This window comes from Lathyrus oleraceus, chromosome 5 (genome assembly GCF_024323335.1).
Source record: "Lathyrus oleraceus cultivar Zhongwan6 chromosome 5, CAAS_Psat_ZW6_1.0, whole genome shotgun sequence".
Lineage (NCBI taxonomy): Eukaryota > Viridiplantae > Streptophyta > Magnoliopsida > Fabales > Fabaceae > Lathyrus > Lathyrus oleraceus.
The window spans coordinates 26,969,084-27,041,172 of NC_066583.1; positions in this window are offsets into that span (position 1 = coordinate 26,969,084).

Here is a 72,089-nt window from a genome sequence, read left to right on the forward strand (position 1 = left end):
CCAACTTCTCATTCACTACTTCCAAGACAGTTTGTCTGGTGCTGCCCTAAGATGGTATATGGGCTTGGACAGGGCAAACATCCGATCATTGAATGACCTTGGCGAGGCCTTCGTCAAGCAGTACAAATATAACGTGGATATGGCTCCCGATAGGGATCAATTGAGAGCCATCTTCCAGAAGGGTAAGGAAACTTTCAAGGAATACGCCCAGAGGTGGCCAGAGGTAGCAACACAGATTGTGGCCCCGCTGGAGGAGAAAGAAATGACCAAGATCTTTCTAAAGACCTTGAGTTCTTTTTATTACGAGCGGATGATTGCCAGCGCTCCTTCTGACTTCACCGAGATGGTGAACATGGGGATGCGTCTGGAAGAGGGAGTCAGGGAAGGGCGCCTGACCAGAGAAGAATACTCTTTTGCCAAACGGTATGGGACGTTTGGAAAGAAGAAAGATGGCGAGGCACATGTTGTGACCTCCCATGTTAAACCAAGAAGACCCTCGGTGAGGAGGAAGACCGTGCGTCTTGCCGGTAACCAGCATCAGGTGGCTCACATAGCACCTGTTTTCAGAGACAATCAGCAGTATCAGCATCACAACAATAATCAGCAACAACAACATCCGCAATATCAACAACAACAGCACCGTCCTCAACAGCAGGCCTACCAGCCTCGAAACAGTAATTAAGCCTGTACAAGTTATGAGAGGAAGAGGGTCACCTTCGATCCTATTCCGATGACCTATGTAGAATTATATCCCTCTTTGATAGAGAGGAAGCTGATTACTCCACGAGACCCGCCGGCTATACCTACCAACCCCCAATGGTGGTATAAGCCCGAATTACATTGTGTTTATCATTCCGGTGCTCCCGGATATGACGTGGAAAATTGCTACCCACCGAAGACCAAGGTTCAAGACCTTGTGAGATATGGTATTCTGTGTTTCGAGGACGTAGGTCCTAATGTGAAGAAGAATCCATTGCCCGAGCATGGGAAGTGTGTCAACATTGTCCAGGGCTGCCCTGGTAAATACAAAGTCAAATATGTCAGCCATATTCGACAATCTCTGGTCGAGATGCATAGATTGCTGTGTGAGTACAGTCATTACGAGCATGACCACGACAGATGCCGAGTTTGTTCTGTCAATCAAAGAGGATGTCTCCAAGTGCGCAAAGATGTTCAAGAAATGCTGGATGAAGGAGTCATTAAGATACTTCAAAACAGAAATATTGACGAAGATGCTGATGAAGTCAATGTAATTTCTCCAGTATTCCGGATCCCTGAGCACGTTATTATCAAGTATGATGGTAGAAAGCAAAAGGCTTATCCTTCTTTGATCATTAAACCAGTTGGCCATGTGCCTTACTCTTCTGAGAAAGCAGTTCCCTATCGCTACAATGCTGTAGCATTAGAGAATGGGAAAGATGTTCCCATGCCCTCTACATCAGTTGTCAATATTGCCGACGTCAGCGGTTTGATCCGTAGCGATCGTGTCTTCTCGGCTCCGCCGTGTAACACCCCAAAATTTGCCCTCCTCATTCGTGCATTCATTTAGCATTTCATATTGCATTTCATCATGTCAATCAGAATTAGATCCAAACAAAAAAACGAAAATAAAATAAAATAAAATAAAATAAATAATAATAATAATAATAATAATAATTTTTTACAAAAAAATAAATAAATAAAAATAATAATAAATAAATAAATAAAATATAATAAATTTTTTTGGACTTGGACCTTTCTCAAAAGCCCACTAAGCTACCAATATTAGCCTATAAATACTAGAGTTTCATTGAAACAAAAGCCACACAGAAGAGGAGAAGAAGGAAGAGAAGAATACTCTGAGGTTTCCTTGGAACAAAACCCTGAGGAAAAAGATAGTGAGAGAAGATCTAACGGAGTTCAGAGCAGCCTCCAAACCCCGAAGGGAACTCAACTACACAGAATCACCTCTGTCTCACATAAACCCTGAAGATTGTTTTGTAAACCTCACGGGTGCAACTCAATTTCAATCAAGTTCTCCAATCAGGTTTGCCTTTATTCCCATTACCTTTTGCTTTGAAGTTGAATACTCTGAATGTATGAGGTATGATGGATGAATTTCATTAGGTTTTTCGCCCATGGGTTTAATATGTATATGAATATATAAACAATGCCTTGAATGTTTAACCGTTTAATTTTTGAGTGTATGCCACAGGGTTTGAGGTTTCTGAAACCATACTGTTATTCATGAAAAAAAATGCTTATGGTGTTTCACTAACCCTTTTGTTGAGTTTTTGTGAGGGCTCACATGACTTTTGCAGGGATAACTTGCGTGGTTTCCCACTTTATTTGTGGGATAACCCCTGGAGGTTTATTCCGATTACCTGTACTGACTCGCCTTCTTTGATGGTACCAGCTTGAGAGATCTCTGTGTTTCTTATTCCTCTAATTGCTGTTACTTCGGATCTTTATCCGCGTGGTACTTTTACATTTTTCCCGCATTTTACTGCTTTCCTAGCTGGAAGACCTCGATAGGAGGCAATGTTTTGTGTTTACCTCAAGATACATGTTTTGTGTTTTGTGTTCGTATCCCTGCAGGTAGCGCGGTTCCTTCATCAAGGACTGCCTTTTTGCCCTCGAGCATCCCAAACCCTAAAACCCAAAAGCAACACGTTAACTCCTTCTACTACAGGCGAGTAAGTCTCCAAAGGTCGAGCATCCGGTAGATTGCGTAGTGACGTCGTTCGCCCAAAACCCAATCCATAACCCCGTAGTTAGCCGAACTACGTTTTGCTCTGATTCTCAGGCCAGATGAGATACGTAGGCATAAGACGCGATGTCTTAGCGAGCACACATCCCCCAACCCATAGGTCAGCCGAGCTACGAAGACTCTGATTCTCATATTCAGATGAGATACGTATGCAGTGGATGCGACATCCGCGCGAGTCATTTTCATTTAACCCCTTTTTTTTGGCAAACAACACAAGATGAACCCACACCCTTTAGACAAAAAACACAAAAGTGGATCCCGTAGAGTACTACGGATGCGCAGGGGTGCTAATACCATCCCTTCGCCTAACCGACTCCCGAACCCAAGATTTGGTTGCGAGACCCCGTCTTGTCCTTTCCTTTTTCAGGTTTACTTCGAGCGTTTCCTTTCCCTCCTTTGGGATGAATAACGCACGGTGGCGACTCTTCTGTCTTTTTCTTTCGCCGGTTGTTTTTTTTCGCACTGTATTTTTCAGGTTGCGACAGCTGGCGACTCTGCTGGGGATATAAGAAGTTGACCTCTTGCTGGTCCATTTTCCCTAAGCGAGTCCCTCCTAGCTTTTGTAGTTTGTTTGTTTGTTGGGTGTTCATGCTTTTGTACAGTTATTTATTTACCTGCTTTACCTTATTGCATTGTGTACATATCATTGCTTTATCTGTTGGCAGGCTATGGCTGCTTGGTGATCTTTGTGAGATGAGTTCTATACCTGAACTCGAGTGCACTTAGGATAGGAGAATGGCATAGTCCTGTCGACTTGTGTGGAGTTATTCCTTAGCGAGTCGACTTGCAAGCCCATTCACTTGGTGGAGGTCATGTTGAGATCAATGATGTCACACAAGTAAGTTGTGGTTAGACATTACTTGTTCCAATATAGACCTAAGAAGCCAAGGACCCTAGTTTACCAAACCCATCTTGGCCTATTCGTAGGACGTAGTGCGAAAGTCGTTCAAGTGTGAGATTTGATACGATTGTTACGCGATACTACACTCATAAGAGTCTCTCTTGAGAATATTGTTGGAATACGAGTAGTCGTTCCTCTGATAATATCCGAAAGATGGGATTATGACTATGGGAACCTTTTGTAGAACATGTTTGGCAGGTTTAAACCTTAGTACACTCCTTTTGGGTGGTTCTTAACCTAAACTCCATGCTCGTGACTTGCAACTAACCCTTGATTCATGGTTAATCCGATCAGGTATCCTTAATATCAATGAAACTCGGGTGTTGATAAGGTGTAAACCATAATCCACCAAAATGGGTGGTTGATATTAAGGATAACATGATCCATCCCATGACCTTTGTTTGGTGTGCTCTTAATTTCTCTCCAGGTAGTGCAACCTGACAGATGTTCAAGCGGATCCATCAATTCTGATTGACATGCCTTTGCATTGCATAGCATCATCTGCATATTTGCATCCAACATCTCATGCTTATTCATTTGCAGGGTATTCCCTTTCAAAACGGGGGTGCCTTAAAACTGAACAAGCAGTGCATCGCATACCATGCATATTAACCCTTGTCTGTTTTGCAGGTGTCACCGCAGTGTCTAATGTTTGTTCCCTGTATCAGGCAGTTATTGGTCCCAAGCAAGTTCACAGATACCCGACAAAGGAAAACCGTCCACGACTAACGATGGACCAAGTACAGAAAGAGCTGGCTGATATGCGTGAAAGGATGGATCAGTTCATGACATTGATGACTGGTATGGCAGCAGGTCAAGAAAAGCTGAGGGAATTGGTTGAGCAACCGAGACCCGATCCGGAGGTGGAGATACCAAATGCTGAGGGAAACCCTGGTAACCCTGGGAACGCTGATAACCCTATGAACACTGGTAACGCGGGTAACGCAAATGTTGATGGAAACCCGGGTAATGTTGGCAACACGGGGAATGTTGGGAATGGTATTGGCGGAAGGTACAATGTGAATCAAGGAATTCGGATTAACGGGCACCCCGTTACTGAAGATTGTCAGTATGATCAATTTTCTTTGCACGACGAAGCCCTCGAGACCACTCGCCGTATGGATGAGCTTGCTGAGAAGCTCAAATCTTTGGAGTCTCAAAATTCCTTAGGTTTTGATGTCACAAATCTTGGTCTGGTTCAGGGAGTAAGGATTCCTCACAAGTTCAAACCCCCTACTTTTGAGAAATACAACGGGGCTTCTTGCCCACGCACTCATCTCCAATCTTATCTGGGAAGGTTGGGAGCTCACACGGAAGATGAAAAGCTGTGGATGTACTATTTTGAAGACAGTCTAACTGGAGCTTCTCGTGAATGGTATTCTCATTTGTCTCGTACTACCATCAAGAGCTGGAAAGACTTGGCAGAGGCTTTTATCAAGCAATATCAATACAACTTGGACATGGCTCCAAATCGGACCTTGTTGCAAGGTATGTCTCAGACCGCCAAGGAAACCTTTAGAGAGTATGCTCAGCGTTGGAGACAGATTGTTGCGTCCGTCCAACCCCCTATGTCTGAAAGGGAGATGGCGGACATGTTCATGAACACTCTTCAAGGCAATTATATTGAGAGATTGACTGCTTGCCCGTCAATCAGCTTTACAGAGATAGTAATTGCTGGAGAAAGAATCGAGAGTCTGTTGAAGATGGGCCGAATTCAAGACAATAGTGCTTCCAACTCATCAGGTCCCAAGAGACCGTTTGCTGGTAACGGTCAGCAAAGAAAAGAAGGCGAGGCAAGCGTTGTGTATGCCGGCAGAGGCAGGGGTAGAGGACACCCTAATTATTACCAAGATCAAGTGGCCGCAGTCACTATTCCAACACCTGTTCCTCAACCGCAATATCATCCGCAACAACAACCCAGGTACAACAATCAACAACAAGGAGGTAATCCGGGTCAGCAGAGACATTATCAACAACGTCCAAGGCAGACGGACCGGGTCATCGAGCCAATCCCAATGCCTTATTCAGTATTACTTCCCAAGCTGATTGACATGAATCTGGTTACGTTGAGAACTCTGGCCCCACCAATCGATCCCAATAATTTGCCTAGAGGTTATGATGTCAATGCCAGATGTGCTTTTCACTCCAACGCACCTGGCCATACTACAGATAATTGCAAGGCTCTCCAGTTAAAGGTACAAGATTTGAGAGATGCCCAGGCTATCAATTTTGCTCCGGTGCCTAATGTTATCCAGAACCCGATGCCGGATCACGGCGGGCAGGGGATTAATGCTGTCGAAGTGGTTGAAGCTGGTAATGCCCAAGGCTGGGGCAAATTTGTGGAGCCAGTCATCAAAGAAGACAAGTTTGGATTGGGGTATGCTCCGGGATCTCAGAAGAATGAAACCGGTACTCTCTCCAGCGGGGGTTTGGTTTCCCCCCACATCGTCAATGCTGCAGATGAAGACAAGGCTGACAGCGACTGTGACTTAGATAGCTGGATTCGCCCGTGTGTCCCAGGAGAAAAGCTCGACAATTGGTCGTCTGAAAAAACCGTCCGGGTTACTCTACTGAAAGAGTGATTTTTATTGTTTTCCTTTATTACATGCATAATAAAGTCTTACACTTTGCCCAAGGTGTAACGGCTCATTTGTAGGGCCATCCATTTAGTTACGTTTCGCAATTATTTTTATCATCAATAAAGGACGGCTTTTGCAAACAATTTTATGTTCTCTTTCTTTCAGTTTTTTTACTTTTACAAAAAAATGGCAATGTTTCTTTTTTCGTTTTTTCTTTCTTTCCAAAAAAAATCTCTCATTCTAAGGTAAAGCATGATCCTCCATCATGCAGAGCCGACCACTCGGATCTCACTGCTAACGACACTGCTATGGCCAAGTATGACTTCGACAATCCTATCTATCAAGCCGAAGAAGGGGCTGAGGAAGTTTGTGAATTGCCTGAAGGGTTAGCCAGATTGTTGAAACAGGAGGACCGAGCTATTACACCTTATCAGGAGGTAATTGAGACCGTCAACATCGGTACCGAAGACGACAAGAAAGAAATCAAGATCGAGGCCAGTCTACAGGCCGAGAGAAAAAAACCGTTGATCATGTACTTGACTGTGTTAGAAAGGTCAATGGGTTGTGTGCTCGGTCAGCATGACGAGTCAGGTCGAAAAGAGCATGCAATATACTACCTTAGCAAAAGTTTACCGACTGTGAACAAAGATACTCATTGCTCGAGAAAACTTGCCGCGCTTTGGCATGGGCTGCTCGCCGACTAAGACAGTATATGTTGACTCACACGACTCTACTGATATCAAAAATAGATCCAGTCAAGTATATTTTTGAAAAGCCATCACTTACCGGAAAGGTTACTAGGTGACAAATGATACTGACAGAGTATGACATCCAATACACTTCACAAAAAGCCATCAAGGGAAGTGTCTTGTCAGACTATCTTGCAGAGCAACCGATTGATGATTACCAACCTATGAGGTTTGACTTTCCTGATGAGGACATCATGTTTCTCAAATCGAAAGATTGAGAGGAACCACTCCCGGAGGAGGGGCCTGACCCTGAATCCAAATGGGTTATGATGTTTGATGGGGCGGTCCACGTCAATGGTCGCGGAGTTGGTATAGTGTTGATCACACCGGAAGGGGGTTCATATGCCATTTGGTGCCAGAATAACTTTTCCCTGCACCAACAATGAAGCCGAATACGAAACTTGTATCCTAAGACTTGAGGAAGCCGTCAATATACAAATTAAAACCCTGGATGTATACGGGGATTCAGCTTTGGTCATCAATCAAACCAACGGGAAATGGTGCTATGCCGGAACTACGTACCGAGAATTGACGTATCTCGGTCAGAGACGAATGAAGAAAGCATTTGGTCAGAAAGTGCGCTCTCGGGAGTATCGAGTCGGTGAATCGGTACTCAAAAGATTTCTTCCTCCCAACACAGATCACAGGGGCAAATGGACACCGAACTATGAGGGTCCGTACGTGGTTAAAAGGATTTTCTATGGCGGAGCTTTGACGCTAACAACCATAGAGGGCGAAGGATTCCCGTCCCCTATTAACTCAGACGCGGTTAAAAAATACTTCGTAGAAAATAGACCCGCTGGATAGTAAAAAGAATAGTCCACGCAAAAAAAAAGGCATCCCGACGAACCAAAAAAGAGAATAAAGAGGTTCGGGCAAAAATTAGGGATATAAAAAAAGAGTACACCCGGTGAGTCGAAAACCCAAAAGGGCGGCTCAGGCAAAAATGGGTATCCCGGTGGATTGAAAACCCGAAAAAGGGGGCGATCCAGGCAGAAGTTAGGGAATAAGCAAATGACTGCGATCTGAGTTCATCAGTGTTATATCACAGTTTCATTCAATCCGGCAATCTTCGAAGGTTAAAGATCGACTAATCATCCACTTCAGAAAGGAAGATGAGCAGAGCGTCTTGAGGACATACGAGTCATAGCAGAGTCGAAACTCAGTGGGACCCCGTTTCCACATTGCCATTAGGATAATTCTCTTTTTTATAGCGATCACCTCTTTTCAGGGATCAGCTTCCTGATACCCTCGCCTATTCCTAGCACAAATTTTCTCCCCAGTAAGAGTCGAATAATTCAGTTAAAGAGCCTCTTTATTTTTCATTTATCAGTTTGTTTGCAAAAATGTCCGAATTTTTGATAAAACATATTGCATATGAACATAATGGTGGCTTTTGCAGATGATTTGCACAGGAAAACATTTAAAATTGCTTTGAATGTGCTTAATCCCGAACGGTGAATTCAAACCGAGTAATTCCCCCGAGGCATACGTGTATTTTTGGTTCCAGGTCACAGGAACCGGATGCCAAGTCATGAATCCTCATCCCCAAGCAGTTGACAAAGTCTCTCCTCAGCAGAGCATGTTCCCCAGCAGAGCATGTTCCCCAACAGAGTTGACAGTATCCAGACTGTCTATCCCCAGTAGAGTTGACAGTATCCAGACTGTCTATCCCCAGCGGAGTTGACGGTGTCAGACTGTATCTTCCTAGCAACAACGGAGTGGTTGCATGCCCAACGGACAAGAGGTTGGTGTTCCCAGTGTTCATCTCATCCCCAGCAGATTATTTCTAACAGATTTGTTCTAATCCCTAGCTTGAGGACGATTAGCAAGTTCATATCCCCAGCAAAGGTCGTTTCCTACGACATTTCCCCAGGAAGTGTTTTCCCCACAGACTCTCCTCACAGAGCCTCGCCGAACAAAGTTTCCATAGTTGATACACCCCCCGCAAGGTCAACTTTTCAAGCAGCCAATTTATTTTTGGTGGCTCATTGGTCCCGGCAGACGGATCATTCCCCACAGAGCATTCAAGGATTGATACAGCGATCTGTTCCCTACTGGAGTTTGCTTCCCCAAACAGATTTCTTTTACACCATGCATAGCATTTGCATTCACATGCATATCATATCAAGCATACACATAAGCTGATAAACAGGTTCTTCCAAGCAGACTGAAGAATTACTTTACTACCAAGGTCATGAGATCCAGCCAGAGGATCAAGCGTGAGTGATCCAGCCTGAGGGTCATTTCGAAGATTCAGCCTGAGAATCGTGTTCCAGTGATCCAGCCTGAGGGTCATTTCGAAGATTCAGCCTGAGAATCGTGTTCCAGTAAGCCAGCTTAAGGCTCAATTTGAAGATTCCCCAGTGAAGTCGCCTACAAGCTTTATTTCCCCAGCAAGCCTAAGTCTAATTGAGGAGTCGTTACAACATGTTCTAGCCCGAAGAATATGTACGAAGCCCAAAAGTGGAATATTCTCGAAGCTGCATATCTAATATCAAGGTTGGGTGTAGATTTCAAAAGAGGGTCAACCAGCGCATGCCTCAGATGCGGGATCCTAATGATGGGAATTTATCATCAAAACAATCCAGATCTAGCCAGAAGATCGAAGTAGATTCAGCCAGAGAATCGAAACAAAGGAGATCTAGCCAGAAGATCGAAGTCAGGTCTAGCCCGAAGACCGGAAATAGATTCAGCCAGAGAATCGAAACAATTCAGATCTAGCCAGAAGATCGAAGTAGATTCAGCCAAAGAATCAAAGGAAATAGATTCAGCCAGAGAATCGAAACAAAGGAGATCTAGCCAGAAGATCGAAGAAGATCTAGCCAGAAGATCGAAGTCAGGTCTAGCCCGAAGACCGGAAATAGATTCAGCCAGAGAATCGAAACAATTCAGATCTAGCCAGAAGATCGAAGTAGATTCAGCAAGAGAATCAAAGGAAATAGATTCAGCCAGAGAATCGAAACGAAGGAGATCTAGCCAGAAGATCGAAGAAGATCTAGCCAGAAGATCAAAATCGTATCCAGGCCGAGGATCAAAATTAATATCCAACCAGAGGACTAAATTGAGTATAGGTTCAGCCAGAGGATCGACACTCCAGATTAAGCCAGAAGACTGATTCAGATCCAGCCAGAGGATCGGAAGGAAAATAAACAGCGCAGTGTATTTCCGCGTTTTTGTGGTGTTCTCGGAGCGCTAATTTTCGGTCTATCTTTGGTATTCAATCACAGCTCACCCCGTTTGTCTGATAAGTTGTTCGCTTTCATCCTACTCGGGTTAGCTGATGATTGAATAGGGGCAGCTGTAACACCCCAAAATTTGTCCTTCTCATTCGTGCATTCATTTAGCATTTCATATTGCATTTCATCATGTCAATCAGAATTAGATAAAAAAAAAAAAAAAAAACGAAAATAAATAAATAAATAAATAAATAATAATAATAATAATTTTTTACAAAAAAATAAATAAATAAAAATAATAATAAATAAATAAATAAAATATAATAATTTTTTTTGGACTTGGACCTTTCTCAAAAGCCCACTAAGCTACCAATATTAGCCTATAAATACTAGAGTTTCATTAAAACAAAAGCCACACAGAAGAGGAGAAGAAGGAAGAGAAGCAAAATACTCTGAGGTTTCCTTGGAACAAAACCCTGAGGAAAAAGATAGTGAGAGAAGATCTAACGGAGTTCAGAGCAGCCTCCAAACCCCGAAGGGAACTCAACTACACAGAATCACCTCTGTCTCACATAAACCCTGAAGATTGTTTTGTAAACCTCACGGGTGCAACTCAATTTCAATCAAGCTCTCCAATCAGGTTTGCCTTTATTCCCATTACCTTTTGCTTTCAAGTTGAATACTCTGAATGTATGAGGTATGATGGATGAATTTCATTAGGTTTTTCGCCCATGGGTTTAATATGTATATGAATATATAAACAATGCCTTGAATGTTTAACCGTTTAATTTTTGAGTGTATGCCACAGGGTTTGAGGTTTCTGAAACCATACTGTTATTCATGAAAAAAAAATGCTTATGGTGTTTGACTAACCCTTTTGTTGAGTTTTTATGAGGGCTCACATGACTTTTGCAGGAATAACTTGCGTGGTTTCCCACTTTATTTGTGGGATAACCCCTGGAGGTTTATTCCGATTACCTGTACTGACTCGCCTTCTTTGATGGTACCAGCTTGAGAGATCTCTGGGTTTCTTATTCCTCTAATTGTTGTTACTTCGGATCTTTATCCGCGTGGTACTTTTACATTTTTCCCGCATTTTACTGCTTTCCTAGCTGGAAGACCTCGATAGGAGGCAATGTTTTGTGTTTACCTCAAGATACATGTTTTGTGTTTTGTGTTCGTATCCCTGCAGGTAGCGCGGTTCCTTCATCAAGGACTGCCTTTTTGCCCTCGAGCATCCCAAACCCTAAAACCCAAAGCAACACGTTAACTCCTTCTACTACAGGCGAGTAAGTCTCCAAAGGTCGAGCATCCGGTAGATTGCGTAGTGACGTCGTTCGCCCAAAACCCAATCCATAACCCCGTAGTTAGCCGAACTACGTTTTGCTCTGATTCTCAGGCCAGATGAGATACGTAGGCATAAGACGCGATGTCTTAGCGAGCACACATCCCCCAACCCATAGGTCAGCCGAGCTACGAAGACTCTGATTCTCATATTCAGATGAGATACGTATGCAGTGGATGCGACATCCGCGCGAGTCATTTTCATTTAACCCTTTTTTTTGGCAAACAACACAAGATGAACCCACACCCTTTAGACAAAAAACACAAAAGTGGATCCCGTAGAGTACTACGGATGTGCAGGGGTGCTAATACCTTCCCTTCGCATAACCGACTCCCGAACCCAAGATTTGGTTGCGAGACCCCGTCTTGTCCTTTCCTTTTTCAGGTTTACTTCGAGCGTTTCCTTTCCCTCCTTTGGGATGAATAACGCACGGTGGCGACTCTTCTGTCTTTTTCTTTCGTCGGTTGTTTTTTTTCGCACTGTATTTTTCAGGTTGCGACACGCCGAAACCTCAAGCTTATGTTCGAAGGACTGATACTACTGATTATGTTGAACGCCCGGTTGGGAATGCTGTGAACGCTCTGAATCTGGCACTTGTCGCCAAACCTACGTCTACGTTGAAAACTTTTGTCTTTGTTGGCCAGAATGGCAATACGAAAGAAGACTGTGATGAGATTTTGAGGTTCATCAAGAGAAGTGAGTACAACGTGGTAGATCAGCTTCTACAGACGCCATCCAAGATCTCTGTACTATCCTTACTGATGAATTCAGAACCACACCGAGAAGCTCTGTAGAAGGTGTTGGATGTGGCATATGTGGATCATGACGTCACAATTGAACAATTTGACAGTATTGTTGCAAACATCACCGCTTGTAACAATTTGAGTTTTTGTGATGCTGATCTCCCCGAAGAGGGAAGGGACCATAACTTGGCATTACACATATCTATGAGTTGCAAAGATGATGCCATGTCCAATGTGCTGGTGGACACTGGGTCATCATTGAATGTGTTGCCAAAGTCCACTCTTGCAAAATTATCATATCAGGGGCCTCCCATGAGGCAGAGTGGAGTGGTGGTAAAAGCTTTCAATTGGTCTCGTAAAACTGTGATTGGAGAGGTTGAGCTCCCAGTCAAAATTGGACCAAGTGATTTCCTGATCACCTTCCAGGTCATGGACATTCACCCGTCGTATAGCAGTCTGTTGGGCAGACCATGGATTCACGAGGCAGGCACCGTGACATCCACCCAACACCAGAAACTGAAATTTGTCAAGAATAAGAAGCTGGTGGTGGTAGTGGGAGAGAAGGCTCTCTTGGTTAGCCATTTGTCTTCCTTCTCTTATATAGATGTTGAGGATGAAGTTGGAACTCTGTTCCAAGCTTTATCTATTGCTGAGCCTATTAAGAAAGGAACTTCTTCATTTGCGTCCTATAAAGATGCAAAGTTGGCCATTAAGCATGGTGCACCCGCTGGATTGGGGCAAATGATTAAGCTGGAGGACAACAAATCCCGGGCTAGCATAGGGTTTTCTTCTGGCGTCTTCAACAAGCAAGGGCTGTTTAAGAGTGGTGGATTCATCCACACAGGTCAAGATGAGGAAGTTGTTGCTATTTTGGAAGAGGATGCAGAGGATTCTGGCAACTTTGTCATCCCTGGAGGGGTCTGCAATAATTGGCTCGTTGTTGATATTCCAACATGTATCCATAAGTCAAAGTAATGTTCATTGTGTTTAAAAAACCCTTCTCCCATGCCAAAAGGAGAAGTGATGACATTGTTGGCTCATAAATACAATGATATTTTCATTCAATGAATTCATGTTAAATGTTTGTTTTCCCAATTATTTTCCCTTTTCGCTTTTTGCATGAAATTGGTGATCACATAAAACCCTAAAAATAGAATAAAATCAATCTTTTCATCTGCATAATGATTTGCCTTGCTTGAATTCTAAAATCTCTTTTTATCCAAAATCATTATGCAGGTTGATCAAACCCATTGAACATAATGATCCAACACCATCTCCCAACTTTGAATTCCCTGTATTTGAGGAGGAAGAAGGTGATGTTGAGGAGATTCCTGACGAGATTACCCGTCTACTTGAGCATGAAGAGAAGATCATTCAGCCGCATCTTGAGAATCTAGAAACAATCAACTTGGGGTCTGAAGATTGTGTGCGAGAAGTAAAGATTGGGGCGCTCCTGGAAGAATCTGTTAAGAAGGGGTTGATTGAGTTGCTACGAGAATATGTCGACGTCTTTGCCTGGTCATATGAAGACATGCCTGGTCTGGATACTGATATCGTGCAACATTTCCTGCCTTTGAAGCCTGAGTGCGTGCCTGTGAAGCAGAAGCTCAGAAGAACTCATCCTGATATGGCCGTGAAGATTAAAGAGGAAGTTCAGAAGCAAATTGATGCAGGATTTCTGGTGACTTCTACATATCCTCAATGGGTGGCCAATATTGTGCCCGTGCCAAAGAAAGATGGAAAAGTCCGAATGTGTGTGGATTATAGAGACTTGAATAAAGCTAGTCCGAAAGACGATTTCCCTCTACCACATATTGATATGTTGGTAGATAATACAGCTAAATTCAATGTCTTCTCGTTTATGGACGGATTTTCCGGATATAATCAGATTAAGATGGCACCCGAGGATATGGAGAAGACAACATTCATCACACCTTGGGTAACATTCTGTTATCAAGTGATGCCCTTCGGTTTGAAGAACGCCGGAGCCACGTATCAACGAGCTATGACTACCTTGTTCCATGATATGATGCACAAGGAGATCGAGGTATATGTTGACGATATGATTGCAAAGTCAAGAACGGAGGTTGAACATGTTGAGCACTTGTTGAAGCTTTTTCAGCGTCTGAGGAAGTATAAGCTTCGTCTGAATCCTAACAAGTGTACATTTGGAGTCTGTTCCGGCAAGTTATTGGGTTTCATTGTCAGCGAGAGAGGTATTGAGGTTGATCCTGCAAAGGTCAAAGCAATACAAGAGATGCCTGCACCCAAAACTGAGAAGCAAGTCTGAGGTTTTCTTGGTCGCTTGAATTATATTTCCAGATTCATATCCCACATGACTGCCACATGTGAGCCGATATTCAAGCTCCTCCAGAAAGATCAATCTCATGATTGGACCGAGGATTACCAAAAGGCCTTTGACAGTATTAAAGAATATTTGTCTGAGCCTCCGATTTTGTCTCTGCCTGTGGAAGGGAGACCGTTGATTATGTATCTGACAGTTCTTGAAGACTCAATGGGTTGTGTCCTTGGTCAGCAAGACGAGTCGAGGAAGAAAGAATATGCCATCTACTACCTGAGTAAGAAGTTCACTGATTGTGAGTCTCGATACTCGGTGCTTGAGAAGACATGTTGTGATTTGGCTTGGGCTGCTAAGCGCTTATGCCAGTATATGTTGAATCATACGACTTGGTTGATATCCAAAATGGATCCAATCAAGTACATCTTTGAGAAGCCTGCTTTAACTGGGAGAATTTCCCGTTGGCAGATGTTGTTATCTGAGTATGATATTAAGTATCGGGCTCAGAAGGCCATAAAGGGTAGTATCTTGGCTGACCACTTGGCACATCAATCGATTGAGGATTACCAGTCTGTCTAGTATGACTTCCCGGATGAGGAAATTCTGTATTTGAAAATGAAAGATTGTGATAAGCCTACGCTCGATGAAGGGCCAGAGCCTGGTTCCCGATGGAGCATGGTGTTTAATGGCGCTGTGAATCAATATGGAAATGGTATTGGGGAAGTGATTACTACTCCTAAGGGCACACATTTTCCTTTTTACAGCAAGGCAAACTTTCAAATGCACGAATAACATGGCTGAGTATGAGGCCTGTATTATGGGATTGGAAGAATGTATTGATCTTAGGATCAAGCATCTTGATGTTTATGGTGATTCGGCCCTTGTTGTTAATCAAATTAAGGGTGAATGGGAGACGAATCAGCCTGGCCTCATCCCATACAGAGATTATTCCTCGAGATGAGAATCGAATGGCAGATGCTCTTGCTACACTTGCTTCGATGATTGAGGTAAGACTTTGGAATGAACTGCCCAATATCAATGTGATGCGTTTGGACAGACCAGCTCGTGTATTTGCAGTAGAGGAGGTGCAAGATGACAAGCCATGGTATCATGATATCAAGTGCTTTCTTCAGAGCCAGATTTACCCGCCTGGGGAATCTGTGAAAGATAGAAAGACTTTGAGGAGACTATCAGGCAATTTCTAACTCAATGGCGATGTGCTTTATAAGAGAAACATTGACATGGTTCTGCTCAGATGCGTGGATAGACACGAAGCAGACCTGTTAATGACTGAGGTCCATGAGGGTTCATTTGGTACTCATTCCAATGGAAATGCCATGGCTAGAAAGATGTTGAGAGCGGGCTACTATTGGCTGACAATGGAGTCTGACTGCTGCAAATATGTGAAGAAATGCCATAAGTGTCAGATTTATACGGATAAGATTCATATTCCTCCGACACTTCTGAATGTGATTTCATCACCATGGCCTTTCTCTATGTGGGGAATTGACATGATTGGCATGATAGAGCCGAAAGCATCCAACGGTCACAGATTTATTCTCGTAGCAATTGATTACTTTACCAAGTGGGTCGAAGCGGCGTCATATGCAAATGTGACAAGGCAGGTGGTTGTGAAGTTTATCAAGAATCAACTCATATGCCGTTATGGTGTGCCGGATAAGATCATTACTGACAATGGATCTAACTTGAACAACAAGGTGATGAAAGAGTTGTGTAGCGAGTTCAAGATTGCACATCATAATTCTTCTCCTTACAGACCCAAGATGAATGGGGCTGTTGAAGCTGCTAATAAGAATATCAAGAAGATTATCTAGAAGATGGTTGTTACGTACAAGGATTGGCATGAGATGCTGCCATTTGCTTTGCATGGGTATCGTACATCTGTCCGCACTTCAACAAGGGCAACCCCTTTCTCTCTCGTTTACGGCATGGAGGTTGTGCTCCCAGTGGAGGTAAAGATCCCATCAATGAGAGTCTTGATAGAAGCCAAGTTGGCTGATGCTGAATGGGTTCAGAGTCGTTATGATCAACTGAATTTGATAAAAGAGAAGAGATTGACTGCCATGTGCCATGGTCAGTTATATCAGCAAAGGATGAAGAAAGCCTTTGATAAGAAGGTCAAGCCTCACGTGTTCCGGGAAGGTGACCTTGTGCTCAAGAAAGTCTTGTCTTTCGCGCCCGATTACAGGGGCAAGTGGACTCCAAACGATGAAGGTCCATATGTTGTTAAGAGAGCCTTTTCAGGCGGTGCTTTGATACTTACAACTATGGATGGGGAGGATTTCACTCGTCCTGTGAATTCAGATGCAGTCAAGAAATACTTCGCCTAAAAATAAAATAAAAACAGAATAGCTCGCTAAGTTGAAAACCCGAAAGGGAGGCTTAGGCAAAAATGAGCGTCTCGGTGGATTGAAAACCCGAAAGGGCGATCCAGGAAAAAGTTAGAGACATAAAAAAAATGAATATGTATCCCGCTAGATTGAGTACCTCACCCTGGGACAATCTAAGCAAAAATTAGGGATTTGACAAGTAATTGCATCCTGACAAGACTTTGTTCTACAAACTATCATCCGTCAGAGATTCTTGCTCAGTCATCGTCAACTGAAGCTGCAAATACATGGGATTCAGAGTTGGTGGAGAAATGGTCATTATGTTCAATGCAGCCCTTGTCCAATATATATCACCAATTTCAAATTTGTAAAGATCTATGGAGTCTTGCCATTTGCAGACTACCATTCCATCAAATAAATTTGAGCCTTTATCCAATTATTCGCACTCTTATTTGTTTCTATTCAACAAATGTTTTGCATGTTTTAATTGAGAAATATCGTTGTTTTAAATAAATAAATTTTTCGTAATTTGTTTTTAAACAAAGTGAACATTCACAATGACAAAAGGATACTTGGGATGTCTTCAGTGCTCTCCCAAAGATGGTATGATTCCCAACATGGTGAGACATTTATTCATATTCCCAGCATGATTGTATCCTCTTCCTTCAGAGCCTTTTGTGGTTTTCCTCCAGAGCAGAGTGGTAGGTAAAGATATTCATCCCTCTTTCCTTTAGAAGAGTAGTGATCTTTCCTCCTCAGCAGATGTGATCTCTTTGGTAGTGCAGTATATGGTGGTGACCTTGGAAGATTCTGATTGGTGGTTGTTCCCCACAGAGTTCCATTATCCCCTCTGACAATTTCCCCAGAAGAGTTGCTTCTACAGCGGATTTTATCTGTGCGATGATCCTGTCCCCAGCCAGAATGACTGATGTTCATTCCCCTGCAGAGGTCTTTCTTTCCTGGTATCTCTTACCCCCATCAGATTGGATGTTCTCCAGTGGGCCTGGCGTTCTCTCTCGAGATGTAGTACCGAATGTTTGTTCATCGATCATTGGACCTGTTTGTGTTAGATATGTCTGTTTTGTCAGCATGCTTCATACATAAACCATGCGCATATAGGCATAAAATTTTAAACATTCAGATATTCATGTTGCATTCTTTGCCATATATCTTTGTTTGATATCTCCTGCTAGTGTGTAATATATTTCCCCAAGCAGATGTTTGTGTCTGATCTCCCCACGTAGAGTCAGCCCCATAAGTAGAAAGTGTTTATCCTTCCTTCCATATTCCCCACTGAGTTACGTCCTCGTGGATGATGGTTGTTTCTGTTTCCTCCCAACGCATATATTGGGATGGAATTCCCCCTGAATTATATCCTCATAGGGATGAGTCTTGTTTCATTGTGCCCCTCTAGTTTGTTCCTAGAGTGGCTCTCTGCGATTTTCCTTACACTTTCCCGTAGTTTAGATGATTGATTGCTCAGTAATCAGTAATTATCCATCTTTTCCCCGGCGGAGTCTATGGTTTTCTACCCTCATACCGGTAGTTGTAAACCCTATGTTATCCCCTTTGCAGAGTAAACCTTATTTTTGTTCATCCTAACCGATGACGGTTACTCTTCCGTGGTTTTCTACCCAGTAGCCGGCAGATGTAATCCCCTCCTTGACGGTTATCTTTATCCAATATTCGGTATTGATGTCCCCTCACCTTGTGAGTGTATCTCCCAGTAACCGGTGATATATCTCCCGGATCTTTGCCTTTGTCAAAGTATCCCCAGCGAGTCATCTATCATTTACCTTTTGTTGGTGATGATTGTTTCTCCCTTTGATTGGTCGTCATTGTATACCTAGTATTTGGTATCCCGATGCCCTTTTCGTTTGATCGATTTATCCTTCATTAACCCAGTAACCGGTTGTGGATAATCTTCCATGCGAGTGTGTTATCTATGTTCTGACGGTAATAGATAATACATCTCATGCACTCTTTGGTCGAAGTCTTTTGCTCTTCCCCAATCGAGTAAGATTCGTATCCCCTTTTTGTGGAATCGAATGCCCATTCTGTAATCGAGTATGCTTTTTAGCCCTCTTTTGGATGATGAGTGTCTTGGAAATATTCCCCAATTCATGCCTTGGTTGGTCACCTATTATATACCCAGTAACCGGTATCCCTGGTGTTCCTTCCTTTCTGCTCCCTATTATGACTTTTTGTCCCCTGTGGAGTCAGATCTCCCGAGTCGAAATATACCTTTTTAGGTTTTCCTCATATGTTTTCGGATGTTTGATACCTATCACCCTCATACCGGTCTTAGATATTCATCCTCCCCGAGTGTGTTGATCTCTCACCCTCATACCGGTGTTTGGTCACATGTCGCCTTGAGCTTATTACCCAGTAACCGGTAATACCTCATCCTGTTGTTTCCTCAGATGAGTCCTGTTTGTACATTCCTCAACGAAGTCCCTTAGTGGATTTTTCCCCATCTGAGTCCGGATTTTCTATTCGAAGTATCCTTTATGGATAGTTTTGTTGTATTGGCATATTCCCCAATATATGCATCTTTGAGTCAGCTCGATGTCCTTCCATTGATTTATTTTCATGGAATTCTTCTCGCGTCTCTTATCAAATCTTAAGTCGTGACCTGCTCACGCATTTTATTCCCTCTCTTATCCCCATAAGAGTCCCCGAGTCTCTATCCTATTTGAGTGTATTACTCATATGGATGATCAGTTTCTCCTGATTTCTTTTCTTCTTTGTGGACACACATCTCCACAGAGTATTACCTTTTTGCATACATACATTTGCATCACGAGGTCTCTTAGGGACCAAAATTCGTCTCTTTGTTATTATTTAAGCCCATTCTACCTCGTCGAGACGAAGATTTTAACCTTCACTTCTCCGGCTAGAATGACCTTAAATAGGGGCATCTGTAAGACCCCAATTTTACCCCTAAGATCCCTCATGACATCATTACATTGCATTTACATTGCCTCAAGGATCATAAGCATCTTGGCTCTTTGCCTTTGGGTGGGATCTCTTGAGATTTGGTTTGAGATCACCAAGCATGCTTGAATTGTATATTATTGCTTTTCTTATTTTATTTACTAACCAAAAGCATAAAAATATGTCACTAACATCTCTTGTTTGTAGGTTGAGTAGTCTCAAAGTCTAATGCTTCTAAGAGATCCTTTATGCAATGATATGGTCAAGAGAAGATGAAAGCAAACATGGCAATGGTTCCCAAAGCTCTCACCCATCAAATATTCCTCCCAAGTATCTCAATTCATCATTTTGATCAAAGTAAATCAAGGGGTCTTGAGGCTTGTTCCCCAAGGAAACCCTAATTCATCTGTTTATCAACTATGCCTTGCTCATGAAGCAACCTCAGCCCATGGTCAAATACAATCAAGGGAAGTTATTTAATTCACCATTTCATGCATATTTGAACTTATTTGAGTGCCCTCAATCATCAATTCATCAGGATATGGGGTGTGGACTTGAGAAGTCGATCAGTCAATTCATCTGACTATTTTGAAATGCACTGAAACCTAACTTTTTATGTGTTGGTCAAATGGAGATGACCCCAAAAGAAACAATGTTCTTAAGAACCAAATGAACAACTTTCATGTTCATCAAACTTTGATTTGAAGCTTGGAAGTTCATCATCCATTCCAATACATTATAGGTCATTTTGACTAAAACCCTAATTTTGGGTTAGCTTCCCAAGGACATAACTCCTTCATTTTTCATGATTTTGAGGTGGTATCAAATGCATTGGAAAGCTTAAGATGTCTACTTAAAATGTTATGTTTAGCGAAATTGCAAAATCTCAAAATAAATACATGTGATAATGCAAAACATTATAGGTCACTTTTGACCAAATGCATTGAAATGTGAAAAAGTCCAACTTCAAGTGCCCATAACTTCTTCATCAAAAATCCAAATGACGCAAAATGTAAGTCCAAATTGGTTGCCTTGAAAATATCTACAACGTTCATGTTTAAGATTTTGTCATTTGGAGCTTGCATCATTGAGACATAAGGACTTGAAGTTTCGCCAATTTTGAAAATCCCACATATGCATGTTTTGAACCTTACACTACAAGTTCAGTTTTCATTAATTTCCAAGGCCCAAATGAAGTTTTGATCAACATGACATTTTTTCCTTATGCAATAAGCTTTCCAACCATTACTCATAAGGTTGCATTTTGATTTTGGACATGGCATTTTCGAAGGCTTCAATGTAATAGTGCATTTTGTGAAAATCATTTCAATTACCATGCATGAGCTCATACAGTCCAATCTGCACGTCCATTTCATTTAATTGTGATCTCAGCTTGCCAAATCAAGTGGAATTGGGCTCTCCATGCGCCTGTATAGGCCCATGCATGGAGGCCCTCTTCACCCATGCAATGCTTTGTTCATGCTTCTACCTTGCCAATTGCTATATATAGGAGTGCTTGGCCTCTCATTTCTTCAACCTGAAGGTGCCCTAGATGCTGTGCAATTGAATCCTCACACCCACACCAAAGGAACTCTCTTTTTTTCTCTCAATTTTTAGATCTAGAATTCAGTTTGCTCGACTGTTTTCTTAGATCTAAAGTTCCTAAACCTTCTCAACTTGATCCATAGAGATTTTTGTTTGCAAAAGAATCCAAGGATCTTGACTTAATTCCTCACAATTCAAAGGTTTTCCTCAACTGAGTTCTACTTCGAAACAGCTTGAATATTGTTCCATTTGCCTTGTTTTTGTGTGATATGAAGTCCTCTACATAGAGGCAACATTATTGTGCTTTCAATTTTTGAAAATCATTGAGTTCACTTGAACACCACAAAACTTCCACCTCTGATTTCTCTCAATCTAGAGATCTAGAATGGAATTGAGTGGCACAGGGGTGATGTACATCACCCCAGCTTTCGAATGATACATGGATCGTGCATTTTGATTGACATTTTCTCCTCTGCAAATTTGGACCTTCGCCGGAGCTAGCCGGAGAAGACGGTGGCGCTGGCCACCGTTCGTTTGCCAATTTTGATCCAGGCCGTTGATGATGATTCCCAAATTGAATCAGGGCTCTTGGATCTTATGACTTTTTTTTAATGTTTGTGTTTTTCAGTTGACTGAGGATCATGGTGCGTGCGCATGCCACAGCTGTCTGATGCTCCAGCTCAATTAATGAGCTTGGATCCAATGCTTGTGGAATTTCCATAATTTCTAATTTCTGATTTTATTTTCTTTTATTTCTTTTAATTCCATTTTATTTCTATAATTCATATCTCTCTCATTATTGGTCCAAAATTTATGGGACCAATTGCATTATTTCTCTTTTAATTTCTAGTTTCTAAAAATCATTTTTAATATTTTTTATTTTATCATTTGATATTTTTTATGAATTTTCTCTTTTTTGGTTACTTTTAATTCATTTTAAATAGTTTTTGAGATCCAAAAAATACAATTATATTTTCTCAACCTCTTTGAATGATGATAGATCTATGAAAAATATTCTCATCAATTTATTAATTGATTTGAGATTTATTTGAGATTTTAGTTCAATTAGGTTATTTTTATGCATTTTTAATTGATTTAAAATAGTTTCTGACTTCTAAAAATGCTGAAATTTTTTTGTCAAACTTTATTTGACCTTGTTGAACTTGGGATAATTCACTTGGACTTTTCAAAGTTGATTTGAAGTGAATTTGAAGTTTGACCTTTCTTTATTATTTTAACTCAAGTTTTATTTTAAATAGTAAAAATGCCAAAAATATTTTGTTTATTTCTTGACTTCTAATCTTCATTTTGCTTCTGTTTTCTATTGTTTGACCTTGATCTTCTCTATCTTTGGTCATTGCTTGTTGATTAATACATTCTATTTCATTTAATGCACTTTATTTCTTTTTCTTCTTCTTCTTCTTTTCTTTTTTTGATCAATGAGTTAAAGATTGGTGGTTAACATTGATACATGGAGGTTTAATCTTCCTTGATTCAAATCTAATTCATCTTGATCAATGATCAAGTGAATGGCTTTGCATTAAGGATAAATTACTTCCTAAATCATACAAAGAACCTAAATCAATACAAGATCATTTCTCATCTTTCTTTTGGCATGGCAAGTTGTAGGAGCTTGATTCACTAATCAAGATCTCTAACTTGTGTTGTTGCCTACATTATTATTGACCGACCTCAGATAGTTGTGACTTCTACATAAGTCCAATTACGATTGCTTAACATAACGCTAAATTTGCCTTATGGCACACTAACTACTAACATTAACCATTAACCATTAACCATTAACCATTAACATTTACTTCTTGCTCTTTACATTTATGAAATTTACTATTCTTGTACATATTATTCATTTGCTTTTCCCCCTTTGCTTATTTGAGCACATGTTTATGTTAATGCAATTTGTCTTCTGCTCACTTGAGCATATAATTGTGTATATATTATTGTGCTTGTGTTTTGTTTTGATTGTTGTGGACCAAATGCAAAGAAATGGACAAATGGACTTAGTTTCTAGGATATTCCCTATGCAAAATTGGAGTAAAAGGACCTTAATGTCGAAGATGGATTAGAAGGACCAAACCTCTAAACTCACTCTTGTTCATTCTTGATTTGCTTCATAAAACTCTTTGATGTGTGTGCTTTTGTGCTAGGGAATCCTATGTGAGCTCAAATTGAAGAATCATTGCCATGTCCATCTAAAGTGAAACATACAAGAGACATTGGGGATCTTCTATGAAGCTTGTTTGATTATGTTGATTGCTTGAGTTTACACTTATTTTGCTTGCATATTCCAAAGGATAGGAGCTACTTGAATCATCCATATGATCTCAAGAGAGGAACTCCATTTGTGGTCTTGTTTCTTATCCCTCATCTCTTGTATGATTGGGACTTTAGCCTCTCTTCTTCTTCCCTCCACTCTAACCCAAGCCAAAACTTTTGTGCAAACATTTAACACTTATTTTCAAACATTAGAAACCTAAGCCTTATGCTTTTGATTTTCAAACTATCTTTTCATGAAACTTATTTTGAATTGAACTTCTAAGTCAACTTTGACCATATTTTGTAAATACTTTTCATTGGTAAATATAACTTATTTAAATACCTTTTTTATGGTTTCAATGGCCACTCTCTTAATCAAAAAATTTCATAATCTTTAGCTATTAGGTTTAAGTTATCCTTGAGGTAGATGTAATACTCACCTATATCCTTAGTGATTGACCATGAGTCTTCCATGCTTATTATAGGGTTAACCCCTCACTAGCATGTTGAAGCTATCCTCACATGGTGGATTTGTGGTTTTAGGTTGAGTTTTCTCCCTTGGATAACAAAAGACCTTAAGGCTTTTGGACCAATCAATTCACCAACTTGTTTTTTTGAGATTTGTACCCCGAACTACGAGGTTTTGATCCTAATCTTTTTTAAGATGGTACGTAGGCAATGGGTTTATCCATCCAAACACAAAATGTAAATAACTTGTATATTCTCTTCTCATCTCTTCAATCATGTTTGCACAAACAAAATTTTCACAAAATACCAACCTTACAACAAATGTGAAAAAGGCTCCCTAGGAGTACCTAGGATGTTTTGGGTGCTTAAAACCTTCCCATTGCATAACCAACCCCCTTACCCCGATCTCTGACATTTTTACTAGTTTTTGATTCGATAAAACTTTTAGGTTTTTGTTCGCTTTCTAACCATTCCTTTGGATAAATAGAAGTGCGGTGGCGACTCGACTTGTATGATTTACCTTGGATTTAGTCAATATCTCTAATTGTAACGAATACCCGCTACAAAAGCATGGTGAGAACAAAACAACAACGCGCAGCGGCTTCCAAACAAGTTACTTCCAAGAACGCACGCAGCCAATACCAACGTAAACCACGCGAAGTATTACACCATAAATGACAATCCATTGCAATTCAAAACCAAAACGGATTAAACGCAGAACAAGTGCGTAAAGAGCGATTGAAACGCAGTAAAATATATAAACGACGACTCCAAAGCCAAAACGCAGGAAGCTCATCCAAATAAAACTTCAAACTCACTCATAGTTCTATATAAATAGAAGCTGCAAAACGTAGTTGAGTCTTTTTTTGCTGGGCAACATTCTACAAAGAACTCCCATCGCCAACACCGCCGCCGCGCTTCATCGACGTCGCATCTTCCGCCGTCGCCACCATAACCGCTTCAAAGCCAATCATCATTTCACACCAATTCTGTAAGAACCTGCAAACGGAAACGGAAGCGAACGTAACCGAAAGCAATTGTCGAGGCGAACCGAAAGCAAGGAGAATAAGATTGAATGAGCGTGAAGCCTTGATCTATCGGAGTTCGCGTGCGACATCGCCGACGAATCCGTCGCCATCTCCATCATCAGTAGGTATCTCTTCCATTTGTATCAATTGACTGGATGTGATAAACCGCGGTTGAATCCGTCGTTGCTTTCGGTTCGAATATATTTCTTCGGATATCCTTCGTGGTGGTTTCAATTTCGTTTAGGCGGAAGGATTGGTTTCTCGTTTCGTTTAGGAAAGTTTGAGACAGTTGTAGAGGTGTGAGAGTGAGGGCATTGATCTGTAATCGCCGCCGCCGGTGACGAACCGACGCGTCTCTATTTCGTACGTTAGCGTGAAGGGACGACGAAGAAGAAATCCATTCTTCCTTATCCATCCACCCTTGGGCCTCCCAGTTAGGCTCAATCCCAATGTTTTTGTTAAGTACAACACACTCCCATGGCCTACTGCACCCCTCCGATTGGGCTTAAGGATTGAGTCTATGGCCCATCCTGATCATTTCTGTTTTGGATTGTAGTTCTATTGTTAATTCTGTTTTAGTTTTAATTAAAATTTTGTTTTATAATTAACTAAATTTTGTTTAGAAGTCATTCATTGATAATTGTTGTAGAACTAGGTGTTAATATTGTTAGAATAATTAGATAATTGTTTAGAATATTAATTAGGATAATGCCTTAGAATATAATTTGATTGGTAATTGTTTTAGAATTAATTGTTGATAATTAGTTTTAGAATTTGATTATTAGATAATTGGATTAATGAGTCTTAGAATTGACTTGGTACTTGTTTTAGAATTTATTTTTGTTAATTGTTTTGGAATTTATTTTGATGTTGTTTTTCATTTTAGAATTGCACTTGATTTTGATTAATCCTAACATTAACATCTAACTCCTAACACTTTACAATTCCGTATTCTAACATCTAACTTTTACAATTCCGCTTCTAACATTTATTTTTGTCATTTACTTTACATTGCTTTATTTTGCTTTACATTGTACATTCTCGCTTCATCTCATCTTAAAATGAACATAAAAAAGGCAAAGACTTAAAAAATGAAAAAAACAAGATAACTCCTTAGCATGGAAATGGACTTTGGACCATGGACTTAGAGATTTCTATTAGGACCCTTGCATTTGGACTTGGACTTATGTGATTGACCTATGTGACTTGGAGTTTTCGAGGACTTGTAATCTTTTATTGCAAGAATGGAATGCACTCATGGCACTACCCGAGGGAGACATGCTTTGTAATTTCATTATCCAATTGTTAGCTTAGGACACAATACGCACACTAGGCTTTCTCTTGAGCTACCTGACAATGAGACCTTTTATTTCCTGCACTCCCTTGTACTTTACAAGTACCCCTTCCCCTTTCTGATGTATGCTTTTACTTGCTTTATTTTATTGCTTTATAGTTACTCCTTAGGAATTAGGAACGCACATCATTTCACAACCAATAATCAAACCCTTGATCCAACGTCAAGCGGTCTTTTCTTAAATCAAACTCAATAAGCAAACCCTTGATCCAACGTCAAGCGGTCCTTTTCCAAATCAAACTCAAAAATACAATAAATGGCGATTAGGATCGTACGTCACGAGCCTTAAGCGATAAAGAAGGGATGAGAGTGGAGCTTTCCTACACTCATTATGAATGCTTCGAACACAAGAAGTTTGGCTTGGTAGTTTGAGGTATTCACCTTTATCCGTAGTCTTTAGTGCAATCCGAAATCAATAACTCTTTCTCAATACTTAAAAACAATTCAACATATTCAAACCTTTTGTTTGAGCCTTAGGGCGACACAATCGAAAACCCTTCTACAAGGTAATAAAATCAACAAAACAAACAAACAATTTTAAACCCACGAACTACGAAAGCTCTGATTTCTCACTTCAACAAGTGGGCATACGTAGGCACGAGGATCCATTCCTTGGTGAGCACACTAATTTAAAATCTACCTTCATTCCGCATACATTTGGCAAGCAAACATTTGATAAACAACATCCATATAAGTGCAAACATTCTAGATGGTTCCCATGGAGTACCATGGATGTGAGGGGTGCTAATACCTTCCCCCTGCATAACCGACTTCCGAACCTATTCGTGGTTGCGACGACCATACTTTGGGGTTTTCTCGATATTTTCCCTTTCCTTTGGAATAAATAAAAACCGATGGCGACTCTGTATTTTTCACGTAGCGACAGTCTTGATGCTTGCGTTGGACCTTGTTAAGCCACGCCAAATAATCCTTGTTGCTAGGAGTGGGCATGAATAAAAACAAACAAACAATTTTAAACCCACGAACTACGAAAGCTCTGATTTCTCACTTCAACAAGTGGGCATACGTAGGCACGAGGATCCATTCTTTGGCGAGCACACTAATTTAAAATCTACCTCCATTCCACATACATTTGGCAAGCAAACATTTGATAAACAACATCCATATAAGTGCAAACATCCTAGATGGTTCCCATGGAGTACCATGGATGTGAGGGGTGCTAATACCTTCCCCCTGCATAACCGACTTCCGAACCTATTCGTGGTTGCGACGACCATACTTTGGGGTTTTCTCGATATTTTCCCTTTCCTTTGGAGTTAGGAGTGGGCATGAAGCAAAAAACCCTGGCTTTTGCCTCCATGAATTTGACGTCAAACATGATAGATCTGTCAAAAGCAGGAGGCATATCAGGTTTATACCCAGGGAAGAAGGGTGCAACAGTCTTTGGAGAAGATTTTTTGTCAGCAAAAGGATCGTGGAAAGCCAGTAACTTTTTGTCAACCACGAAAGAAATCACCATTTGGTTTTGCCAGTTCTTGATGATAGCTTCGTCAGATGATGTGGGTTGAGGAATGCGATTCATACCCTCTTTAGCATTAAGCTTGAAGGCGATGAGATTGTTACCAGTGCCATAAGAAACAGTTTCTTTTGTGTGAGAGAAGGAAGCCATTGTGAAGTAAAGCAAAGGTTTGGAGTTTGAGATGATGTGTGAGAAATTGCAATGCAGAAATGCTTTTGAAGTTTGAGCAAAAGAATACGTGAGTATGGATGCAGAAGAGTTTGTGAGGAAGAAGAATAGACTATTTATAGGCCAGTGAAGTGAACAGTCGAGTAGTGGGTGACTGACCAGTGGCTCGCTAGGAAGTAATAGGAAGAGTTAGTGAGGTTCGGTTGAGATCCCACAACCTAGGGATATCGGCTAATGATGATGGAGTGTCTTGGAAATCGCACGGCCTAAAAAAGTCATCATCACATATGAAGTCATGAGTAACGATAAGACAACTAGCCGAAATACGAAACGTCAAAAGGCCAGCCTCTCGATCGACGTGCTCATGTTGAAGCCAGCCTTTTCAGGGGACAATTTGTTAGCTGACTAATTTCGGCTAAGGGGAAGACCAATTTCGACTAGGGGATCTGTCGGAGCCTCCTCGACAGGATGGTGGACGAGTTTGAAAATTGACACCTGTAAGCCTCGGTCGAAGTCGAAGGTTTTGGGCGGTGAAGGAAAACATAGACACTCAAGGAGATCGTGGGTAGTTATTCACCAAGATAGAGGAAGTGGACCGACGCGTGGTATCATGAGATGCTTTTGTAACCTCCAGACAGTTAATTTTAGCTAGTATTTAAGCCAATGTTAGGTGAGATTCTAGAGGTAGAAATTTGAACATTTGCAGAAGGGGTATAGCTTGAAGTATCAAAGCGTTTACGAGAAAAAAGTCATTCTCCTCACAGAAAATGTATTTTTCCTCCACTTTATATTTACAAGTCATTTAATCTTACAAAGTTTACCTTTTATTTTTCTTGCTTTATCATTTATACTTTTGTTTCAGTGCTTTATTGTTTCTACTTTCCATTCCTATTTTACCTTTATTACCTCCCTAACTCATCAAGAGTTGCGTTTACCCTTTTTTAAACCTTTGAAGAACATTGTTTACCAAAGAATCATACACCCAAACACTAAGTCCAGGACTTTGTAGTCGGTCCTGCAAGTAACCCTCTCATAAGAAGGCTAGAGATTGTTGAGCAAACAACAGTAACCGACCCCCTTACTTGTAATCTCTGGAATTTTATTATGTTTGATTTGAAAACTTCTTATCTTTAGGTTTTGTTCGTACTTTTCCCTTTTCCTATGGAAGCGATAAAAGCGCGGGGGCGACTCTAGTTTTATTGACATTAAACTTATCCATAGTTTGATGGTCATGAATTTACCACTACAAAAATTAAGTGGTGACTCTGTTGGGGAGTGGTCCTCAATGGGTTTAGCCTACTTCTTTATGTGTATATTTGATGTTTGTATATATTTGTTTGTGTGATATAATCTGTCTGTTATGCTTGGTGTTCTCTGTGGGGTGAGATAAGTTCTAGCCCAAACTTGAGTGCAATTAAGATAGGAGGATGGTATAGTCATGTTTAACTTGTGTGGAGTAAGCCTTAACAAGTTGGCTTGAGACCCATCTACTTAGTGTAGACCCTTTTGGAAATTACTATTGCAACTCAAGTTATTTGTTGATAGGTATTACTTTATCTGATTTAGGGTCCGAGAAGCTGAGGACCATAGAACATTTAACCCAACTTGGCCTACTTTAAGACGTAGTGCCGAGACTGTTCAGGTGTAGACTTGATAACAATTGTTACGCGATACTGTTGGTGTAAGCCCTAGAGGCCAATACTTTTGGTACTTGTATCGAATTATTTGTTAATAATAAAAGGCTTTTTCTTTATTATGTTTGTTTAATAAAGTCCCTGGAATAGATAGTCTGTTTAATGTATCAAGTATGACTTAATCATGAGATCACATTAAACATAAGGACACTATTCTTAAAGTATCCGTAGTCAAGCTTTATTGTGAAGTTGGATAACATTAAAGCATGAAGACTATTATGTTTGTAGACTGATGATCACATCTCATGGATCATGGATAAAGAGTTATCAAGTCTTAAACATAGGTATGAATATTAAGAGTAATATTCATACTGGATTGACCCGCTATGAGAATACTATATAGAATTTTATGCAAAGTGTCATAAGTTATTCTCATGGTGATAATGGTGTATACCACTTGTCGCACCTCGAAAAAATGGGGATACGACTTCAAAGCGAAGCGCAATCGCACGCTCGCAATGATGGACTGAACAGAGTCGCCACCGAACTTTATTTATTCCTAAAAAGGAAAGGGGAAATATCGATAAAACCCAAGACAAATGAAAGGATAAGATATGGTCATCGCAACCAATATCAGGGTTCGGGAGTCGATTACGCAAGGGGAAGGTATTAGCACCCCTCACGTCCGTTGTACTCAACGGGAACCATTAGGTTAGTTGTGTGCGTTAATGTTAGTTTGAAATGTTAGGCTTTTCAAGTTATTAAGTGGGAATGAAAGAATAGAAGATAGGAGAATGTTTTTGGGTTTTTGACGAAGGACTAAACCTAAGTTTTTTATTAGTGGGCTTGACAAGATTTAAAAATCCTGCTCCTACGTATCTCAATAGAGAAGTCAAGGCTTACGTAGTTCTGGGTAGAAAAATGTTTGTTTGTTGGTCGATTTTAGCGAAAGCTATACTGTATTAATCGACGAAAACATTGTTTTACCCAAAACAGATGAGGAGTGGACGCATACCACACATCGAACAGATTTATAAATCTACATTCGGAAAAGCGTCATTATCTCTACTCAACAATCGTGGCCGAAACATTGTTTTGTATCACTTAAGATAATATATCTTTCATTTATGAAAAAGGTTTTTGATTAATCGCACGGCGGCGAGAAAAAGTTTGATTGGTTGGATGTATCTTGAGTGATGGCGAGAACTTGGATGAGCGAGATATACATCTCGAATCCTAGCCTCAGGAGTGCATGGTATACACCATGTTCCATTTCCATCTTTATTGAAAGAGTTTAAGATAAGAATTAAGTATTTTGGAATTTGATTGAGAAAGGGTTTGAAGAAACCGCATTGACAATTTTAGGCGATGGCGAGAGTTAAGATTGGCGAGGCATACGTCTCGAATCTTAACCTCAGGAGTGCATGGTATACACCATGTTCCATTTCCACCTTTATTGAAAAAGTGTTAAATAAAATTTAGGTATCTTAGATTTGATTGAGAAAGGGTTTGACGAAACCACATTGACAATTTTAGGCGATGGCGAGAGTTAAGATTGGCGAGGCATACGTCTCGAATCTTAACCTCAGGAGTGCATGGTATACACCATGTTCCATTTCCACCTTTATTGAAAAAGTGTTAAATAAAATTTAGGTATCTTAGATTTGATTGAGAAAGGGTTTGACGAAACCACATTGACAATTTTAGACGATGGCGAGAGTTAAGATTGGCGAGGCATACGTCTCGAATCTTAACCTCAGGAGTGCATGGTATACACCATGTTCCATTTCCACCTTTATTGAGAAAAGTGTTTAAATAAGAATTAGGTGTTTTGAGTTTTGTTGTGAAAATGACTTGACCTAGATCAAGTATTGACGGACGTTTGAGAAATTTGAATGAGTGTTTGAGAAGACAAAGTGGATGAATTTGGATGATGGCGAGAACTAGGATTGGCGAGATATACATCTCGAATCCTAGTCTCAGGAGTGCGTGGTATACACCACGTTCCACTTCCATCTTTATTGAAAAGGTCTTAATTATGAATTAATATTTTTTGAGTTTTTATTAGGGAAAATGGCTTGACGTTGAATCAAGCATTTGATGAAAGTTTGAAAGAGATGGGATGGAATGGGATGGAGGAATGAGTTGGTTCGTTTATGGAGAAATTACTCGACGTTGGATCGAGTCATATTTTTTGTATTTTTCTAGAAATGGTGGATTTTACTCTTGTATTGGTATTTAAAATAAATAGAGAAATAAAACAATACAAAATTATATACACATTGGGGGAATAGGGTACATTTTGTTAAATGGGGATTAAAAAATCATGAAATAGTTAAATCGGGCCCAAACAACAGATAATGCAAAAGTATGCGTGTAAGTGCAAGAGAACCGGCTCATTGTAAGAAAGCCCAAGAGTAAGCTATGTGAGGTTGATGGCGATGCTTAAAAAGCAATCGACTTACAAGGGTGTGAAAAAGGGCTCGATATTAAATCGAGAAAAGAAATGATTTTTATAGTTTTAAAAATGGTTTTGCATGCATGATGGATTTAATAAAGAAGCATGGACATAAAAAAAATTATTAAAAGAAACAAAACGCTAAAAGACAATAAAATACTAAAAAAAAAATAAAAGCTAAAAGAAAATGAAATACTAAAAAAAATGAAATACTAAAAAAATGAAATACTAAAAAAAATGAAATGCTAAAAAATGCTATATACGAGTATCGAACCCACTCCTCTTGAGACTATGAAAACCACCCTCTCCACCAGACCACTTAACAACTAGACATTATTTTAGTACTAATTTAAATATGTAAACTAAGGTAAAGAAATAAAAATAGAAAAAACTAATAATAGAAAACTAGTGGACTACCCTAATTAAACCCAGCCACTTGGCTGTTGGGTTTCCAAAGGGAATAAATTGGAAATATAAAAATACCACTATTAACTACTATCCTAGGAAAATTGAACGTTTTTTATTATCATTTATTCTATTTGAAATAAATTTAAAGAAAAGAAAAAAAAGGAAAAGTAACAGATATGCTCAAACTCGCTTCTCTCTCAGGTTCTCACAAAACCCTCGTCCCAACGTATCTCTCCCTTCGATACCGCTCTTTCTTCTCTCCATCGCCCAAACTCACTCTCTCTGTATCGCTAACCTCACTCACCCATCGCTAACCTCTCATCTCACTCAAAACACGAAAGCCAAAGTTTCAAAGGGAATCAAACAAGAAGCCTCACCTACAGCGGTGATTCGACAGCTATGTTGAGTTCGTATCCTCCTCCTTTCGCCAAGCTTTTCACGCCGTTCCCTGAAGGTTAGGGTTTTTTGTGGTTCGGATTCTTTGTTTGGACAAATTTAGGGTTCTTTGCTTTGAAATTTTCGCCGTTAATTTTCGTCCCCTCTCTCACTGATTTCTTCTGTATTTATCCTCCCCGAATTAGGGTTTTCAGGCTGGTGTATGGAGATTCAAAAAAGGAACCTTTCCGAAGTGCTTTTTGGTGCTCGGCTTTTGATTGCTCTCTTTGATGCCTGAATTCGAAAACGGTAACCTGAGCATGAACTTTCGTCTTTGATTTTGTCTTAATGCCCAAATTGGGAATTTTTGGACTTTGCATTTTTACTAATTAATTCGCTCCTTTTACTGCAGTGACTTCTCTTTGAATTCTGAAACATTTCCATCTTGTAATCTTTTGAAACTTCCTTAATTTCTTCAACTGGGTCTGATTGACGCTTAGACTTGCCTGTATTATTGATGCTATTAACATCCCTGTAGTTACTTCTTTGCAGTTTCATCGCAGTATTACCATTGCCAATACATTTTCCTGCCCGTGGTGGGTTTGGAGATGGGTTTGGGATGCTGCAGGCTTGGTTTCACGGTGCTCCGGCTAGTGAATAGGCTCTTTTACCAGGTTAGTAATGGTCTGATTTTTAACTTGCTTCAGTGGCCAGAAAACAACATGGTTGGACCAACACTTAATGAATTTCAGTGCACAATGCAGGCTTGCTCTCGTCGTCAACCAAGTCCAAGCCAATAACCTGAGATTGAATTCTCCAGAGCGATGAAATGTGCTCTTGTGTGTGTAAACATCCAAAAGATCAATATTGAGGTTGTATCCGGTCAAACCACAGCTCCTGCTATGGATTAATGGGCATTTCCTAACTGGCTTGTTCGAAGACAAAGTGCTACAGAATTGGCGTTGTTGGGCTGTTGATGAGTAGAGTCATACTGTTGAAATCTCATAGAGATTTTTGGAATATTTCATTCGGATCTGGCAGGTAATTCTCTTTCATGGTTTGTAACTTTTGGTATAATTCTTCTAGCCAACCACCCCACTTAGTTGTTCAGTCTGTATTGTGGAATCTACATAAGTTGTGGGTGTTTCAGGAAGAGCTCTTTGGAATTAATGTAATTGTTTTTGCTGATCAAGAGCACTTTGCTGTGTGATTTCTTTTCTAAAATTTGTTTATCTTTGCTTCCACAGGATATGCTAGGATCTTCTTGGTCTCCATCTTGTCAGCATTATCAAAGTTTTACCACTCTACATCAAAGTCCTGTTATCAAGTTGCATCAAGGCTCCATTCTCTAAATCAAACACATACACCAGGGGTTCCGAAACAACAAATAACTTCTCTGATTCAAATCATGTTTATTGTTATGGACACTTCAAACCTTGCCGCATTTGACAATGGACGGGTTTCTGTTTGAGATGATCGATGCAGAATGTCTTGAATCTTGCTTTAGCAACTGGGCTGCCGTATGATGATGCGCTTCTGCAGATAAGTTCTAGTTTCCATAAGGCTCACCTGAAATTTTCCTTGTGATTTCAATAGCATTGAATTGTTGACAATTTATTGCTTCTGTCAATGCCTTTTGCAGGTTTAGGTTGGTTGATTTGTGGTTTCGTCCAATGCTTCCACGGCTTCTGGAAGAGCAAATCTCTTTCTCAGTTGATCATTAATTCCAATTTTAATGTTGGGATATCCACAGAAAGTGATAACTTCAAAGCTTTTTCTTCCTTATTGTTAATTCTCTTATTCTCCCTTTTTATGGTTTGAGTTTGAATTTCTCAGGGTTTGGTTGCACTTGTTATGCTTTGCCCGGCCTTGGTTTCGTACCCGGTTTCCTCTCTATCTTCTGCTCCTGGATCTCAGGTTCTGCTACAACAAATGGCTTCAGCATACGGTTGCCAAATGCACTAGACATTGCTAACACCAAACCTACAGGAGGGTTGCAACACCTTGCTACCTTTTGCACATGTAATTGTTCTAAGACGTGGTCCAATTCTCATTTGCCATATCTCAATAGTTCCTTTTCAACATCCTGTCATTGTGAGTTATTGATGTGTGCCTTGCAGGTTATGATGCTGAAGTTTGCAGAAACAACGACGGCATCAACAAAACAAATGCCCTTCACTTGATCAGAAATTTCTTGTGCAGAGGTTATGTTGCACATGAGTACATTCGTGACATACCCCGTGGTTAACAGCATCAGAGATTGCCTTTGACAAATGCTGCTTGTTGGAACAGCGAGGCCGTCAGAATCTCCGTAGTGCTAGCTAGAGCTTTCATTTGAGTCGTTAAAAGGTATACTGAAACCATGTGTTTGGGTCAGAAAATGTAGGTGATGTAATACTTGTACTCAAACTCATCAATGCCATGAATATTTTCTTGGCCAAATTGCAGTGATTGCATCATAGGACTCATATCATGTACACCTCTATGTTGGTGTGTACTTGGATTGAAACTATAGTGGGTCCATTACAATGATTTCAAACAATGTCCTCCATATTGCATGCCTCCGGTGGCTAATTCCTAGCAGGTATCACATTTATCCAAAGTTGCCAACTGATCTCAACAGCATTGTATCCTTTTCCTGCTGAAAATGCATCAAAATAGAAAACACTCCTCTTCATTCTCACTCTCACCTACTGCATCTGTGACAGTGAGTGCTGGTACATGGACCTTTTGGTGGTAAATGCACTTGACTTCGAGTCTTGGCTTTGTTTGGTCAACCATTGTAGCACTTACTATAAGGTTCCCTGATATCAATTCTTGCTTGATTAGGTAAAGGAATACGGACAACACACTTCTGCACCGGTTCTAACATTTCTCACTATGGTTCGCGCAATGTGATCTCTTGATTGTGCAGGTTTGTGCCTACCAGACAAAGCAAAGTACGGCATGGTGGCTGAATTGATGTGGCTCGTGAACCTTTGGGAGAAAATAGCACAAGGAGTTTATTGCAGTCAATATACCCGCTGTTTCCGGCTTGACATGAAGTTATGTACTTGGATCATAGGCTAGGACTTTCTCTTTGGCAATTTGCAAACAGTTGTAACTCATATTTGTAACACATAAACGTATGGACGTATATGTATTATTCTTCAAATTTGTGCATCACTATATGCTTGAATTTTAGCAGTAAACATGATGCTCGTTGTGGGTAAACACGCCTGAGCTGGCTTTGTAGAACAAGATTTGTGTATTGGTTCTCAAAGGTTCCTGTAATGTAATTTTGGCCTTTGAAATGAACATGGTTTATATTAATTGGTGGTGGAAGTGTAAGCTAGATCAGTGGATTAATGATTTATTGATCAAGGTCCAATCATAACGAAAATGCACGGTTTAAAAGTGATTAGGAAAAGAAATAGGAACGGGTTATTGGATATTTGATTATAAAAATGGATGTGGACTTTTAGGAATAATCCAATACTAGTTTTAATATCAATTTAATTAATAATAACAAATCAGCAAAAAACCAAATTAAAAACAAATTAATCTATAATTCATTTAAAATTACTTGGATATCAACTCTAACATTCATTTGGAAATTAAAATCGATTAGAGTTTGAATCATTAGTAAAATAAACAATTAAGATTAAATTGAAATTTGGAATTAAACTTAATTCAAAATTAAAATCAAATTAAAAATTAAAAAAAGTCAAATAATTAAAATCCATTTTATAATCAAAAGCACCATGATCAAAAAACCTAGATAATGACCAATGTGTAACAAAAATATGGATTTGGGGATGGATGGTTGCCTTTGGTCATGAAGGTATGCAAATGAATTTTAGGCCAAGTGCCAAATAAAAATAAAAAATTCAGGGTCAAAATCGGGGTATGACACCACTCTTCGACCTGAAACCACTATGGATCCTAGATGTAGAGTCGAGTGCTTTATTGCTGATCCAACGTTGTCCGTAAGTGGATAACCATAAAGACAGTTAATGGGTACTCCACAAAGCATGCTAAGGGACATGAGTGACCTAGATGAAATTTGCCCATCCTGCGTAACAGGATAAGTGTCTATGGGCCCAATATTGAACTGGACAAGGATGACACGGTCTATGCCTTGTGTTCAATATACAGATAAGGGCAAAAGGGTAATTATACACATGATTATTATCACAGAAGGATTTGTCAGATCACATGATATTTTCGTGTCTTGGGTAGCAGTGATGTGTTGCTAGATACCGCTCACTGTTTATTATGTTAAAAGCGTGATTTAACATAATTGCCAACGTCGCGAAAACCTACAGGGTCACACACAAAGGACGGATTGATGAGAGATAGAGTAACTAAGGAACACTGTAAGGTACGGTGTACTTAAGTGGAATACGAGATATGGTAAGGTACCACACGCTTAAGTGATTTTGGGCATATTATAAGATATGGGCCAAAATACACTTAAGTGGGCTTTTTAGCTTGAAGCCCACACAAGTGGTTCTATAAATAGAACCCTTTGGTAGAAGCATTGTAACACTCTTGGAATTTCGTTTCCCTCTCTCTCTCACTCAAAGCCTTCATTCGTAGCAGCTAGCACTGAGATTGAAGGAATCCGTTCGTGTGGACTGAGTAGAGGCATTGTCATCGTTCAACGTTCGTGATCGCCATAAGAGGTAACGATTCTATCACTGATCATGCCCATTCGTAAGGATCACTAAATGGAGAAATTTTTAAATTTCGCCGCGCCTTGGATGGAAATTCTCCTTCAGTGGTATCAGAGCCACTTACGAAACCATGAATCTGATAACTGTTTATTTTCTGTATTAATACGATTAAAACAGAATGAATCAAAAGATTAAATTGAGATCGATCAAGTTATATATATGATATATGTAATCCTGATGCAAAATACATTATATATGATATAGTGTTCTTGTTTCGTTCATTCAAACACTCAATGGTTGTTTTCCTTTGAGCGATCAATGGTCGTTTGCTTCTTGATCCGACATTAGTATGGTGAAGCAATGACGTGTTGATCAATCATACTGAATCAACAATCGAGATGTGTTTGACGGTCTGAAATTGGTGCATCAGGGTTAGTGACGGCACAATGGTTGTGTTGTCAGAGAGTTATGCGATTGGGGTTGTGACTGCACAAGAGTTGTGCTTTCTAAACAGCTTTTTCGAACAGTGTTAACCGGTTAACGCATATGGTTAACCGGTTAACGCGATACAGAATACTGCTTTCTAACTGTTTTTCAAACAGTGTTAACCAGTTAACGCATTTGGTTAACCGGTTAACGCAAGACGGAATACTGTTTTCTAAAAGATTTTCAAACAGTGTTAACCGGTTAACGCATATGGTTAACCGGTTAACGCAAGACGGAATACTGTCTTCTAAAAGATTTTCAAACAGTGTTAACCGGTTAACGTATATGGTTACCCGGTTAACGCAAAACAGAATACAAATTATGAACAGATTTTCAAACAGTGTTAACCGGTTAACGCATATGGTTAACCGGTTAACGCAAGGAAAAATTCACTCGTTCGGCTAACTCTGTGTAATGTGATCGGTCGTCGAAATTTAATTTGGTTTTAATTAATAAAAGGAATTAAAAGTGATAATAATAATAATGTGTTTATTATTGTCTTGTGGTGATCGGTTATGGCCTTAGTTTTCCTTTATTTTGTTTTGGGTTTTAAAATACGACCTGCGTGTTGTGCCTCTCTTTTAATCTCTCAATGTAACTTCTTTTCTCATCTCACTCCCTCGTATGTAAAACGAGTTTCTTTATGTAATGTAATGTTATGAAGAAAGCAAAGAAGTCAGTGCCAAAGGAGGACAACCTTGAAGATCTTGCTTGTAGAAGCTTAGATCGTTATTAGGTTAGCTTAGGTTCTCTCATTGGCTTGGGAGAACAATTGCGCTAGGGGCCATAACTGTTTCATTATATATGTATGTTGATGCATGTGAATGTATGTTGATGCGTGTGAGAGACGATTTATATGATAAATAAGCCGGTGAGATCAGAATAATTGCAAATTCCCTCAAATTAAATATTAAGTTTATGCTTTCCAAGTTTTAACACTCATCAAGACTAGTATCGGATAATGTAGGTTTCGCCTACGCGAGGTACATGTTCTATATTAGTAAGGTGCGATGGGATAATTATAATATCCAATTGTTAAAACAATGGGTCAAACTTGACTAAACAAATTATAATAAGATTATATATGTTTAGAAGCGAGAGTTGGATATTATCCATGTGATGGATTGGAATAAGGAGTTACTCACCCAACTAAAATATTCGAGAGTTGTATGAGATACAATTGGAAGGAGTTCCTACCTAAATAACCTAGTTTTGTGTAATCCTCCTACGCGGACTTAGAACGAAGTGAAATATGGATCTTGACCCACTAGAAAATCTTCCAACGAGATTTTTCGAATCAAATGATGAGGGTCATTTGTTTTGAGTAAAATAGTGGGAGCATATTTAATTAAAGGCCTAATTAAATATGTCAATGATACTTATATTTTCATTAATTCTTATGTAGATTACCATGACAACAAACACCTCTAACAACATTTTACGATCAATCCTTGACAAAGAAAAATTGTCTGGGACAAATTTTCTGGATTGGCACCGAAACCTGAGGATTATCCTCAAACATGATAAAAAGATGTATGTCTTGGAGAAACCTGTTCCTGAAGAGGAACCTCCTAATTCTGCACCTAAGGCAGAAAGAGATGCTTATAAGAAGCATGTCGATGATGCCAATGAAACTGCTTGTCTCATGCTAGCTACCATGAACTCAGAATTGCAAAAGCAACATGAGAACATGGCAGCGTTCGATATGATCGAACACCTGAAGATGCTCTATCAAGAGCAAGCAAGGCATGAGAGGTTTGAAGTTTCAAAAGCCCTTTTTCAAGGCAAGTTAGCTGAGGGAGCCCCTATAGGTCCCCATGTGCTCAAGATGATTGAGTATGTGGAAAACCTTGAGAGATTGGGTTTTCCCCTCGGAAAGGAACTTGCGACTGATTTGATCTTGCAATCGTTGCCAGATAGATTCAGTCAATTTGTCCTAAATTTCAATATGAATGATATGGACAAATCTCTTCTTGAACTGCTCGCCATGTTAAGAACTGCTGAGCAGAATCTGAAGTCAAAAGGGAAGTCCATTATGATGATCGGAAATGGAAAGAGACAGAACAAAAGGCCCACTAAGCAGGGTGATAAAGGGAAAGGCAAGGAAGTTGTCAAACCCAAACCCACCGTTGCTGCTTTAAAGCCTAGTGGAGGCATAGCAAAAGAAGGCATATGCTTCCATTGCGGTAAGACCGGACACTGGAAGAGAAACTGCCCAAAGTACCTGGAAGATAAGAAGAATAGAGTAAAGACTTCAACTTCAGGTATTTTTGTTATTGAAATTAATTTATCTACTTCTTTATCATGGGTATTAGATACTGGATGCGGTTCTCACATTTGTACAAATGTGCAGGGACTAAAAAGGAGTAGAGATTTGGCAAAAGGTGAAGTCGACCTACGAGTTGGCAATGGAGCAAAGGTTGCTGCTTTAGCTGTAGGAACTTATGTATTGACTTTACCTAGTGGTTTAATAATTCAGTTAGAGAACTATTATTATGTACCTGCAATTAGCAGGAATATTATTTCCGTTTCTTGTTTGGACAAGTTTGGTTTTTCATTTATAATAAAGAACAATTGTTGCTCAATTTATTTGAATGATATATTCTATGCTACTGCACAAATGAACAATGGACTATATGTCCTTGATCTTGAAATGCCTATTTATAATATTAATACTAAAAGGATGAAACCTAATGAGTTAAATCCAACTTACCTTTGGCATTGTCGATTAGGCCACATAAATGAGAAACGCATCTTTAAACTCCATAAAGATGGACTCTTGGACTCTTTTGATTATGAATCATATGAGACATGCAGATCTTGTTTAATTGGAAAGATGACAAAGTCTCCATTCACAGGAAAAGGTGAAAGAGCTAATGGTCTTTTGGCCCTCATACATACTGATGTATGTGGACCACTGAACATACCAGCCAGAGGAGGTTTTCAATACTTCATCACATTCACTGATGATTTCAGTAGATATGGTTATATGTATTTAATGAAACACAAATCAGAGTCCTTTGAAAAGTTCAAGGAATTCAAGAATGAAGTACAAAACCAACTAGGTAAGAATATTAAAACTCTTCTATCAGATCGAGGTGGTGAGTATTTAAGCCTAGAGTTTGATGACCATCTGAAAGAGTGTGGGATCCTATCCCAACTTACTCCTCCTGGAACACCCCAATGGAATGGTGTATCTGAGAGAAGAAATCGAACCCTGTTAGACATGGTCCGATCCATGATGAGTCACGCCGATCTTCTAAACTCCTTTTGGGGACATGCACTATTGACAGCAGCTTACACACTTAACCGTGTTCCATCCAAAAAGGTTGAAAACACACCATATGAGATATGGAGTGGTAAGAAACCACATATGTCTTACATGAAGATTTGGGGTTGCGAAGTTTATGTGAAACGACAAATTTCAACTAAGCTTGAGCCCAAATCTGACAAATGCTTATTTGTGGGGTATCCTAAAGAAACAAGAGGGTATTACTTCTACAATCCTTCAGAGGGAAAAGTGTTTGTCGCTCGACTGGAGTTTTCCTAGAAAAGGATTTTATTTCCAAAGGAATCAGTGGGAGGAAAGTAGAGCTTGAAGAAATTCAAGAATCACAAAGCATCGATACACCTATGGAGGAATTAAAGCAGGAAACACAAGTAGTTGTGGAAGAGCAGCCTGCTCAAGTAGAACAAGACCAGCGTAGGTCAAGCAGGATACGTCACCTACCTGAGAGATATGGATATCTCATAACAGACCAAGGTGATGTATTACTCATGGATAAAGATGAGCCTGTGACCTACCAAGAGGCCATAACTGGTCCCGAGTCTGAGAAGTGGCTAGAAGCCATGAAATCTGAAATGGATTCCATGTACACAAACCAAGTTTGGACCTTGGTAGAGCCTCCTGTAGGAGTTAACCCTATAGGATGCAAGTGGGTCTTCAAAAAGAAGACTGACATGGATGGTAAGGTACATACCTATAAGGCAAGACTGGTTGCAAAAGGATATAAACAAATTCATGGGGTTGACTATGATGAAACCTTTTCACCAGTTGCAATGCTTAAATCTGTTCGGATTTTGCTTGCTATCGTTGCATATCATGATTATGAAATATGGCAGATGGATGTCAAAACTGCTTTCCTTAATGGGAATCTTCTTGAGGATGTGGACATGACACAACCTGAAGGATTTGACATACCAGAAGAAGCCCAAAAGATATGTAAGTTACAAAGGTCAATCTATGGATTGAAGCAAGCTTCCAGAAGCTGGAATATTCATTTTGATGAAACAGTAAAACAATATGGATTCATCAAGAACGAAGATGAGCCTTTTGTCTACAAGAAGGTTAGTGGGAGCATGATCGTTTTCCTGGTATTATATGTAGATGAGATATTACTCATTGGAAACGATATCCCTACCCTGCAACAAGTAAAGTCTTGGTTGGGGAAATGCTTTTCTATGAAGGACCTAGGTGAAGCAGCCTATATATTAGGAATCAGAATCTATAGAGATAGATCACAAAAACTGCTTAGCCTAAGTCAGAGTACGTACATAGACAAAGTGCTGAGACGCTTTAATATGCATGATTCCAAGAAAGGATTCATACCTATGCAACATGGCCTGTGTCTATCAAAAACATAATCCCCTTCAAATAAGGAAGAAAGGGATCGCATGAATAAGATTCCATATGCATCTGCAATAGGATCTATCATGTATGCCATGTTATGTACTCGACCAGATGTCTCGTATGCTTTAAGTGCAACGAGTAGGTACCAATCTGATCCTGGTGATGCCCATTGGGTAGCTGTCAAGAATATCCTTAAGTACTTGAGAAGGACTAAGGACTCATTCTTGATATATGGAGGTCAGGAAGAGTTGGCTATAATTGGATACACCGATGCCATCTTCTAGACAGATAAGGATGACTTTAGATCGCAATCTGGTTATGTGTTTTGCTTAAACGGTGGCGCTGTGAGCTGGAAAAGTTCAAAGCAAGATACAATTGCTGATTCTACAACCGAGGCCGAGTATATTGCTGCCTCAAGTGCAGCAAAGGAAGCTGTTTGGATCAAAAAGTTCATTAGTGAACTTGACATAGTTCCTAGCATTGTGGATCCCATTGGTCTCTATTGTGATAACAATGGTGCTATCGCACAAGCTAAGGAGCCTAGATCTCACCAACGATCCAAACACATACTTAGGCGTTATCACCTCATTCGAGAGATAATAGATATAGGAGATGTGAAAATATGTAGAGTACCTACACTTGACAATATTTTTGACCCACTGACAAAGCCTCTTGCGCAGCAGAAGCATGATGGCCATACTAGATCTATGGGCATTGGGGGTATGCCTGATTGGCTCTAGTGCTAGTGGGAGATTGTTGGTGTAAGCCCTAGAGACCAAAAATTTTGGTACTTGTATCGAATTATTTGTTAATAATAAAAGGCTTTTTCTTTATTATGTTTGTTTAATAAAGTCCCTGGAATAGATAGTCCATTTAATGTATCAAGTATGACTTAATCATGAGATCACATTAAACATAAGGACACTATTCTTAAAGTATCCGTAGTCAAGCTTTATTGTGAAGTGGGATAACATTAAAGCATGAAGACTATTACGTTTGTAGACTGATGATCACATCTCATGGATCATGGATAAAGAGTTATCAAGTCTTAAACATAGGTATGGATATTAAGAGTAATATTCATACTGGATTGATCCGCTATGAGAATACTATATAGAATGTTATGCAAAGTGTTATAAGTTATTCTCATGGTGATAATGGTGTATACCACTCTTTGACCTGAAACCACTATGGATCCTAGATGTAGAGTCGAGTGCTTTATTGCTGATCCAACGTTGTCCGTAACTGGATAACCATAAAGACAGTTGATGGATACTCCACAAAGAATGCTAAGGGACATGAGTGACCTAGATGGAATTTGCCCATCCTGCGTAACAGGATAAGTGTCTATGGGCCCAATATTGAACTGGACAAGGATGACACGGTCTATGCCTTGTGTTCAATATAGACATAAGGGCAAAAGGGTAATTATACACATGATTATTATCACAGAAGGATTTTTCAGATCACATGACATTTTCGTGTCTTGGGTAGCAGTGATGTGTTACTAGATACCGCTCACTGTTTATTATGTTAAATGCGTGATTTAACATAATTGCCAACGTCGCAAAAACCTACAGGGTCACACACAAAGGACGGTTTGATGAGAGATAGAGTAACTAAGGAACACCGTAAGGTACGGTGTACTTAAGTGTAATACGAGATATGGTAAGGTACCACACGCTTAAATGATTTTGGGAATATTATAAGATATGGGCCAAAATACACTTAAGTGGGCTTTTTAGCTTGAAGCCCACACAAGTGATTCTATAAATAGAACCCTTGAGTAGAAGCATTGTAACACTCTTGGAATTTCGTTTCCCTCTCTCTCTCACTCAAAGCCTTCATTCGTAGCAGCTAGCACTGAGATTGAAGGAATCCGTTCATGTGGACTGAGTAGTGGCGTTGTCATCGTTCAACGTTCGTGATCGCCACAAGAGGTAACGATTCTACCACTGATCATGCCCATTCATAAGGATCACTAAATGGAGAAATTTTTAAATTCTGCTGTGCCTTGGCTGACAATTCTCCTTCAGATACTAGACTCAGACGAGTTTCTCTTGAGAATATTATGGATTGATGAGTCAGTCATCCTAACCTATAATATCCGATAGATGGGATTAAGATTTTGGGAACTTTTGTAGAACATGATCTGTAGGTTTTTATCCTTAGTACACTCCTTTGGGATGGTGCTTAATCTTACTCCATGCTCGTGACTCACAACAAACCCTTTGATTCTCGGTGGATCCGATCAAATCTCATCAATATAAATGGAACTTGGGTGCTGATAAGGTGAAAACCATAATGCACCAAAATGGATGATTGATCTTGATGATGACGTGATCCATCCCTTGACTTTTGTTTGTGTTTGCCTTGTGTGTGATCCCTTGTGTGTGATTGTTGCATTCATACATACATGCACATCATAACATTCATCATAAAAAATTAAATTTCAAAGAAACTGAGGTCTTGTTTACAAATATTTTCAGACCATGGATTATGGACGAAGGAACACTAAGAAGTACAATTTCAGATGTATTAGATCCCTTAAACTTCAAGCAACATCATGGGAAGCTTTTGACTGTATTATCTGCTGATGTGGTTGAGGGACTTCTGAGTATTTTGGTTCAGTTCTATGATCCTCTTTATCGGTGCTTCACTTTTCCCGATTACCAGCTTGTACTTGTGTTAGAAGAGTATGCCCATCTCTTGGGAATACCCGTATCTAACAAAGTACCTTTCAGTGGATTAGAGGAGATTCCCAAATCTCATGTCATAGTTGAATCCCTTCATCTGAAGAAATTTGAGATTGATGATCATTTGGTGAAGAAAGGAGGTATTCTTGGGTTGACTTCTGAGTTCCTCATTGGTATAGTTACTATTTTTTCTAAAGCCGGTAGTATGGATGCTTTTTAAGCCATATTTGTATTGCTTATCTATGGTTTAGCTTTGTTCCCTAACATTGACGGTTTTGTTGATGTTAACGCCATTAGAATCTTCTTGATTGAGAATCATGTTCCTACTCTCTTGGGTGACATGTATTTCTCCTTGCATTTAAGAAATTCCAAAGGTGGTGGGACTATTGTATGATATGTTCCTCTTCTGTACAAGTAGTTTATTTCGCACTTGCCTCAGACGCCTGCTTTTTTGGAGAACAAGTAATGTCTACGGTGGTCTCAGAGACTTATGTCTCTCACTAATGATGATATTGTTTAGTATGATTCTGCATTGGGTAGTGTGGACATTATTGATAGTTATGGAGAGCTCTCTAATGTGCCTCTCATTGGTACACAAGGAGGAGTCAACTACAACCCCGCTTTGGCTCGTCGTCAACTTGGGTTCCCTTTGAGAGATAAACCTAATAACACACAGTTAGAAGGTCTATTTTATCAAGAGGGTAAAGATCCCCAACATTTAAAGAAAAGGATGGTGCATGCTTGGCATAATGTGCATAGGAAAGGAATATTTGAGCTTGGTCCATGCAACTATGTTGCTTTGAAAGCTTACACTATCTGGGTGAAGAAGAGAGCTTTGGAGTTGAAGATGCCATACGCTTGTATAAGACCTATGTTTCTGGTTGTGGTTGAGCCATCAACTCTCCCTAACCAAGATGTAGAGGAGTTGGAAGACACACTCACCAAGATGAAGCAGGAGAAAGATATGTGGGAAGTGTGGTTCCATGATTTGAGCTGAAAGCATGAAGAGTTGCAACTTCAGTCTAAGGACAAGGATGCACTTATCAGGATTCTTGAAGACCGAGTAGCGAAGAGACAGAGAGAGCCAGAGGGTCTATATTCCTCTAGCATGCCTCAATCTTCTGGTTCTTGGAAGAAGATTGTTGATCAGCTAGTTCTTGAGAAGGCTCGGATGAAGACATCCTTTGAGTCCGAGATTTGAAGCATCCGAACGAAGTATGCACCCATAGCCAGATCATCTAGTGCAATTGCTAAGGGATCCTTAGGATGATATTTTCCTTTTCTCTTGTATTTGTACTTTGGCTTTTGAAATTGTACTCAATGTAATCCTTCCAAAATTTTATGAATAAAAAGAGATTTTATGGTTAATCAAATTGTTATTATTGATGTTATTTGAATATATATATTTGCAAATAGGACTTCATATATTCCTTGAAATTAAAAACAATAAAAAACATTGCATTTCATGTATCATTTGCATAACAGGTTTATGTCACCAGATGTCTTATCGGTTCTTCTTCTGTGCATCAGCCAAGCTGACTCACCGCTATAATACTCACGCTAATCAACTGAAGAGAATGGAGCATCTAGAGCAAGAGAACCAAGAGCTGAAGGACGGGATCTCCAGATTAACGATGCTAATGGAATCTGTGTTGCTGCCAAGAATCAGTCATCACCAACTCTTGCTACTCCTCCTCCTCAGAGGATTGTCATTTCCGACGTTGTTACTTCAACTGCTCTAGTTGCCACTGCCAGTCAATCTATTCCTTCTATGCCTGCTGGATTCCCTTGGAGAATGCCACCTAATTTTATGCCAAAAGAGTGTGTGCCCATATTTGTTTCTCTGTCGGCATCTAGCCCGGTCATGTCAATACCACCTCCGGTTGTTCACACTCTTCCTCGTGTTGAGGACACTATCTACCACTCTGAGCCGTCTGAGGATCCATATGTATATGAGAAAATGGATGAAATGAAAGATCAATTCCTCAAGCTACGCAAAGAGTTGAAGACCCTGAGAGGGAAATACTTGTTTGGGAAGAGTGTTGTTGAACTCTACTTGGTCCCCAATGTTAAGATCCCGGTGAAATTCAAGGTCCCAGACTTTGAAAAGTATAAAGGGAATACTTGCCCGCTAAGCCATCTTGTTTTGTATGCTAGAAAAATGTCTACTCATACTAATAATGATCAACTGTTGATTCACTATTTCCAAGACAGTTTAACTGGAGCTACCTTGAGGTGGTACATGGGTCTGGTCAGTGTAAGCATCCGTACTTTCAATGACTTAGGCAAGGCCTTTGTCAAGCAGTATAAGTACAACATGGATATGGCGCCTGATAGAGACCAGTTGAGGTCTATGTTTTAGAAGGATAAGGAGACATTCAAAGAGTATGCTCAGAGATGGAGAGAATTGGCTACTCAAATAAGTCCACCTCTTGAAGAGAAAGAAATGACGAAGATTTTCTTGAAAACGTTGAGTTCATTTTATTACGAGCGTATGATTGCGAGTGCCCCCAATGACTTTACTGAAATAGTAAACATGGGGATGAGGCTAGAATAAGGAGCTCGTGAAGGATGTTTGTCTAAAGAAGAGGCGCCAACTAGCAAGAAGTATGGTGAGAGTTTCTCCGAGAGGAAGGAAGGAGAAGCTAATTCAGTATCAGTGGGGAGGCAGAGGAGGTCGCATGTCAGAAAGAGTTCTCAACCTCGTCAACATCAACATCAAGTTTATTCAGTAATTTCGGTTTTTTCCAACAACTCTAATAATCAATCAGTTCCAATTCAGCAATAACAATATTAACAACAGCCGCAACAAAGAACAAACTACAACAATAACAATAATCACCAACAAAATTTTGAGAGGAAGAAGGTCTCCTTTGACCCAATTCCTATGACATACGCAGAGTTATACCCGTCATTGGTCCTCAAGAATCTGATCCAGCCAAGAAATCCTCCGCAAGTTCATGAGCCACTACCATGGTGGTTCAAGCCTGATCTTCATTGTGCTTTTCACCAGGGAGCCCCTGGTCATGATATACAATTGTTATCCTATAAAGTATGAAGTTCAGAAGCTGGTAAAGAGTGGTATGGTGTCCTTTGAGGACAGACCGCCGAATGTAAAAGCAAATTCGTTGCCTCCTCATGGTAACGCATCTGTGAACATGGTGGATAGTTGTCTTGGTGAGTTCAAAATCTATGATGTCCGCTATATCAAAATATCTCTAGTGGCCATGCATAAAGATATTTGCTTGGTTAGTGATAATGAACATGACCATGATGGTTGTGTAATCTGTAGCGTGAACCCTCGTGGGTGTGTTATTGTCAAGAGGGATATTCAGAGGCTGATGGATGAAGGACTTATTCAGATTTTCCAGTCCTGTCATTTGGGAGATGATGTGAATGTGATTGTGCCGGTGTTCAAAACCCCTGAGCGGGTAGTTATTCAATTTGATAGTAGCAGCAACAATAATGTCAATAGATTGGTATCACCGTTGGTTATACGGTTAGCGGGCCCTGTCCCTTATGCATCCGGTAAAGTTGTGCCATATCAATATAATGCCATAATGATTGAAAATGGTCAAGAGGTTCCTCTACCAGTTGCATACTCAGTGGTGAATATTGCAAATATAGAAAAGGTGACCCGTAGTGGTCGTGTGTTCAGTCCAGTGTTTCCAAAGATTGTAGAAGATGTTGTAGCAAGTAAGAAGGCAGAGATTCCAATAGTAAATCCAGTTAGTGCTCCAACGTGTCATCTGGTGAGTCCAGCAAGTTGAAGACTAACGATGATGATGAGGTGTTAAGGTTGATTAAGAAAAGTGAATTCAATGTTGTAGAATAATTGCTCCAAACTCCGTCAAAGATCTTTGTGTTGTCATTGCTGATGAATTCTAAAGCGCACAGAGAAGTGTTGCAGAAGGTGTTGGAATAGGCTTATGTTGAGCACGATGTTACGGTAGATAGGTTTGACCACATAGTTGCCAACATTACTTCTTGTAACAATTTGAGTTTTTGTGATGAAGAGCTTCTCGAGAAAGGAAGGAATCACAATTTGGCACTCCATATTTCTATGAATTGCAAGGAGGACGCTTTGTCCAATGTGTTGGTTTACAGTGGGTCATCATTAAACGTGCTACCAAAGTCAACTTTGTCAAGACTCTTTTACCAAGGCACCTCAATGAGGTACACCAGCGTAATTGTCAAAATAGTCGACGATTCTCGTAAAACTTTAATTGGAGAAGTGGACCTTCCAGTAAAGATAGGTCCGAGTGATTTCCAAATTACTTTCCAGGTAATGGACATCCACCCGGCCTATAGTTGCTTGTTGGGAAGGCCATGGATTCACGAAGCTGGAGCAGTGACGTTTACTCTTCACCAAAAGCTAAAATTTATAAAGAACGGCAAGCTCCTCGTTGTTGGTGGAGAGAAGGAATTTTTGGTAAGCCATTTGTCATCTTTCATGTATGTTGATGCTGAGGAGGAGGTTAGAACGCTGTTCCAAGCCTTATCTATTGCTGATGAATTGAAGAAGGTTGGGGCACCCATGTCTTCTTTGAAAGATGCACAAGAGGCTATTCAGGCTGGCAGCATTGACAAGTGGGGTCGTATTGTGGAGGTCGCCAAAAACAAGAATAGAGTCGGGCTGGGATTTCAACCAGGGCCATTTGTAGCGGGAAATTCATGATCATCAAGCTATGGATAGGCAAGACATCAAATAACAAGAGTCGCCACCGTGCTTTTATTGTTTCCAAAGAAAAAGGGAAAAAGCACGAACAAAACCCAGAAATAAGAAGTTTTCAAATCAAAACTAATAAAATGCCAGAGATTACAGGTAAGGGGGTTGGTTACACAGAGGGAAGGTGTTAGTACCCAAAGTGTCCTAGGTACTCCTAGGGAGCCCTTTCTTGTGTGCATATGTATTTTGCACAAAGTGATGTTTACAAACAAATAGAATGGGGGGATGAGAAAATAATTCATTAATTATATTTTTGTGTTTGACAAGACCTTCGAACTTGTGCCTACGTACCAACATAAAAATGAGGGATCAAAACCTCGTAGCTCATGATACAAATTTCAAAGTGGATGCATTGCTTTTAATCAAAAATTAAGTTTGAAAGGCACAAGGGCCTAGAAAATGGTTTGAATGAGTTAGTTCTTTTTGGATTTTGAAAATCTTAAGTCAGATATAGTTAAGTTTATTTACAAGTTTGATTTAAGAAAAGAAGTTTGAAAATGCAATGGCATAAGGCCAAAGTTTCTAATTTGCAAAATGGTCTAAGTTCTAAAAAAAAGGACAAGTACAAACAAAGAAGTTTTTTTTAAAGGAGAGAGAGATTTTGAAATTAAAGAGATGGGGAGAAGATGAAGAGACTAATCCTAAGCATAAATTTAAAAGTTAAGAGTTGAAAAGATCTAACTGATGGGTAGCAATCCAATAGACAAGAATGTCATATAGAAACCCCAAATTCCATGGGATATTAGAATCAAGAAACAAACAATGCATACAATATTAACTTGAAGAACAAGGCATCAAATAAAGATATCCACATCCAAGTTTTAGCCACTCCATGATCTTCTTCAAATTGGCTAATGTAGCAGATGAATTCCATAAGTCACAGGTTCAAAATACCAACTTCTCAATGATCATGTTGTAGATGAACTCAGATGGATCTTCAATGATGTATCAGATGAAGTTTTAAATTTGCAAGCACTTGGTTACATGAAAGTTGGCATTGGCCAAGTCCTTTTGCATAGGAATGTTGCCTAGATTCTAAGTCCAATTGCTCAAGATCAAACCAACAATCCACACAATAGATTTTTAGGGTTTTTGTTTCTTATTATGTACATTGATGGTCAAAGACCACACAAACAAACAAAATATACACAAGCAAGATATATCACACAATATGGTCCAAGTGGACAAAGTGAAAAGGCATTAGTATAAACAATTAGAATGGTATGAATAATGGCAAACGAATAGAGCTTAAAAATTAAAGTGCATTAAAAGTAAATGGCTTGACATTAAATGTTAGTTGTTAATGAGTTAGAAGTTAGTATTTTTTTTGCTTTTATTTTAAGTCATTCTTTGGAGAACACTCAACCCACTTATCACAAGCATGGATCCTTGAACCAAGACATCTTCGAAAGGAAGGAAAAAAGGCTAAGTTTCCATACAATACCATGAAAGAGGGGAAACTTACAATCTCACTAACTAGAATGCTATGCCTTTTGGTGTCAAAAATTTAGCGTTATGTTAAGCAATCATAATTGGACTTATGTAGAAGTCACAACTATTTGAGGCCAGGCAATAGAATTTTGGTGTTAATGCATGTTAGAGACATAGTATAATGGACTATGCTAATGGAACTTACCACACACAAAAAGGATGTGCAAAAGAGGTGGCCTAATCGCATCCATACTTATTTTGATTTTTCAATCAACTAGCCGTAGGATTTTGAGATATCATAGGCCAAATGAGATGGATGCATAAAGAAGGGGAATTAGATGAAGAGGGGGGGGGGGGGGGGGGGGAATAGATCAAAACTCAAATTGGTCAAAGGAGGACTTTTACCAAATTAAGATCATTCATTCATTTTGGGAGATGGAATGTACATTCCATCAATCCCCTAAATCCAATTATCTTAACCTAGAAAAGTCAAATCAACCTTGACCAAGGCCCAACAACACAAGTCAAACTTATACAAATCATCAAGATAGATCAACACAATTATTTGGCATTTATTAAATTTAAAAATACTAAAAATAATGCATTAAATTAAATATGGTTTATCAAATTCCTAAAATCTCATCAAAACACCAAAGAAATGGCCATGAGATTTATCATAGGTCAAACAAGGTCAAAGGACCTTGGAGAAAAAATTTCAGAGTTTTTGGAAACTTAAAAGTATTTTTAAACAATTAAAAATATTCACAAAATTAATTAAATCATGAAAAATATTAATAATGATCCAAAAAATAGTTTTAATTCAGAATATGAAAGAAGAATTTATTTAAATTTTTTTGGTGAAACTCTCATATTTTTTGGATCAATATTAAAATTAATATGAATTAATGAAAATCAAATGAAATAAAATGAAAATCAAAAAATCAAAAAAACGTGGACCACTTGATCTCCCTCATTAATTGAGGTGGGAGATCAAGTGGTCTAAAACGCGCGTTCCACCAAGCACACGAGTCAGCGCGCCACACCAATGGTATTCAAAAGCAACGCTCAAGATTAAAACAATTTAAACAAGACCAATGGCTCAGAACTTGTCCAACACACCACCGGTGTTGGACCTCTGGTCTTTCAAAGACCTTCAAAATGGTCACCAATTTCATGTCATTTGGATTTAGAATGATAGAGTTATGCATTTTTGAAGTTGAGGAAAATTACTTGTTCAATGGTATAGGGCAAAAATGAGCTATAATGTATCCTCATATCACATGCTCATAAAAGTTGATTTAGCTCTCACTAAAAACATCAAAGTTGAAGTAGACATCTTGAATTTAATTTTTCAACTTGTAAATCTTTCATCTCATAAAAATTGAGCAAGTTATGGCCTTGGGAAGTTTACTTTCAAATTAGGGTTTAGACAAAATGACCTATAATGTTTCAACATGTAAAATGACTTTCCAAGCAAATATAGCTCTATACTTCAACATGAAAGTTGTTTGGAATGTCATTTAGAGTAACTTTTCTCTTGGAATCATTTTCATATGGTGATAATTGTAGGAGATAAGGTCTAGGGAGACCTAGTTTTGATCAGATGAATTCATCTGGCCAACCATCATCAACCAACTTGCTAACCTTCAATTCTCTTGACTTTTTAGGCTCATGGTAGACCATATATGCATAAGATGATGAATTTTGAAGTGTCCCTTGAGAAGTTTGATCAATTGGTGAGATAGCTTGTTGGAGAAGTTACTTAAGATACCCAGTCAAACTAGGGTTTCCAAGGCAAATCACTTCCAAACTCTTGAAGAAAACTTGATCAATATGACATGTAGAGATAAACAGGACTCATATATGATGCTTAGAGACATTGTGGATCAATCCTTGTTGGTGATCTTATCCATGAGGGTCTTAAACCTTAAACGTGAACTTGATAGATCAATGGGGGTCATGCCCTACCTACAAAGGGGTTAGACAAATACAAAGACATATTTTTGGTATTTTGGTTAGTAAAAAAGATAATATACAAGTATGATACAATCACATAGTGCTTGGTGATCTCTCCCCAAATAAACCCAATGAAAGAGGGGTAAGGAGAATGCCAAGGTGTGATCTCAATGCTGATGCATATGATGAAATTGCATGAGGGATCTTAGGGTCAAAATTGGGGTCTTACACCATTCAACGCCAAAGTCAAAGTTATGCAACCAATTTTCCATAGTCGAGGGTTCATTCATGAGAATGATTAACACTCATCTGCCCTTATTGAAGACAGTGGTGATGAACCTGAAGCTTGCTCCAACTTTGTGATGCATGGTCAGACTTACAACAATTGGGTTGTTGTTGATGTTTTTGTTGTCATTCACCATTCTAAGTAATTTGTTTTTATTGTTTTAAGAAAAATCATTCTCCTATGCCTAAGGGAGAAGTGAATATTGTTGGGCATTCTTATTATTATCATCAATAAAATACAATTTTATTCATCCACATCTATGATGTTTTATTTTACCTTTTTCTTTTTTTTGAAAATGGTAATCACAAAAAACATAAATAAATAATAATCTTTCCATCTGTATAAAATTTGTTTGCACAACACTTCTCTAAACTTTGATTTCCCTGTGTTTGAAGATGAGGAAGAGATTGATGATGAAGAAGTATCTGATGAGTTATCTCGTTTACTTGAGCATGAGTAGAAAGTCATTCAGTCATTTGAAGAGCATATTGAATTAGTCAACTTGGGTTCCGAAGATGATGTGAAGAAAGTCAAGATTGGGTCTCAACTGTGTCTAGAGGCTAAGAAGGGGTTGATTGATCTTCTTCTAGATTATTCTGATGTGTTTGCTTGGTCCTATCAAGACATGTTTGGTTTGGATTATGAGATTATGGAGCATAAATTGTCGTTGAAGCCAGAATGCCCGCCAGTCAAGCAGAAGTTGAGAAGAACTCATCCTGATATGGAAGTGAAGATCAAAGAGGAAGTGCATAAGCAGATTGATGTTGGTTTTCTTGTTACCTCTGAATATCCGCAATGAGTGGCCAATATTATGCTCGTTCCTAAGAAAGATGGAAAAGTTCGCATGTGTGTTGATTATAGAGATTTGAACAAAGCTAGTCCGAAAGATGATTTTCCTCTGCCACACATTGATATGTTGCTAGGCAATACAGCTAAATTCAAAGTCTTTTCGTTTATGGACGGGTTTTCCGGTTATAATTAAATCAAGATGGCACCTGAAGATATGGAGAAGACCACATTCATTACACACTGGGGAACATTATGTTATAGAGTGATGCCTTCCGGTTTAAAGAATGTTGGTACAACGTACCAGAGAGCTATGACCACTCTTTTTCAGGATATGATGCATAAAGAGATTGAAGTCTATGTTGATGATATGATTGCTAAATCAAGTGATGAAGAAGAGCATGTTGAGCATTTGTTGAAGTTATTCCAGCGTTTGAGGAAATATAAACTCTGCTTGAATCCCAATAAACGTACTTTTGGTGTTCATTATGGTAAGTTGTTGGGCTTTATTGTCAGTGAGAAAGGTATTGAAGTTGATCCTGCCAAGGTCAAAGAAATATAAGAGATGTCGGCGCCCAAGACTGAGAAAAAAGTCAGAGGTTTTCTCGGCCACTTGAACTATATCTCGATATTTATATCGCATATGACTGCCACATGTGTGCCTATTTTCAAGCTTCTTCGGAAAGATCAGTCTTGTCATTGGACTGAGGATTTCCATAATGCTTTTGATAGTATCAAAGAGTATCTGCTTGACCCTCCGATTTTGTCTCCGCCTGTTGAAGAAAGACCATTGATCATGTATTTGACTGTGCTTGATGAGAGTATGAGTTGTGTTCTTGGTCAACAAGATGAATCTGGAAAGAAAGAGTATGCAATTTACTACCTCAGTAAGAAGTTCACCGACTGTGAGACTCGGTATTCTATGCTTGAAAAGACGTTTTGGGCATTGGCTTGGGCTGCTAAGCGTCTGCGCCAGTATATGTTGAATCATACTACTTGGTTGATATCCAAAATGGATCCAATCAAGTACATTTTTTAGAAGCCTGCTTTAACTGGGAGAATTGCCCGTTGGTAGATGTTGTTATCTGAGTATGATATTAAATACCGATCTCAAAAAGCTATAAAGGGCAGTGTCTTGGCTGACCATTTGGCTCACCAACCGATTGAAGATTACCAGTCAGTGCAATATGATTTTCCCGATGAAGAGATTTTGTACTTGAAGATGAAAGATCGCGATGAACCATTGCTTGAAGAAGGGCCAAAACCTGGTTCCTGTTGGGGTATGGTGTTTGATGGAGCTGTTAATTCATATGGTAATGGCATTGGGACAGTGATTATTACTCCTCAAGGCACTCATTTCCCGTTTACAGCTAAATTAACTTTCGGGTGTACAAACAATATGGCTGAGTATGAAGCTTGCATTATAAGGCTTGAAGAGGCCATTGATATCAGAATTAAATATCTTGACGTCTATGGAGATTCAACTTTGGTTGTGAATTAGATCAAGGGTGAATGGGAGATGAATCAACCTAGTTTAATACCATACAGAGACTATGCAAAGAGGATTTCAACTTTCTTTACAAAAGTTGAGTTTCATCATATCCCTCGAGATGAAAACTGGATGGCAGATACTCTTGCGACGTTGGCTTCAATGATTATGGTGAAATTTTGGAATGAAGTTCCCAATTTGACTGTGATGCGTCTTGATAGGCCAGCTCATGTGTTTGCTGTTGAAGAAGTCAAAGATGAAAAGTCGTGGTATTTTAATATCAAGTGTTTCATCCAAAGTCAGATTTACCCGCCTGGGCATCTTTGAAATATAAGAAGACTTTGAGGAGATTAGCTGGTAACTTTTACTTGAATGGTGATGTGCTTTACAAGAGAAATTTCGATATGGTTTTGCTCAGATAAGTGAATAGACACGAAGCATACATGTTGATGACTGAAGTCCATGAAGGTTCCTTTGGTACTAATTCCAATAAACATGTTATGGCAAAGAAGATGTTGAGAGCATGTTACTATTGGCTGACAATGGAATCTGACTGTTGCAAGTTTGTGAAGAAATGCCACAAGTGTCAAATTTATGCAGATAAGATTCATCTTCCTCTGACACTGTTGAATGTCATTTCCTCTCCATGGCCCTTCTCCATATGGAGAATTGATATGATTGGTATGATTGAACTCAAAGCTTCGAACGGACATCGTTTCATTCTGGTGGCTATTGACCACTTCACAAAGTGGGTTGAAGTGGCATCGTATGCAAATGTGACCAACCAAGTTGTTGTAAGGTTTATCAAGAATCAGATTATATGCCGTTATGGTGTGCCAAGTAAGATCACTACTGATAATGGATCAAACTTGAACAATAATATGGTGGAAGCTCTTTGCAAAGACTTCAAGATTGCACATCATAACTCTTCTCCCTACAGACCCAAGATGAATGGGGCTATTGAAGCCGCGAACAAGAACATTAAGAAGATTATCCAGAAGATGGTTGTGACATATAAAGATTGGCATGAGATGCTCCCATTTGCTTTGCATGGGTACCGTACATCCATCCTCACCTCAAAAGGGGCAACCTCTTTCTCTCTTGTTTATGGTATGGAAGTTGTGCTCCCCGTGGAGGTTGAGATCCCATCATTACGTGTTTTGATGGAAGTCAAGTTGATAGAAGCTAAATGGTGCCAGACTAGATATGATTAGTTGAATTTGATTGAAGAAAAAAGATTAAATGCCATGTGTCATGGTTAGTTGTATCAGGAAAGAATGAAGAAAGCATTTGATAAGAAGGTCAAGCCTCGTGTGTTCAGAGAAGGTGACCTCATGCTCAAGAAGATTTTATCTTTCAAACATAATGCTAGGGGCAAATGGACTCCTAATTATGAAGGCCCATATGCTGTTAAGAGAGCCTTTTCAGGCAGTGCATTGATTCTTACAACTATGGATGGTGAAGAGTTCACACGTCATGTGAACGTCGATGCAGTCAAGAAATACTTCACCTAAAAAAGAAAAGAACATTTCGCTAAGTTGAAAACCCGAAAGGGCAGCTTAGGTAAAAATGAGCGTCTCGGTGGATTGAAAACCCGAAAGGGTGATCCAGGAAAAAGTTAGAGACATAAAACAGAAAATTTATCCCGATAGATTGAGTACTCCACCTTGGGGCAATCTAGGCAAAAATTAGGGATTATGGCAAGAAACTGCATTCGGTTGGTCCTAATCATGGAAGCAGTTTTGAGCAAGACATTTGGTTCTGATGCATCATTCTCGACCGAAGACAAGCACAATGGATTTTGAAGTTGGTAGGGAGAGTAGTGATCATTATATTCAATGTAGCCATTTTCCATATAAATTACCATTTTCAAACTTTGTAAAGGTCTATGGAGTCTCGTCATTTATGAACTATCATTCTATTAAATAAAGTTTAGCTTTTATCCAATTATTTCTATTCTTATTTACTTCTGCTAAATAAAATTGAATTTTTATGATGATAATTTTGAAATAAATTAATGAATAATTATTTTTCTTAAAATAATAAAAACAATCACTTTAAGAATAACCAATTTCAGTAAGGAATGTCAACAACAATCTGAGAACAGGTAAGTCTTGAAGTGTGAAGCATTGTTGGTCTTCCCCAAGTAGTTAGTTTGATAACTATTTTCCTCCCTACGGTTCGTCATTTATTCCCTAGTGTCGCAACCTAAAAAATAGTGTATGCGAAAAAACACCCGGCGAGAAGGAAATGACAGAAGAGTCGCCACCGTGCGTTATTTATCCCAAAGGAGGGAAAGGAAACGCTCGAAGTAAACCTGAAAAAAGGAAAGGAAAAGACAAGGTCTCGCAACCAAATCTTGGGTTCGGGAGCCGATTATGCGAAGGGAAGGTATTAGCACCCCTACGCATCCGTAGTACTCTACGGGATCCACTCTTGTTGTTATTGTTTAAAGGGTGTAGGTTTCTCTAATGTACCATTTACTAAAAGAGGGGTCAAAAGAAAATGACTCGTGTAACACCCTCCTAAATACCCCAATAATTTAATTAAATATCAAAATACAACATCAGAGTAATTATGCCCTTGAAGGGTGTCACACAAAATATTCACACCGTTCAACAATATAGAGGTCATGCTCTTTTATTAATTTCAAACTTAAACAATTGCATAAAACACAGCGGATATAATTTCACCAATCATGTAAAACATTACATGGAAAATGGTTCTCAACCAATAATAAAACATTCAAAACAAGTTAGGACAACCCATCCCGATGTTACATCTATCAGAGCACGACCCACTACGGAGACTACACTAGACTCCAATAATTAGCTTCTACTCAACTCACTGCTTGTTACCTGAAAAATAGGTGTAAGGGTGAGTTCCTCAATCAATATAACGAGCATTATACAACATTATGTAATGTTAAGTAAATAACGCATCAAATCACCCTAACCAGACCACATACTCAATAACAGCAATATCAACTCAACATCATACTTAACAGTAACATATAGCATGTGTATAATCTCAAACCATACTCAATGACCACACAACAATACCAACACAAACACACGTGTAATATTGGAATACATCCATTCATATTACACGCCATACATATATTATGCAATGAGACTCCATGCATGCGGTACCGACTATTTGTGAACATATAGTTCAACCTCACCGTCCAAACCCAGGCACGGCTACCAAGCTCACTAGTCCCACTCATTTGAGACATAGTGACTCACTCACTAATTCCTCACTATGGGAATTAGCTACCACCCCAAATGGGCCATGAAATGCACGCTAATCACCTAGCATGCAAACAATCAACAACAGTCCAATAATGACTAACTCACTAATTCCTCACCACGGGAATTAGCTACCACCCCAAATGGGCCACAATGTGCAAGCTAATCACCTAGCAAATGCAACATCAACAACAATTCAAGAATAGACACATGCTCACACTCTAAGCCACAAAACAGTCTATTCACAATGCATACATAACTGATACGTTCACAGCATCAGGCATACCATCACATATCATCAACACATTTATCACAACAGCATATCATGTCATGCCACAAAATCAAAACACAGTATTAGCACCCTCTACTAATACCTATACTACTCAAAACAACGGGAAATGATCCCTGCTACATCATACATCAGCTAAGTCACATCACTCAGTCTAAACAGTCAAAACTGCACAACAACAACACAGAAAAATCTCCATTCTGCCCATACGCGTATTGCCCGTGCCATACGCGTATTGCCCACACCTGACCAAAGTCCATACGCGTAACGCCCATGCCCATACGCGTATGCTACGCGTATCACATTCCCATACGCGTACCACCAGAGACCAAAACACGTTCAAAACCTCATCTCTTTCACTCATACGCGTATGACATACACCATACGCGTACCACATCCAGGGATACGCGTATCACACGCGTATGGCGCGTACCAGCGCCAAAACTCCCACTTCCAAGCCATTCCATACGCGTATTGCCTAGTGCCATACGCGTACCAGCCCATCTCATACGCGTATTGCCTAGTGCCATACGCGTATGACCAGAGACCACAATTCCAGGTCTGTCATGGTTTCTCTGCTACGAATTCTCAGATCTACACTCCCACAATCCAATTTTTTTTTCATACACTTACGTTCGTTTTATCAATTACAACTCAGATACATTCAACTTCTCAAATCGCTAACCTTACTACATCTAATTCCTACGAATTTCATCGATTATCATTCAATTTCGTTCATCCCAACATTTCACAGATTTTCAGCATACATCAATCCAATCAGAGGTAAAACAATGATTATTACTACCCAGTACATATTATCATATAATACCCTTTAACCGATGATAAACCCCCTTACCTGAGTTAATCCGGCAGCTTCCGAGCTCTAAGCTTCTCCTTCCTTCAACCTTCGTTCTCTGGCTTTTTGCCCTTTCTGCCTCTTTTCCCTTTTCACGTGAAATTCACCTTTTTACCAAAAATGGGATTTTTCTAAATTCCAACTTATATATTATTCCAATAAATAATTATCCCAATAATTATTATTCCAAAATAATAATAAAATAAAAATAATCCAAACATCCAATTATTCAATTAAATTAATAAATAAAATATTAATTTAAATCAAATAATTAGCTTAGTTTAATTGGGGTGTTACAACTCTCCCCCACTAAAAGAGTTTTCGTCCTCGAAAACATACCTCAAGCGAACGACTCCGGATAAGACTCCTTCATCTTACTCTCCAGTTCCCAAGTCACATTGCCACCTGCTGGTCCTCCCCAAGCTACCTTCACCAAGGCAATCTCTTTACCCCGCAACTGCTTCAACTCTCGATCCTCGATCCTCATAGGTGATGTTTCAACAGTCAGGTTATCTCTCACCTGTACATCATCTATTTGGACAACATGCGACGGGTCATGAATGTACCTCCTCAACTGAGACACATGAAAGACCTCATGCAAATTCGCAAGCGACGGCGGTAAAGCGATACGATAGGCTACCTCTCCTATCCTCTCCAAAATCTGATAAGGACCAATAAATCGAGGTGTCAACTTCTTCGACTTCAAAGCTCGACCAACACCAGTTATCGGAGTGACGCGAAGAAACACATGATTTCCCTCTTGGAACTCAAGTGACTTCCTCCTCTTATCATGATAACTCTTCTGACGACTCTGAGCAATTCTCATCTTATCCTGAATCATCTTAATCTTTTCGGTAGTTTGTTGAACAATCTCCGGTCCAACCACAACACTCTCACCGGACTCATACCAACACAAAGGTGTCCGACATCTCCTACCATACAAAGCTTCAAACGGTGCCATACCAATGCTCGAATGAAAACTATTGTTGTAGGTAAACTCAATCAAAGGCAAGTAACAATCCCACGCGCCTCCTTTTTCCAAAACACAAGCTCTCAAAAGATCTTCTAACGACTGAAACGTCCTCTCAGTCTGACCATCAGTCTGCGGATGATATGCAGAACTCAATCTCAGCTTAGTTCCCAAAGCCTTCTGCAACCCTTCCCAGAACTTCGATGTAAATCTAGGATCTCTGTCCGAAACAATACTCGACGGAATACCATGCAAACTTACAATCTTCTCAATATATAACTCAGCTAATCTCTTCAACGGATAATCCATTCTAATCGGAATGAAATGAGCCGACTTCGTCAATCTATCAACAATCACCCAAATAGCCTCAAAATTCTTACTTGTCCTCGGCCAACCAGAAACAAAATCCATACTGATACTATCCCACTTCCACTCTGGAATAGCCAACGGTTGCATTAGCCCAGACGGCTTCTGATGCTCAATCTTCGACTTCTGACAAGTCAAACAGGAATAAACAAAACCCGCAATTTCTCTCTTCATTCCCGGCCACCAAAATAACTTCTTCAGATCATGATACATCTTCGTAGCCCAGGATGAATACTCAAGCCACTACGATGTCCTTCTTCCAGAATACTCTTCTTAAGCTCAGTAACATCCGGAATACACACCCGATCACCAAATCTCAAAACACCATTCTCATCAACTCTGAATTCACCACCTTGGCCTTGATTCACTAAAGTCAACTTATCGACCAAACGCATATCGGATTTCTGACCCTCTCTGATCTCATCCAAAATACCACTCGTTAACTTCAGCATTCCCAATTTAACACTATTGTGAGTACTCTCACATACCAAACTCAAGCCTCTAAACTGCTCAATTAAATCCAATTCTCTAACCATTAACATAGACATATGCAATGATTTCCGACTCAATGCATCAGCCACCACATTTGCTTTACCCGGATGGTAATTCAAACCAAAATCATAATCCTTCAGAAATTCTAACCATCTCCTCTGTCTCATATTCAGCTCTTTCTGATCAAACAAATACTTTAAACTCTTATGGTCACTGAAAACTTCAAATCTTGACCCGTACAAGTAATGCCTCCATAACTTCAGAACAAACACCACAGCTGCCAACTCTAAATCATGTGTCGGATAGTTCCTCTCATGAACCCTCAGTTGTCTCGAAGCATAAGCTATAACCTGCTTATTCTGCATCAACACACCACCTAAACCCAACAATGAAGCATCACAGTAAACCTCAAATGATTCCGACGGACTCGGTAATATCAGAATAGGAGCAGTGGTCAATCTTCTCTTTAACTCTTGGAAACCTTCTTCACATCTTGAGTCCCAAACAAACGCTTGCCCCTTTCTAGTCAACATTGTCAACGGTAACGCCAACTTGGAAAATCCCTCTATGAACTTCCTATAATAACCAGCCAACCCAAGAAAACTTCGAATCTCAGCAACCGACTTCGGAGCTTCCCACTTAGATACCGCTTCTATCTTAGAAGGATCAACAGCCACACCACCTCTTGAAATCACATGACCAAGAAAACTCACCTCTTCTAACCAAAATTCACATTTAGAGAGTTTAGCAAACAACTTCTTTTCCCGTAGAACTTCTAAAACTACTCTCAAATGCTCAGCATGCTCTTCTTCAGATTTAGAATACACCAAAATGTCATCAATAAACACCAACCATTTCATACCCTAAGATAACATCAATCTGCACAAGGGGAAGACACACTAGGTCCATCCCAAAGTCTCTACCAAAAATACTCAAAAGGACATTTTAAACAAACTGAAGTAATAGTCATTGAACCCTTCGCAGGAGTATCAATCACCATACTTCCATGCATTCAGATATCTCTAACTTAAGTTTCACAGCACAATCCGAAGATATAAAGGAATGAGTCGCACCAGTGTCAATAATAGCTACAAGGGAAAAGCCATTAATATAACACGTACCTCGGATCAACGATCATCTGCAGAAGTCTCAGAACCCGATAAAGCAAAGACCTTGCCTTCCAACTGATTCTCTTTCTTCGGCTTAGGACACCGTGAACTGATATGACCCACCTCTCCACAGTTGAAACAAGTCGCAGTCTTCAACCGGCACTCTGCAGCCAAGTGACCACCTTTTCCACACTTGAAACACTTCTTCTCAGCACTGGTACACTCATGGACACGATGTCCAGCCTGACCACATCTGGAACACTTAGCAGGAGCACTAGAGTCTCCCCCACTAGGTCTCTTCATCCTATTCTGTCTCTGGAAACCTCTGCCAGCTGCATACGGTTTCCCACGATCATTCTGATTCTTGCCTTTCCTATCAACCCTCTGCTGATAGCTTTCCGCTCTGGCCTTGGTATCCTGTTCAAACATTCTGCAACAGTCGACCAAGTTAGAAAACACTCTGATCCGCTGATACCCAATAGCCTGCTTGATCTCGGGACGCAACCCGTTCTCAAACCTCACGCATTTTGAAAATTCTCCAGTAGCCTCATCATAGGGAATGTAATACTTCGACAGCTCTGTGAACTTAGCAGCATACTCAGTAACAGACCGATTGCCCTGCTTCAATTCTAAGAACTCTATCTCTCTTCTTCCTCTGACCTCCTTTGGAAGGTACTTCCTCAGAAATCTCTCTCTGAACACCGCCCAAGTGACCTCAGCACTTCCGGCAGCTTCCAACTCAGTGCGGCTAGCAACCCACCAATCATCTGCTTCCTCTGACAGCATCTGCGTACCGAGCCTGACCTTCTGGTTCTCGGCACACTCAGTCACTCGGAAGATCCTCTCGATCTCCTTCAACCACTTCTGAGCGCCATCTGGATCGTATGCTCCCTTGAACATTGGAGGATTGTTCTTCTGGAACTCACTCAGTTGACGAGCAGCTCCCATTCCCACAACATTCGGATTTCCCCCAAGTACTCCAGCGAGCATACCCAGAGCCTCAGCAATCACAGCATCGTCTCTACTTCTTCCAGCCATCTCTATTCTGAAAACCCAACAAACCAAAACAATAAGTACTGATAGGGTTACACAACACCTATCCCGTACAGGGGAAACAGAATAATTACGACTCGACTCGACCGACTATGCTCTGATACCACTAATGTAACACCCTCCTAAATACCCCAATAATTTAATTAAATATCAAAATACAACATCAGAGTAATTATGCCCTTGAAGGGTGTCACACAAAATATTCACACCGTTCAACAATATAGAGGTCATGCTCTTTTATTAATTTCAAACTTAAACAATTGCATAAAACACAGCGGATATAATTTCACCAATCATGTAAAACATTACATGGAAAATGGTTCTCAACCAATAATAAAACATTCAAAACAAGTTAGGACAACCCATCCCGATGTTACATCTATCAGAGCACGACCCACTACGGAGACTACACTAGACTCCAATAATTAGCTTCTACTCAACTCACTGCTTGTTACCTGAAAAATAGGTGTAAGGGTGAGTTCCTCAATCAATATAACGAGCATTATACAACATTATGTAATGTTAAGTAAATAACGCATCAAATCACCCTAACCAGACCACATACTCAATAACAGCAATATCAACTCAACATCATACTTAACAGTAACATATAGCATGTGTATAATCTCAAACCATACTCAATGACCACACAACAATACCAACACAAACACACGTGTAATATTGGAATACATCCATTCATATTACACGCCATACATATATTATGCAATGAGACTCCATGCATGCGGTACCGACTATTTGTGAACATATAGTTCAACCTCACCGTCCAAACCCAGGCACGGCTACCAAGCTCACTAGTCCCACTCATTTGAGACATAGTGACTCACTCACTAATTCCTCACTATGGGAATTAGCTACCACCCCAAATGGGCCATGAAATGCACGCTAATCACCTAGCATGCAAACAATCAACAACAGTCCAATAATGACTAACTCACTAATTCCTCACCACGGGAATTAGCTACCACCCCAAATGGGCCACAATGTGCAAGCTAATCACCTAGCAAATGCAACATCAACAACAATTCAAGAATAGACACATGCTCACACTCTAAGCCACAAAACAGTCTATTCACAATGCATACATAACTGATACGTTCACAGCATCAGGCATACCATCACATATCATCAACACATTTATCACAACAGCATATCATGTCATGCCACAAAATCAAAACACAGTATTAGCACCCTCTACTAATACCTATACTACTCAAAACAACGGGAAATGATCCCTGCTACATCATACATCAGCTAAGTCACATCACTCAGTCTAAACAGTCAAAACTGCACAACAACAACACAGAAAAATCTCCATTCTGCCCATACGCGTATTGCCCGTGCCATACGCGTATTGCCCACACCTGACCAAAGTCCATACGCGTAACGCCCATGCCCATACGCGTATGCTACGCGTATCACATTCCCATACGCGTACCACCAGAGACCAAAACACGTTCAAAACCTCATCTCTTTCACTCATACGCGTATGACATACACCATACGCGTACCACATCCAGGGATACGCGTATCACACGCGTATGGCGCGTACCAGCGCCAAAACTCCCACTTCCAAGCCATTCCATACGCGTATTGCCTAGTGCCATACGCGTACCAGCCCATCTCATACGCGTATTGCCTAGTGCCATACGCGTATGACCAGAGACCACAATTCCAGGTCTGTCATGGTTTCTCTGCTACGAATTCTCAGATCTACACTCCCACAATCCAATTTTTTTTTCATACACTTACGTTCGTTTTATCAATTACAACTCAGATACATTCAACTTCTCAAATCGCTAACCTTACTACATCTAATTCCTACGAATTTCATCGATTATCATTCAATTTCGTTCATCCCAACATTTCACAGATTTTCAGCATACATCAATCCAATCAGAGGTAAAACAATGATTATTACTACCCAGTACATATTATCATATAATACCCTTTAACCGATGATAAACCCCCCTTACCTGAGTTAATCCGGCAGCTTCCGAGCTCTAAGCTTCTCCTTCCTTCAACCTTCGTTCTCTGGCTTTTTGCCCTTTCTGCCTCTTTTCCCTTTTCACGTGAAATTCACCTTTTTACCAAAAATGGGATTTTTCTAAATTCCAACTTATATATTATTCCAATAAATAATTATCCCAATAATTATTATTCCAAAATAATAATAAAATAAAAATAATCCAAACATCCAATTATTCAATTAAATTAATAAATAAAATATTAATTTAAATCAAATAATTAGCTTAGTTTAATTGGGGTGTTACAACTCGCACGGATGTCGCATCCACTACATACATATCTCATCTGAATATGAGAATCAGAGTCTTCGTTGCTCGGCTACCTATGGGTTAAAGAGGAGTGTGCTCGCTAAGACATCGCGTCTTATGCCTACCTATCTCATCTGGAATGAGAATCAGAGCAGGTCGTAGTTCGGCTACCTACGGGTTAAGGGTTGTGTTTTTGGGTGAACGACGTTACTACGCAATCTACCGGATGCTCGACCTTTGTCGACTTACTCGCTTGTAGTAGAAGGAGTTAACGTGTTCTTAGGAGAAGAAAAATCAATGAGTTTGCGTGAGTTTAAGGATGCTCATGCAAAAATGAAGTCCTAGACGAAGGAACAGTGCTACCTTAATTGACATGCAAACGGGAGACTATACGAAGCCTAGCAATCCTATGGGGAGACGATCACACCATACAAAACAAACATGCATAAAGTACACGCACCAACGAGGGGGCTCAAACATACATGGGTAGGGCTTTAGTCAAGAGGGGTCATATCAACCTCGACAAACAAGCCATGGAATAGGTAATCAAATGGGCTCTTAACCACTGACAGTGAACGTCAGGGTGAGCAGATCAAAAGGGTAATGAGGATAAGACCTCATAGCTCTTAACCCTGGACAGGGTGAGCTCATGACAAAAAGTGGGGATTCAGAAAGGTGGAACCCTCTCCACTGACTGACCGGATAAAAGATCTTGGGCTTTTGTTCTAAAGCATCGACACGTAGTGTGATCTTAAAGAACGACGCACTGAATAACGAGGGATTGACTACTAATCCCTTTTATCCGTCAATTGCCTCTTCAGGGAGGTCTTTGGCACTGATGCCTCTTCTTGGAGGTCTTTGGGCACAAAAGTAAACAAACAAAAGAAAACATTGCCTCCTATTGAGGTCTTCCAGCTAAGAAAGCGGTAAAATGCGGGAAAAATAAAGGGATCAAGAGATCTACCACACGGATAAAAATCCGAAGTAACAGCAACTAAAGAAATAAGAAACCCAGAGATCTCTCGAGCTGGCACCATCAAAGAAAGCAAGTCAGTACAGGTAATCGGAATAAACCTCCAGGGGGTATCCCACAAATAAAGTGGAATGCTAAGCAAGCTATCCTTTCAGGAGTCATGTGAGCCCTCACAAAAATCTCAACAAACAGGTTAGAGAAACAAGATGGGGTGCAATCAAGAGTTGCACCAAATAAGAGAATCACATGAATCATGCCATTAAAATTCACAAAAAGCTCACAAAAAGAAACCAAGTGTAGGAGGCCTAAACCTCTTGTCAAACACATGCATCAAAAGGGTATCAAAATTCAAAGTCAGGGGGCAAGGATCCACACATCAAGACATGACATACATACTAAAACATGTGCCCACATGCAAAACCTAACGATAATACCTCATACATTCACAGCATTCAAATTGAAAGCATAGAGTAATGGAAATAGGGAAAACCTGATTGGAGAGATCGAATGAAATTGAATTGCCCGGTTGGGTTTGCAAAGCAATCTGATTTTTGTGACATTGTGGGCTCGAAAAGAGAGGTCCAAGTCCAAGATTTTTCTGTTATATTTTATTTATTTATTTATTTATTTATTTATTTTTCGTTTTTTTTTTCCGTTTTTCGTTTTTTTCGTTTTTTTTTTTTTTTTTTTGAAACGCGTGGGCTTTGCCTAGCGAGCATGACAGTTCAAGAAATTCCTTTGAGCGTAGGTGATTCTGGTGGCTTTTCTTGGGACTCGCTAGGCGACCCATTCTGCTCGCCTAGCGAGCATGACAACTCATGAACAAACTTTTGCTCCTTCAAGATTAACGTTTTGACTGATGAATAGACCCCATTTGAACATGTTGGAAGTATCTCAAGCCATTCCCTTGTGTTGACTGATCACCCAGATAGGACCCACAAAGTGTCTTGGATGATATTCAAGCTTCTTGGATCTAATTCCGATTGACATGATGAAATGCTATATGAAATGTTAAATGACCTAAAAATGAATGCATGAATGAGGGGGGTAAATTTTGGGGTATTACAGCTGCCCCTATTCAATCAACTAGAGACCCGGAAAAAAGATAGCAACGGCTTTCGCACTTTCGAGGTATCAAGGGATTGAATACAATAAACCTGAAAATTTACACTGAAGTGAAGTGAAGTAACAATGCCTGTCAGAATCGGCAAAGAGGTGGTCTTGAAAGAAGAATGCGTCTGGTACGGTGAGAGTCAGTCTGAATACCGAAGAAGAATGTTAACCTGGATACCAAAATAAATGGTAACACCGAAATAACCATGGCCTGAATGCCGCTCATCAGTCTGAATACTGGAAATGACTTCGATCTAAACATCGGAAGATATGAGATTATTAATATCGGTCTGAACACCGAGAGGCTGGCCTGAATGCCACAAGTTGCGTCGACCTGAATGTCGGAAACTTCTTCGATCTGAACATCAGAAAACGGGCCTGAATGCCACTTCGATCTGAATATCGGAGAATTAGCCTGAATGCCCCTTCGATCTGAATATCGGAAAATTGGCCTGAATGCCACAAGTTGCGTCGACCTGAACGTCGGAAACTTCTTCGATCTGAACATCGGAAAATTGGCCTGAATGCCACTTCGGTCTGAATACCGGAAAATTGGCCTGAATGCCACTTCGATCTGAATATCGGAAATTGGCCTGAATGCCACAAGTTGCGTCGACCTGAATGTCGGAAACTTCTTTGATCTGAACATCGGAAAATTGGCCTGAATGCCACAAGTTGCATCGACCTGAATGTCGGAAACTTCTTCGATCTGAACATCGGAAAACTGGCCTGAATGTCGCAAGTTGCATCGACCTGAATGTCGGAAACTTCTTTGATCTGAACATCGGAAAACTGGCCTAAACGCCACTTCGGTCTGAATATCGGAAAAACTTCATGCCTGTCAGCATCGGCAAAAATAGGGAAAGATAATAGAGGCGGCGCATGGGCCAATGACACTTGCTGGGGATAATAAAGGTAAGTCATGAACAATCTTCAGTCTGAGTACTGGAAACAACTTCTGGCTTATCACTTGGGATACCGAGAATGTTTTATGCTTACATGCGTATGTTTGAATTTTTCAATGGCGTAATGCTCCATGAAAATGGAAATGCTACGCGATTTGGGAGGATGCAATGCAATATGATTCTACATGCAGGAATGCGAAATGCTGGGTAGAATGCCAAGCCGAGGCAAGGGAATCTGCTGGGGAAATGATCACCATCTTCTGGACCCTGGCCAGGCTGTTGGGGATGCACAGTGCAAAGAACTCTGTGGGGAAATGACCCGCCACACGGTGTTCTAGCAATGACGAAATATCGAGACTCTAACTGGGGAGAGAACGGCACTGAAAACCTGTTGTTGGGGAAAGCGATAGTGGTTCTGGCAACCATAATCTGCGAGAGAGACGACTCAGCAGGGGAAGCAAACATCGATACGGTACCGAGATTCTGCTTCAAGGAAAGAGACCATGGATCTGGCGTCGAGATCATCGATCTGGCATCGAACCCTGAGGAGCAGCCGCTTCTGCTGGGAAGATACAGTCTGGCACTGTCACCTCCGCTGGGGATATATAGTCTGGCACTATCAACTCTACTGGGGAGTGTATATTCTGAAACAACCGCTTGGGGGAGGTACAACAGTGAGAGCCTGCTGGGGGTCGAAGAATCCAATGCTTTGATCAGCTCTGCAGGGATAAGATACCAACTTTGACTGTTGGGGGAAAACATTCGCGATCATCGGCTGAGAACCTTAAGGAAATGCCCCGAGGGTACCTGTTCTGAATAGACGATCTAAAGCACTTAACATTTACAGCAATTTTAAATGTTTATTAAGCATGTATCTGTAAAGCTCTTATGTTTCATGATGCAATGTTTATCAAAAATTCGGACGTCATTTTTGCAAATAAAACAGTAAAATGAAAATGAAAACAGAGATATACTGAATAACATGATTTTATGGATTGAATGGCCTCTGAATAGGCATTTACATCAGGAAGCAATCCCTGGAAAGAGGTAATCGCACAAATAATAAAAACAGAAATTAATCTAATGGCAATGTGAAATGGATTTCTATTGGGTTCCAATTCTGCTATGACTTGCTCGTCTTCAAGATCCTCCAGATGATCAGCTTTCTGAAAAGAATGATTGGATTGTTTCCTATCCTTCAAAAGTTTCCAGTCATTGACACGAGATGAGATTCAGAACTACTCAGAACGCAGTCATTCGTTTAATCCCTAACTTTTTCCTGGATCGCCCTTTTTCGGGTTTTCAATCCACCGGAATACCCATTTTTGCCTAAGTTTCCTTTTCAGGTTTTCAACTTACCGGGTGTACGATCTTTTCATTTTTAATCCCTAATTTTTGCCTGGATCGCCCTTTTCGGGTTTTCAGTCCACCGGGATACCCATTTTTGCCTAAGTTGCCTTTTCAGGTTTTCAACTTACCGGGTGTACGATCTTTTCATATTTAATCCCTAATTTTGCCCGAACCTTTTCATTTTCTTGGTTCGTCGGGATGCCCATTTTTGCCTGGACTATTCTTTTTACTGTCCAGCGGGTCTATTTTATGCGAAGTATTTTTTAACTGCGTCTGAGTTCACAGGGGAAGTGAAGTTTTCACCATCCACAGTTGCAAGCATTAAGGCCCCACCATCAAAAACCTTGGTGACAATATATGGTCCATCATAGTTAGGAGTTCACTTGCCCCTGTGATCTGTCTGAGGAGGAAGGATCCTTTTCAACACCAAATCTCCGACCTGGAAGCATCGAGGACGCACTTTCTGATCAAAGGCTCTCTTCATCCGACTCTGATACAACTGCCCATGACAAATGGCTGCCATTCGCTTCTCTTCGATAAGACTCAACTCATTCAACCTTGTCCGAATCCATTCAGCTTCGTCTAACTTGACATCCAACAGGACTCTTAGAGAAGGAATCTCCACTTCAACAGGTAGGACTGCTTCCATACCATACACAAGGGAGTAAGGGGTTGCCCCGGTCGATGTACGTACTGAAGTACGGTACCCATGCAAGGCGAAGGGTAGCATCTCATGCCAATCTCTGTACGTAACGACCATCTTCTGCACAATCTTTTTTATGTTCTTATTTGCCGCCTCAACAGCACCGTTCATCTTAGGGAGGTAAGGGGAAGAATTGTGATGCTGAATGTTAAAGTTCTGGCACAACTCCTTCATCATTTTGTTGTTGAGATTAG